The sequence below is a fragment of the Desmodus rotundus genome, chromosome 10 (genome assembly GCF_022682495.2).
Source record: "Desmodus rotundus isolate HL8 chromosome 10, HLdesRot8A.1, whole genome shotgun sequence".
Classification (NCBI taxonomy): Eukaryota; Metazoa; Chordata; class Mammalia; order Chiroptera; family Phyllostomidae; genus Desmodus; species Desmodus rotundus.
The window spans coordinates 58894422-58966510 of NC_071396.1; positions in this window are offsets into that span (position 1 = coordinate 58894422).

Here is a 72089-nt window from a genome sequence, read left to right on the forward strand (position 1 = left end):
CTCTCCGCCCCGGTGCCCATCTCCACCCGTCCTACCAGTCTGGATGAATGTTTATTTTTTATTTCCTTGGTGTCGGACTTCCTTGCCGTTTGATTTTCTGTCAGTTCTGGTTGTCCGAGGAGGCTTAGTGTGTCTACGTACGCCGCCATCTTCTTGTCGATTTTGTTTATCTTTTCAAAGAACCAGCTCCTGGATTCATTGATCCTTAGAATTGTGCTTTTAGTCTCTATGTCATTTAACTCTGCTCTGATCTTGGTTATTTCCTTCCTTCTACTTTCTCTTGCTCTTTGTTGTTGTTCCTCGAGTTCTTGTAGGCGTAGGGTTAGGTTGTTTGTTTGAAATGTTTCTATCTTTTTAAGGTAGGCCTGTATTGCTATGAACTTCCCTCTCAGAACTGCCTTTGCTGTTGCCCATAGGCTTCGGGTTGTTGTGAGTTCATTTTTGTGTGTTTCCAGAAAGTTTTTGATTTCATCCCTAATATTGTCCTTGATCCATTCATTGTTTAATAGCGTGCTACTCAGTCTCCATGATCTTGAGTTTTTTTTGTTTTTTCCTTTGTGTTTGGTTTCTAGTTTCAGTCCCTTGTGGTCAGAGAAAATGCTCGATATGATTTCAATTTTCTTGAATTTGTTGAGGCTTGCCTTGTGTCCTATCATGTGGTCTCTCTTTGAAAATATTCCATGAAACTTGAAAAGAATGTCATTTTGCTTCTTTGGGATGAAAAGCTCTGTATATATCAGTTAAGTCCATTTCCTCTAGGGTATTGTTAAGTGACACAATATCCTTCTTGATATTTTGTTTGGAAGACCTGTCCATTTTTGACAGTGGTGTGTTAAAGTCCCCTACTATAATTGTATTGCTGTCAATATCTTTCTTGAAGTCCTCCAAGATTTTCTTTGAGTATTTGGGTGCTCCTATGTTGGGTGCCTATATATTTACAATGTTTATGTCTTCTTGGTGGATTGTTCCCTTGAGAATTATGAAGTGATCTTCTGGGTCTTTCTCGCTCTCTCTTTTTAAAATATTTAATTTATTTTTATTCAGTTACAATTGTCTGCATTTTCTCCCCATCCCTCCACCCCACCCCAGCCAGTCCCACCTCCCTCCCCCAACCTCTACCCTCCCCCTTGATTTTGTCCTTGTGTCCTTTATAGTAGCTCCTGTAGATCCCTTCCCCTCACTCTCCCCTCCCCACTCCCCTGTGGCTATTGTTACGATGTTCTTAATTTCAGTGTCTCTGGTTATATTTTGTTTCCTTTTTCTTCTATTGATTATTTTCCAGTTAAAAGTTGAGATCATATGGTATTTGTCCCTCACCGCCTGGCTTATTTCACTTAGCATAATGCTCTCCAGTTCCATCCATGCTGTTGCAAAGGGTATAAGCTCCTTTTTTCTCTCTGCTGCGTAGAATTCCATTGTGTAAATGTACCATAATTTTTTGATCCTCTCTTTTACTGATGGGCACTTATGTTCCTTCCAGCACTTGGCTATTGTAAATTGTGCAGCATAACCATTTAAACTGTCACCAGAAATGTAAAAATAGTGAGAAATCATGTAGAATTAATGAGTGTGAGAAACCTCACAGAACATTCCCTTCCCTCAGTATAAAAACTCAAATAAAATATTAATCCATTCAAATTAAGTCAGTTTGGTAGCCAAAGTATATAAGGCAATTTACAGGGAAGGAAATACTACATTCAAGGTCTGTGGCAAGTTTGGAAGCACAATATTAATGGACACTGGCAAATCTGTATGGAAGAGGGTACAGATAAATGTTAGGTGAAATCCATCTGAAGACTCTCATGGTGCTTCTGATTTTTTCTGGCTCCTGATAGCTTATGATTTGTCTTTGTCTACCTCAGTACATTTTTTTGAGCTCTTATACCTACTTTGTATCCTTTTTTTATACTGGCAGTGACTTTATTAAGGCATGGTAGTTTGTAATTATAGTTTATAATTTAATTCATTAGTGAAAAACTCTCTCTTAATTCTGCTGCTGCTCAGGGGTGGTATTTCTGGTAAATGGTATTCATCTGCCATATGTTTTTCTGTGAGATTTCTCATTTTTCATGTATTGTAATGTCTTCATAAACATCTGGTGCCCAATTATTTTTGATTACTCATATCTGCATAAGGCAGTTTTTCATGGATGAGCTATTTAGTTCAGGTTCAATGGAGGAGGGTCACGTTTGTACCCAGGGCTGGATGTAGTTAATGTGTGTGCATCTTTTAGTGTTGACTTTTCCTTACCTATCAGTGCAGACCCTGTGGTCATACAGCAAAATCTCTCTTTTTCATGTAGGCATGTGGACTGGTGGTTTGTTGCAAATATGTTCTTCTGTCTGGGAGCTCAGCCCACTACTTTTCAGACCCAAACTATCTACAGAGAAGATAGTGCATTTTTTCTTTATCAAAAATGATTTTGGTCTTACAGTTAATGATTTTATTTCTCACTTGGATACATGCACCTTGTCAACTCTTCCTAGTATCTGCAACCAAGGGCACTTTCCATGTTTCCTCCTACATTCCCACTCAAATTTTATTAATTTTTTAAATACTTTACTTTTTTGATTTGGTATATCAGCTAAATCCAAGTTCTGATAATGTAAAGTTTGATTTTCTTGGTATTTCTGAGAGATTTCAGTGAGAAGAGGAGAACACCAACTTAATGGGGCTGTTTTTGAAAATCTTGTTTGTATTTTTAAATTTTGAAACAGTTTTGCTCAATGTCATCCAATCTATGTATCATATTTGGTATATGTGATAAGACAAATTCATACCTCAGTCTTTAGAAAATACAGACTTGAGGAAAAATTTCTAGATTTTCATAGAGGTTAAATGATACTGTTTTATATTGGAAGACAGTGTAGTTTTCATCACTGCATAACATGTTACTATTTTCATAGTCTAGCAATCTGGCTTCTTAGTTGGAAAGCTCAGGAGCAAACTTTGAGAAAAGGAAATAAAGCTTGTTAAAAGGAAAATGGGTATCTCAGAGAATTATAAAGATATCTACAGGATCATTTTCAGGGCTAAGTCTCTGGATACCACTCCTAGAATCCTGCTGCAGAACCAGGAACCATGCCCCCAGTAGCCATCTGTGCCTCTTGGTCTGGCAGAACTGGGTCACGTGTCCTTGCCAGCTCTGAATGAGGCTGGAAAGCAGGACCCTGGGTTCTTAGCTGCTTCTAAGGAGTCAGTAGGCTCTGCCTCCTGCCCAAACTCATAAGCTGGTAATTTGTCATTCATGGCAGGGTGTGTTCGTCAGCCTGGTCTGCTACAACAAAGAAAGCATAGACTGGGTGACTGAAACAACGAATATTTATTTATCTGAGTTCTAGAGTTTGGGAAGTCTGAGATCAAGGTGCTGGCCATGTTGGTTCCTGGTGAGGGCTTTCTTCCTAGTTTGTATATTGCTGCCTTCTTACTATGCCTTCACATGATAGAGAGAGAAAGATCATATCTGTTGTGTCTCTTCTTATAAGAGCACTAATCCCCTTCATGAATACTCCATCTTCAGGACTTAATCATATCCCAAAGACCTCCCCACCTCCTAATACCATAACATTGGGGGTTAGAGCTCTAACATATTTATTTGTGGGGTGGGAGAAACAAAAACATTCAGTTTATAGCAGAGGGTAACTGTGGGGGAGCTTTGTCCAGCAGAGCACCCCTGGCCATCACAGATGAGAATAAGTCTACCAAGACATGATCTGCTTGGGGAGGAAAGGTGGCTGATCTCTTAAAGGAGAAGGGCCTTGAGCCTGTTCCTCAATGGACTTTTATTGGGTTCAATTTGCACAGTAATACAGGTAAAGCTCATCAATCATTGTCAGGCAGTAATGATCAAACAATAGATAATATTCAAAGAACTATGAGGGCTTATTCTGAGTCAGGGTCAGATAGCTAAAGGGCCATAAAACTTTGGGAAACAAATTCATTTTATGCTTGGACCCTTATCAGAAAATTGAGGGCATTCTTAGCAAAGCAGGTTTCACAGGATTTTATGCATTCTTTCTTAGGCCTGATTACCCCAGGGAACCACTGGTTCCTGCCCAGGGCCGTGCTGGCCTCTGGCATTATTTCAGCCTTAAGTCAGGCAGGGGAAGTAAGGCAGCCAAGAGATTAGGAGACTTCTTACAGACAGAATGAGGACTCAGGCTATGTCAAAGCTGAGGGGTGAGGGTCCATCACCCCCTTTTTCTATAGTCCCCCAAGTCCTTCCCTGATGGCCCCATCACAATCATGCCTGTCTTAGGTCATCCCTCCCTTGAGGAATCTTGTCCATCATTGGCCCTGGGGCCAAGCAGGGTGAAGTAAAGGGGGCAGAGGCAGTGCCCCTGCTGGGAAGATAAGCTTTGTTTCCTTAGTGGCTTATGGTCCCAAGGTCTTTTACTCAGCCTTAGCCATTGGGGGTTATAGCTTCTGAAACCAGGCAGGGCAGTTCCCAACAGGCAACTCACATGCTAAGCAGCAAAATGAACAAATTTCCTTCCCTACACCATCTTTGATTTCCCATATAAGCACTCACTTTATTTTCTACACTTTCACATATTTAAATGTACATGTGTATTTGCTGACACAATACAAATCTCTTATTACCACAAGCATTCACCCTTTCAAATGAGGGTTTCCTCCAAGTTTCAAAATCTATGAGTCTATGTCCAAGCTCAGGCTCTCAGGAGATGCCTATTCCTTTTGTGGTGAAATTTCTTAACAGAGAAAAGGTTCAGATGCTGGGTATCAAAAATAATAAAAGAGTTCTAAAAGTGGGTCTAGTTACCAGTCTGAAAGCAGGGCTTTGGTGAGTCCCTCTGACTACTTTTTGGGAAGCTTTCTTTAAAAGGGTTTTATAAACTATAAACAAATTGGTGAAGGTGTAAGCAGTTCACTGGCTAACATGATTTTAATCCTCACTTGTAATTTATTTATCATCTGACCAAATCAGTGATTTCTCTTTGCTATAAGAATTGTTTTGTTCTATAAGAATGCCTTTTCCTACATTGTTGTTGGCGCTAAAACACTAAGATAAAAGAGCCTGTGTTATGGCAAAGAATGTGTTGATATGTAACCAAATGGGGATACAATTACTTCATGATTAACTTACTCAAGATGGTTGTGTCACTTGTTCTTGGGTCTTAACATGCTCTATATTCTCCTGAATACTCACTTTGAGGTCAAGAGCTTTTTCATGATGGTGGCCTGTTTCCTCCAGAGGTAATTCCTGGGATCTAGATGTTAGACCAAGTTCTTGAAAGTTGGCAGTCCCCTTGGCTCCTCCTTGTCCAGGTGGCACAAGTTCACTTCCTGATGATGCTGGCTTAGTCCTGCCTTGTTGATATCCGTAGACTTCACTGATCATGGGGTCATCTGCCATCAGGCCTCTTCCCTTTCCCTCATGCAATTTATTTGCTCTGCGTTCACTCACTCCCCACTAGGCCCCACCAGTGCCTGGCCTTCTGAGAGGACAAGGACAACACTACTTCTGACAGACAAATATCTGGCCAAATGTAATGTCTGTTAGGTGTAACTTAGTGAATTTTCTGATCTTTGAAAAGCATTAAGATCCTGCCAACAACCTGAGTTGGTAGTGCTTTCATAAGATAGAATATGTCTACAGAATTATAGGTGGAGTATGCTGAAAGTCTAATGATGAGATTTAGGTCAACAGAGAACCATGCTTACATAAAGGCCGACAGGAGAATTTTGGTGAAATCTTGAAGGTGGTCAGGGAGAATCTGCTATGTTCTCTCACTGGCAGTTGTGTCCTAATTACAGTTCCACAGGTTTCTCTGTAAGCAGGGAGCTGAGTCCCTGCACAGACCTGGTGCTGTACTTAGGCAGTGGTGACAAAGGGGAGCATCTGGACTTTGCACAGTGAGGCTACTTCCGAAACAGTGTCCTAGAGGAAGGGATACCCAACATGTGCACATGACACATTCTCCATTTGTACCCAATATCTAATGGTGGTCTTTCCCTCAAATGGGGAGGCAGGATGGTTCATGTATTTGGGAATACATCTCTGTGTTTTCTGGATGGATTGTAATTGGATGTTTAAAATAAAAAAGAAAGTAGAAAAGAAAGTTAAGATGAATCTATTTTGGTTAAAAAGGAAATGGGAGATCCGGGAAGATGGCGGCGAGATAGGTGGGAGCAGAGTCCACTTCCCCTTAACACCTGTGAAACACCTAGCTGATCTGAGGAGCAGAGTGAACAGCCAACGGTATTCCAGCATATATGAAGATTGGAGACCAAAGATAGAGGACATTGAAAGATCTGATGGTAAGAAGCGTGCTTAAGGACAATAAGGTCCCCAGGACCTGTGCGGGAACCAGGGCAGCTGAAATCCCTGCCCGGGCACAGGGTCTGCTGCAGGATTCTTGGGAGAGGGCCAGGCTGAGCTGTGAGAGCAGCCAGGTGCTTGTTTGGATCAGGGGGGTTTGAATAGGAAGAATTTCTCGAAAAGAAAAAGAAAATAGAGGAACTCAGCGGCTAGTTAGAGAACTCTCTGCAGCAGCCGTGGCCTCTGGCGCCCCTCCCCCCTCAGCTCCTGGACTGTGAACTCGGGATAAGCAGCCCTGGTGCTCACCTGAAGCCCGGTTGCGCGCACCCAGATCAGTGGACTGGGGGCCCACAACTGAAACCCCAGCTGGCCGCCCACACCTGAGACCCAGGCAGGGCGCCCACATCTGAAACCTCGGTGGGTGCACACCGGGAGCAGAGACTAGCTGCCCCACACACAGGCCCAAGGTGGCAGACTGACTGGCCATGCACGCGACTCAGGCCCAAAGTGGCGGAACAGACAGCTGTGCAACTCAGGCCCAGAGCTGACCAGCCGGCTGCACGTGACCCAGGCTCAAAGCAGCAGATCCGCTGATCAAAGGCCTGGGTGCCTGCGAGCAACCAAACCTAAAACCACTGGTTCTGAACGACTCCTACCTAGCCCCTGTACACAGAGCCCTGCAGGGCCTACTGGCTCTCTAGGACTAAGGCAGAACACCCAGCAGAGGGGAGCTGCATGGCTAGGAGAGACTGCAATCCCCGGAAAAACTCGACCCAGTAGGGGGCTGAACCACCCCATAGCAGCACCGAGAGCCCCTAGCATCTAAGACAGAAAAGAGCAAGAAGGGGGAGTGTGAGTTGCCCCAATTAGGGGCAACTCAAGGACAGCACAACTGGTGAACTAAAGGCCTAGTGGGGAGCAGAAGGACCCTGAGGAACTGGACTGGAGGCTGAACAACAGTGAAGAGTGTGGCTCAGGAAGGGAGAAAGGTGAAACCAATCCTTCCAACGACCCGCTCTGTTCCACAGACAGGAAGACCAGCAGAACTAACCTGACCGGTTTAAAGCCAGCAGAAGACTATTTTATTTTCTTCTTTCCTTCTTCCCCCTGAATGCCTTCTTCCTTTCTGTCCTTCTATCTTTTCTAAATTCCTTCTGCCTTCCATCCTTTACCCTTTTTATTCCTTCTTCATGCCTTCTTTTATATATTCTTTTGTTTTAATTTTTGTTAAAATTCCTTCTTATCTTGACTCCGATCTTTCTTTATTCCTCCTTGCTTCCTTCCTTTCCTTTTCTATTCCCTTTTACCTTCTTTCCTTCTTTTTTCTTCTTCTTTCGCCCCGACCCCCCTTTCTCCTTTTCCCACAAGTGAGACAATTAAACCTGGAGTGCTGAAAAGATCAGAGTTAGACCGTGTTACACCCATAAACATCAGCTCAAGACCAGTGAGCACAGGAGATTAAGGAGACAGCACCACTGAGTCCCACTGGAATTCTACCACAGAAGTTCAGACCATAAACCCAGGGAGTCAGAATAGATCAATTTAAGAAGCAGAGGCTAACAAGAAGAGTCTCGCAAGCACTGGGAAGACAAAGAAAGATTCCCCAAATGAAAGGAAAGGAGGAAGCTTCAGAAAGAATGCTAACTGAAAAAGAGGCGAGTCAACTGTCAGATACTGAGTTCAAAGCAATGGTCATCAGGAAGCTCACTGAGCTCAAAGAGAACTACCAGAAACTACAGGGAAACAACAACGAACTCACTGCAAACTATATTAACATGAGAAAGGAAATAGAAACTATCAACAAGAGCCAAGAGGAAATGAAGAATACAATTTCTGAATTGAAGAACAGAGTTGAAGGAATGAAAAGCAGACTTGATGAAGCAGAGGATCGGATCAGCGAGCTGGAGGACAAAGTAGAAAAAAACACTCAGATAGAGCAAGAAAAGAAAAAGAGGCTCAGAAAGAATAAAGAGGGTTTAAGGGCAATGCAGGACAAGATGAAAGTAACAATATCCGTATAATAGGGATACCAGAAGGAGAAGAAGAAGAGCAAGGGATAGAAAACCTGTTTGAAAAAGTAATGATGGAAAATTTCCCTAATCTGAGGAGAGAAAAAGTCACCCAAATCAAGGAAACACAGAGAGTCCCAAGCAAGAAGAACCAAAAGAGGACAACTGCAAGACACATCATAATTAAAATGGCAAAATTCCAAGACAAAGAGAGGATCTTAAAGGCAGCAAGGGAGAAAAAGGAAGTAGAATACAAGGGAGCCCCAATAAGGTTAGCAACTGACTTCTTCATGGAAACGCTCCAAGCCAGAAGAGAATGGCAAAATATATTCCAAATAATGAGGACCAAAGGCCTGCAACCAAGATGACTTTACCTAGCAAGGCTCTCAATCAAGATAGAAGGCCAAATAAAGAGTTTCCCAGACAAAAGAAGTCTAAAAGAATACAGCTCCACCAAACCTGCTCTGCAAGAGATGCTAAAGGGACTGCTTTAAGGAAAGGAAGGAAAACAGAAAGAGAGAGGAACACAGGCAGGAAAAAAAGGCAATGAATAACTACCTACCAATAATAACCTTAAATGTAAATGGATTAAATGCTCCAATCAAAAGACATAGACTAGCTGAATGGATAAAAAAAACATGACCCACACATATGCTGCCTACGAGAGTTGCATCTCAGGACAAAAGCCTTACACAGACTGAAAGTGAAGGGCTGGAAACAAACATCCAAGCAAACACACAGGAAAAAAAAGCAGGGGTAGCAACACTCATATCAGACAAAATAGACTTCCAAAGAACTGCCATAAAGAGAGACGCAGAAGATCACTTAATAATACTCAAAGGAAGAATCCACCAAGAGGACATAAACATTGTAAATATATACGCACCCAACATAGGAGCACCCAAATACTCAAAGAAAATCTTGGAGGACTTCAAGAAAGATATTGACAGCAACACAATTATAGTAGGGGATTTTAACACCCCACTGTCAAAAATGTACAGGTCTTCCAAACAAAATATCAAGAAGGATATTGTGTCACTTAACAATACCCTAGAGGAAATGGACTTAACTGATATCTGTAGAGCTTTTCATCCCAAAGAAGAAAAATACACATTCTTTTCAAGTGTACATGGAACATTTTCAAAGAGAGACCACATGATAGGACACAAGGCAAGCCTCAACAAATTCAAGAAAATTGAAATCATATCGAGCATTTTCTCTGACCACAAGGGACTGAAACTAGAAATCAAACACAAAGGGAAAAACCCGAAACACTCAAAATCATGGAGACTGAATAGCATGCTATTAAACAATGAATGGGTCAAGAAAAAGATTAGTGATGAAATCAAAAACCTTCTGGAAACACATGAAAATGAACTGAAAACAACCCAAAACCTATGGGACACAGCAAAGGCAGTCCTGAGAAGGAAGTTCATAGCAATACAGGCCTACCTGAAAAAGATAGAAACATTTTCAAGAAACAACCTAACCCTACGCCTACAAGAACTCAAGGAACAACAACAAAGACAGCCCAGATCAAGCAGAAAGAAGGAAATAACCAAGATCAGAGCAGAGTTAAATGACATAGAGCCTAAAAGCACAGTTTTAAGGATCAATGCATCCAGAAGCTGGTTCTTTGAAAAGATAAACAAAACCGACAAGCCTTTAAGTAGGCTCATCAAGAAAAAAAGAGACAGGTTCCAAATAAATACAATTAGAAATGAAAGGGGAGAGATTACAACTGATACCACAGAAATACAAAGGATTGTAAGAAATTACTACGAAGAACTGTATGCCACGAAATTTGAAAACCTAGGTGAAATGGACACATTTCTAGAAAAATATAATCTTCCAAAATTGAAAAAAGAAGAAGCAGAAAGCCTGAACTGACTAATAACAGCAGACGAAATTGAAGCAGTCATCAAAAAACTCCCAACACACAAAAGCCCTTGACCAGATGGTTTCACATGAGAATTCTACAAAGCCTTTAAGGAAGAGCTAACCCCTATCCTTCACACACTATTGGGAAAGATCCAAACTGATGGAAGACTCCCAAAGTCTTTTTATGAAGCCACCATCATCCTAATCCCAAAAGCAGATAAAGACACAACGAAGAAAGAAAACTTCAGGCCAATATCGCTGATGAACATAGATGCTAAAATGCTTAAAAAGATATGGGCAAACCGTATCCAGCAATACATTCAAAAGATCATACACCATGACCAAGTGGGATTCATCCCAGGGATGCAAGGATGGTACAATATTCGCAAATCAAAACATAATACATCACATCAACAACAGCAAAGACAAAAATCACATGATCATATCAAGAGATGCGGAAAAAGCATTTGATAAGATACAGCACGCATTTCTGATAAAAACACTCAGCAAAGTGGGACTAGAGGGAGCATTCCTCAACATAATAAAGGCCATAAGTGAGAGACCTACAGCCAACATCATACTCAATGGACAAAAACTTAGAGCTTTCCCACTAAGATCAAGAACAAGACAAGGATGCCATCTTTCACCACTGCTATTCAACATAGTGTTGGAAGTCCTAGCCACAGCAATGAGACAAGAAAAAGCAATAAAAGGCATCCAATTTGGAAAGGAGGAAATGAAACTGTCACTGTTTGCAGATGACATGATAGGTTACATGGGAAATCCTATAGACTCCACCAAAAAAATACTTGACCTAATAAATGAATTTGGCAAAACAGCTGGATACAAAGTCAATACTCAGAAAACAAAAGCATTCCTGTACACCACCAACAAAACTGCAGAAACAGAAATCAGGAAAAAATTCCCATTTGATATAGCAACAAGAAAAATCAAGTCCCTAGGAATAAACCTAACCAAGGAGGTAAAAGACCTGTACTCAGAAAACTACACAACACTGAAGAAAGAAATTAAGGAAGACACAAACAAATGGAAGCATGTACCATGCTCATGGCTTGGAGGAATTAACATCATCAAAATGGCCATACTACCCCAAGCAACTTATAGATTCAATGCAATCCCTATTAGAGTACCCATGACATATTTCACAGATATAGAACAAACATTTCAGAAATTCATATGGAACCATAAATGACCTCGAATAGCTGCAGCAATTTTGAGAAAGAAGAACAAAGCAGGAGGGATCACAATACCTGATATCAAACTGTACTACAAGGCCACTGTAAGCAAAACAGCCTGGTACTGGCATAGAAACAGGCACATAGACCAATGGAACAGAACAGAGAGCCCAGAAATAAACTCAAGCGTTTACCGTCAATTAATATTTGACAAAGGAGGCAGGAGCATAAAATGGAGCAAAAACAGCCTCTTCAACAGATGGTGTTGGGAGATCTGGACAGCTACATGCAAAAAAATGAAACTCGATCACCAACTTACGCCATACACGAAAATAAATCAAGATGGATAAAAGACTTTAATATAAGTTGTAACACTATAAAAGTCCTTGAGGAAAACATTGGCAGGATAATCTCAGACATTCCACGCAGCACCATCCTCACAGACACGTCCCCTAAAGCAAGGGACATAAAGGAAAGAATAAACAAATGGGACCTCATCAAAATAAAAAGCTTCTGCATGGCTAAAGAAAACAGCACCAAATTACAAAGAGAACCAACAGTATGGGAAAACATATTTGCTAATGATACCTCAGACAAGGGCCTGATCTCGAAAATATATAAAGAACTCACACGACTCCACTCCAGGAAGACAAACAACCCAATTAAAAAATGGGCAAAGGACTTGAACAGACACTTCTCCAAGGAAGACCTACAGAGGGCCCAGAGACATATGCAACGATGCTTAGCATCACTAGCCATCAGAGAGATGCAAATTAAAACCACAATGAGGTACCATCTCACACCAGTCAGAGTGGCCAACATAAACAAATCCACAAACAAATGTTGGAGAGGATGTGGAGAAAAGGGAACCCTAGTGCACTGTTGGTGGGAATGCAGACTGGTGAGACCACTGTGGAAAACAGTATGGAATTTCCTCAGAAAACTAAAAATGGACCTTCCCTTTGACCCAGCAATTCCGCTGCTGGGATTATACCCTAAGAACCCTGAAACAGCAATCTAAAAGAACCTGTGCTCCCCAATGTTCATAGCAGTACAATTTACAGTAGCCAGGTACTGGAAGCAACCTAAGTGCCCATCAGTAAATGAGTGGATCCAAAAACTATGGTATATTTACACAATGGAATTCTATGCAGCAGAGAGAAAGAAGGAGCTTATACCCTTTGCAACAGCATGGATGGAACTGGAGATCATTACGTTAAGTGAAATAAGCCAGGTGGTGAGGGACAAATACTATATGATCTCACCTTACCTGGAACATAAGCAATAGAAGAAAAAAGGAAACAAAATATAGCCAGACACATTGAAGTTAAGAACAATCTAACTGTGGGCAAGGGGGAGTGGGGAGGGGACAGTGAGGAGAGGGGATTACAGGAACTACTATAAAGGACACATGGACAAAATCAAGGGGGAGGGTGGAGGTGGGGGAGGGAGGGGTTTCAGGTAGGGTGGGGTGAAGGGATGGGGAGAAAAGGCACACAACTGTAATTGAATTACAATAAAAATTAAAATTAAAAATAAAAAGAGGAAATTGGAATCCAGTATGGTTCCATTGTGGTTAAAATGTATATATACATGCACGGAAAAAACTATTAGAAAACTATGTATTAAAATGCTAAAATGGGACATTTGTTGATGGTGGGTATAGATTATTTTGCTTCTTTTTGTTTTCTTCATTTTTTAAATGCTCTAGAACATTCCTGTAGAGCATGCACTACTCTTAGAGTAAGGGGAAAAAGTTTAAAAGTATCAATATCTGAAATTATAGACTTGTAAAACCAATAATTTAAGGGAGCACTTAGTCACTTGATGAAAGAACATTTTTGGTTTGAAAAGAGTTTACAGTTTTGTGAATCAAATAGGCTTGATGAATACTTGCTGAATCAATTAGTAAATGAATTCACTCTGGGGTCTCCTGAGTCCCAGGTACGCCAGTACATTTTAAAGGAAATCAATTTACACAAATGTGATTTGACTTCCTCCTTTCTCCCAACATATCCATTGTGAAAAAGTAAAAGATCAGATGTGGCCGAATGTTCTAGTTCCTGCTCTGCCATTGCTCAGGGCCCTCCCTCCATGCCTTGCCCCAGCCTAAATTTCCTTAAATAAAAAAGGAGAGTAACAGCCAGCTGCTAACGCAGTGCTTTAGTTTTTGAAGAACTTTTAGAAAATGTAAGCTGCTTCCAAAGAGTAAAAGTTTAAATATTAAGAGTATATGTGAATATAATTGGGACCAAAGAAACAGAGGTAGTTAAAATATTTTTTTCATTGTGAATTGTGAACACATACAGAAAATTACACCAAACAGAAATGTGCATCTCAATGTATTACCACAAGGCAAACACAGAGGGAGTCACCAACCCATGGAGAAAATTGAACTCTGTAAGTATTAGGGTGGCTGGTGATGTGGGCTGTGAAAGATTCACAAAGAGAAGAAAATGCAGAGACCAAGTTTTATTTTTATTTTCCCAAGAGAGGTAAAGGGCTAGGTGTGAATAAATGCACTAGCCTTGAAGGTAGGGACTGTGAATTTTTATTGTATCAAAAAAGGGGGAGGGAGCCCTGGCTGGTGTGGCTCAGTGGATTGAATGTAGGCCTTGAACCAAAGGGTCACCAGCTCAATTCCCAGTCAGAGCACATGCCTAGGCTGTGGGCCAGGTCCCCAGTAGGGAGCATGCCAGAGGCAACCACACACTGATGTTTCTTTCCCTCTCTTTCTCCTTCCCTTCCCCTCTCTCTAAAAATAAATAAATAAAATCTTTTTTGTAGGGGGAGGGGATCATAGCTGGGTACTTGTAGCAAGTAGTTGTAAATCAGGAGGTTTTAGGCTGAGAGTGGAGGCTTCAGTGTGTTTTGCTGTTATCTTTGGGTTCAGCGTCCCGTCTGGTATGTTCTGATTGTATGAAGTTTTAAAACACCTGTCTGGGGGATGCTTTTAGTAATCTTCCCAGTCCTGAGAACAGAGGCTCAGAAAAACAAGAATTATGCTTGAAAGACTTAAGGAAAGACAGATAGCTGGCACTGGTAAAGAGGGCCTGAACGGAGCTTTTTTTGTCCCTTCAGTAAGTACCCTCAGAAATCCCTAAGCATCTCCTAATTTTTGCCCATCCCCTCCTCTCCCAAAATGACTGTTATCCTGACTTTCATGGTAATTACTTTCCCTCTTTTCTATATAGTTTTATCACTTCCCAGATGGTCCCCAACTTATGATGTTTCAACTTAACGATTTTTCTTTTTTGTTTTGTTTTTATTGCATTTATTGGGGTGACATTGGTTAATAAAATTATATAGATTTCAGGGGTTCAATTCTATAATACATCATCTGCATATTGTAATGTGTGTTTACCACCTCAAGTCATGTCTCCGTCCACCATTTAACCTCACTATACCCTCTTCTACCTCTTCCGACCCCCTTCTCCTCTGGTAATCACCATAGCGTTGTCTGTCTGTAAGGTTTTTCCTTCTTTTTTTCTTTTTGGCTTAATCCCTTCACATTTTTCACCCAACCACCCTTCATAATTTTTTGACTTTACAATTGATGCAAAGGGAATATGCATTCAGTAGAAAACCAAACTTCGAATTTTGATATTTTCCTGGGTTAACGGTATGCAGTGTGATACTTTCTCATGATGCTGGATAGCAGCAGCAAGATAATTTTGCCCAACTGTAGACCAATATAGGTGTTCTGAACATGTTTAACGTAAGCAAGGCTTAGCTATCATGTTCTGTAGGTCAGGCATAGTAAATGCACTTATGATGTTTTCAACTTAAAATGGGTTTATTGGGATGTAATCCGATCATAAGTCAAGGAACAACTGTACCAAGTATGAATCCCTAAAATATGATTGTTTTGTTTTGCCTGTTTTTAAAAAATGCAATGGACCACTATCTACTTCCAGTCCAGATGGAGGCAAAGGTAGACATACTTTGCCTCCTTGTGCAATCATAGAAAGAATTACAATCAGATCTCAAAACTAGTAATACCCAGAACTGTCAGGAAATCAAACTCTGTGGAAGTCTGACAACCAAGATTTAAAGAAGACAGGTTCATCAAGACAAGTCGGAGGGGTGGAGTTGCAGAGACAGACGGAGAGGTGATCTGGCACGGAAAGTCAGTGGAGGCAGTGGTGGTGGTAAAGTGAATGGGAGGGATATCTTGGGAGTGAGCAATCCCAGCCCCAAGTCAGACCACACAGCCCAGAGTTCTAGCACCAGGAAGAGAGATCCACATTCCCTCTGGCTATAAAAATCAGTGGGGGTTGGGGCAGTGAAAGAAATTGCGATATTTTTGCCACTTAATGGGCCAGCATTGTATGCAATCCCACCCACTCAGGGATTCACCACTGGGGCAGCAGCTGGAAGGGTGACAGTCACACATGGGAAAGGGATGAAGTGACTGGAAATGGGACAAACTGCCAGACACCAGGGTGTGGCATGGTCCCCTCTCTGAGCCTTCCCCACACAGTGACAAAGTGGTGAGGTATGTTGCCTTGCCATGGAAATCACCTAAGACTCCACCCAACATAATTTACAGGGGACTTTTCTACATAGGCCATGCTATAAAACAGGGAGAAAAAGTAGCTCTACATAATACACAGAAATGAACAGAGGGGGGCTGCTAAATTGAGGAGACAAAAAGTATGGCCCAAGTGAAAGAACAGAACAAAACCCTAGTAAAAGAACTAAGTGAAACAGAGATAGCCAACCTATCAGATGTAGGGTTCAAAACACTGGTTTATCAGGATGATCAGAGAACTCTGAATATGGTAAATAAATAAAGGAAGAAATGAAGGTTACACTAAGTAAAACAAAGAATAATCCAGAGGAAACCAAGAATGAAGGGAAGGAAGCTGGGATTCAAACCAACAATTTGGAACTTAAGGAAGAGATAAACATTCAACCAGAACAAAAAGGAGAAACAAGAATTCTAAAAAAATGAGGACAGGCTTAGGAACCTCTGGGACATCTCCAAGTGTGCCAACATCGGAATCATAGGTATGTCAGAAGGAGAAGAGGAAAAGCAAGAAATTGAAAACTTATTTGAAAATACATTGGAAAAATACTTCCCTAATTTGGTGAAGGGAATAGACATACAAGTCCAGGAAGCACAGAGAGTCCCAAACAAATTGGATCCAAAGAGGACCACACCAAGATACATCATAATTAAAATGCCAAAGGTTAAAAGTAAAGAAAGAATCTTAAAAGTAGCAAGAGAAAAGCAGGCAGTTACCTGCAAAGGAGTTCCCATGAGACTACCAGTGGATTTCTCAAAAGAAACTTTGCAGGCTAGAAGGGATTGGCAAGAAGTATTCAAAGTGAGGGAAAGCAAGGAGCTACAACCTAGATTACTTTATCCAGCAAAGCTATAATTTAGAATGGAAGGGCAGATAAAGGGCCCGCCCAGACAAGGTATAGCTAAAGGAGTTCATCTCTGCCAAGCCATTATTAGAGGAAATGTTTAAGGGATTTATTTAAGAAAAAGATAAAAAACACGAAATTTAAAAAGGCAACAAGTTCACAACTATCAACAACTGAATCTAAGAAAAAACCTAACTAAGCAAACAACTAGAACAGGAACAGAACCATACATATGGAGATAATTTGGAGGGTTATCAGCTGGGAAGGGGAAGGGGGAGAATGTGGTAATGGTGCAAGGATTAAGAAGCATAAATGGTAGGAAGAAAATACACAGGAGGAAGTAAAGAGTAACATAGAAAATGTAGAAGCCAAAGAACTTACCCACATAACCCATGGACACAAACTAAGTGGGGTGGGGGGATTGCTAGAGGGAATAGGGGTACGGGAAGAGACGGGGCAAAAATTGGGACAACTGTAATAGCCTAATCAATAAAATATACTTAAAAATGTAATAGAATCTTGTCCTTTTTTTTTTGGTGTCTTTTGTTTAGCATTGTCTGTGACATTCATCAGTGCTGTAGACAGGGGGAGGTTAAGGATAGTATAGGAAATGTAGAAGCCAAAGAACTTATATGACTTATATGTACAGTCCATGGACATGAACTAAGGGAGGGGAGGGCATGTGTGAGGGGATGTGCAGGGTGGAGGGGAATAAAGGGAGGAGATGGGACAACTGTAATAGCATAATCAATAAAATATATTTAAAAAAGAAAATAGAATAATTAACAAATAATGCTATAAGAATAAGTTCTGTTCTTCACATACTCACAACTGTAAATGTGCTTTTCCCCATGCTATATATATATTTTTTTCAATGTTTTTTGTTGTGGTGAAATAATAGAAAAAATTTACCACCTCAACCATTTTATGTGTACAGTTCAGTGGTATTAAAAACATTATACTGTTGTGCAGCCATTGTCAACATAACCCTTTCCATCTTGTAAAACTGAAACTGAGTACTCATTAAAGACTAACTCTATTTACTCTTTCTCTTAGCTCCTAGACACCATTTTACTCTAAGTACTTCATATAATTGGAATCATACAATGTGCTGTTGTGACTGGTTTATTTCATTTAGTCCAATGTGTTCAAGGTTCATTTATATTGTGGCACCACATATATATTTTTTACATATTTAAAATGTATTCCATGTGTATTTAGTGCATTCTAATAGGTTAGTATTTTTCTTTAAAGTTAGGTTTTCTTGTACAGTTGACCACTGAACTATGTGGGGGTTGGGGATGCCCACTGTAGGCCCAACTACATCAGAGTACATGTCAGCAACAATAAAACATTTTTTCTGCAATATTTTGACCTGTGGTTGAATAGATGGATCTGTGAATGGAGAACTTGTGGATATGAAAGGCTTACTGTAGTTTTTAAAACAGTTTAATAGAACCATTAATATTTTATGTCTTCTTCTGCCCTCTCCCAATTTATTGAGGTATGATTGACAAGAAAAAATATATATTTAAGTTGCATAATGTGATTTTTAGAAGGTGTACAATGTGATGATTTATTTAATATATATCCATTATAAAATTATTATTACAATCAAGTTAATTAACATATCCATCATCTCACATAATTACTATTTTTATGTGCATGTTGAGCAAACTTAAGAACTACTCTTTTAGCAGATTTGAAGTATTTAGTACAGTATTATTCCTTACAGTCACCATGCCATTCATTATGTCCCCAGTACTTATTAATTGGATATTTGTACTCTTTGATCAACATTTCCCCATTTCCCCCAGAATCCAGCTCCTGGCAAACACTGTTCTACTCTCTGGTTTTATGGGTTTAACTTTTTTTAGATCCTACATATAAATGAGATCATATAGCGTTTTTCTTTGTGTTTCTGGCTTATTTCAGTTATCATAATGCTCTTCAGGTTCATCCATGTAGTCACAAATGGCAATATTTCTTTCTTTTTCATGGCTAATAGTCTTCTACTTATATAATTATACATGTTCTTTTATTTACCTGTTAATGTCTTTTTAAAAATATTTATTTATTTTTAGAGAGAGAGGAAGAGAAGGAGAAAGAGAGGGAGAGAAATATTAATGTGAGAGAGGAACATTGATTTGTTGCCTTTTATATGCTCCCCAACTGGGGGCCGAACCTGAAACCCAGACATGTGCCCTGACTGGGAATCAAACCAGTGATCTTTTGTTTTTCAGGACTATACCCAACCAACTGAGCCACACCAGTCAGGACTTATCCATTAATCTGTTGATGGACACTTAGGTTGTTTCCATATTTTGGCTATTGTGTATAGTGCTACAATGAACACAGAGGTGTAGCTATCTCTTTGAGATACTGATTGCATTTCTTTCAGATAAATACCTTCAAGTGGAATTGCTGGGTCATATTGAAATGGGGTGTACACTGGGGGGCCCTCAAAGTCCCCATTGTCCTTGGTTGGGGAATGGGGGAAGCAGACAATATGGCTTACGATACTTTGCATAACAAAAGATGGTTTAATACCCATGCTACCACCTCAGGACAAGGTGGGGGAGAAACTTTCAGTATATCCTGACTCATGATGTAGCCAGGGGGGTGGTCTCCCTGGATCACTGAGTCACTATTGCCCTGACGGGATGGCAGCCAAGAGAATGTAAATTATACAGAAAACTGGCAAATGTAGCTCATTGTGGGAGGAGTAGAGATGAAGTCACACAGGAGGCTCTAAGTTAGGATTTAAAACTAAGGGTTGACAGCCATGAGGAGGAGAGCCATGATGGAAGGGTGTAGAAGACCCATACTGCTGGTAGTGAGATAGGATCCATGTGGGCTGTAGGAGCTGGTCTTCCACGGGCTAGTAAGAAAGAAAGTGGGCATGATGCTCTGATTATGTCTGCTCTAGCTGACTCTGAAGCCATCAAGGATCCTACCTTGCAAGACATCGAACTGCTGCCATGCAAACCCAGACTTTATATGGAGTTTTGGAACTTGTGCCTTTCCTGGACCATGATCCAGCACAACATGACACATGTATTCCTACACTGTAACATGGAGACTTACAAAGTCCCCCAGATCCTGAAGGAGAGAGCTGCTGCAGGAGGATGGCGACTTTGGTTCCTTCCACAGGGATTGGAGAACTGTTTGTGCAGCTGCTCAAATTTAGATAAGGAAATGAGGAACTTCTGGTTTTGAGGCTTTTGGCTCATAACCTTTTGAGGAGCAAGGGAAGTGCTAGGTCTTGTGGGAGAACAGGGCTCCAAGATGAAGTGCTCTCAGTCCCCTGAGGTTGGAATATTATAAATAAAAACCTGTTCCTTCCAATACTAATTGTTGGGTCATGCACCAAGGTACCACATGGATGGGCCCCTGTATGCTTGATTACAGTTTTGGAGACCCAGATTGGACTAAGAAACCCTATATCAGGTTCCAGCCATTTGGGGCAGATCAACTTCTGGATCATGGCTGTGAGGACTTCCCAGTCTCAGGGAATTGCCCTGCACTCCATCTCATGGCCCCAGTTGCCAGGAATGCCAGAATAGTGTAAGGGAGCAGGTTTATGGGGTGGGGGAGGGAACCCCTAGGCTCTGTGAGCCGAACTTGCATGCATATTGGAGTTTGAACACTGAACTGCATGCATGTACTGCCATTTTGGGTAAGTCACATGGTGCTCCACCATGGAGGATGAGTCACATGGGTGCTCTGCTATTCTGCAGATGGTACACGACTACTCTACTATCTTGAATGTGGCACATGACTGTGCCACCATATTGGATGATATGGCATGTAAACATGCCACCATCAAGGGAGTGGCACATTGCTACTCCATCATTTTGGAAGTGGGCAAGATGGTGGGCTAAGCATGCTCTCCAAGTTATGTACTCTGGGCACTGCATCAGTCAGGTTCTCTGTGCAACTGGCTCTTATAGGGATGTCTCTGGACTTGAAGGCCATGCACAGGTGTCTAGGGGAATGGTCCAGGTTCTGAGCACCATGAACAGGGGTCCAAGAGTGACAATGTTTATGTTACTTTATGCATGTACTTGTGAAGTTAGGGACCTTTAGCTGTCAGGTACTGACTTTGAGTATGATCCTTCCCAGTGTGGAAAAGAACAAGGATGAAAGCATATTATGACTAAATCTGAATGGGTAAAGTCCTGAGAAGGTTGTGAAAGTTTAAACCTGGATGGAAAAGAAGCCTCAGCTCTTGGGTGTGGTTATTCTTTATTTGCTTGTTTTCTGAACTTATGGGGATGTGGTTTGAACTTTGCTGTTTTGGGTATATTAGGAATCTTCTGCCTCTGCTTTTGGCCAGTAAGACCTACGAGAGGTCACCTGTAACCAGTTGGAGAGAATGCTTTTGCCATTTGGGACCCAGGAAGGGTCATGTGCTACCAGTGGAAATTGGCCTGGGGTAAGACCATATCTCTGCCAAGAGACTGGGTGGTGAGAGGTCATGCTACTGAGTGGATGCACTGGTGGGTGAAAGGGTGTTTCTGTCATTGAAGTGAAATGCTGTGGAATGCTGACTGGTGAGAAATGAGACAAAATTTAAAAAAAATATTGTTATTCAATTACAGTTGTATGACTTTTCTCCCCATACCTCCACCACACCCCAGCCGAACCCACCTACCTCCCCCGCCTCCACCCTCCCCCTTGTTTTTATCCATGTGTCTTTTATAGTGGTTCCTGTAATCCCCTCGCCCCACTGTCCCCTCCCTACTACGCCCAGGCTATTGTTAGATTGTTCTTAATTTCAGTGTCTCTGGTTATATTTTGTTTGCTTTTTTCTTTCATTGATTATGTTCAGTTAAAGGGGAGATCATATGGTATTGGTCCCTCACCGCCTGGCTTATTTCATTTAGCATAATGCTCTCCAGTTCCATCCATGCTGTTGCAAAGGGTACCCAGGAGCTCCTTCTTTCTCTCTGCTGCATAGAATTCCATTGTGTAAATATACCATAGTTTCTTGATCCACTCATTTGCTGATGGGCACTTAGGTTGCTTCCAGTACTTGGCTATAGTAAATTGTGCTGGTATGAACATTGGGGTGCACAGGTTCTTTTGGATTGGTGTTTCAGGGTTCTTAGGGTATAATCCCAGCAGCGGAATTGCTGGGTCAAAGGGCAGGTCCATTTTTAGTTTTCTGAGGAAATTCCGTACTGTTTTCCACAGGGGCCTGACCAGTCTGCATTCCCACCAACAGTGCACTAGGGTTCCCTTTTCTCTGCATCCTCTCCAACATTTGTTTGTGGATTTGTTTATGTTGGCCACTCTGACTGGTGTGAGATAGTACCTCATTGTGGTTTTAATTTGCATCTCTCTGATGGCTAGTGATGCTGAGCATCTTTGCATATGTCTGTGGGCCCTCTGTATGTCTTCCTTGGAGAAGTGTCTGTTCAAGTCGTTTGCCCATTTTTTCATTGGGTTGTTTGTCTTCCTGGAGTGCAGTCGTCTGAGTTCTTTATATATTTTGGAGAGCAGGCCCTTGTCTGAGGTATCATTAGCAAATATGTTTTCCCATACTGTTGGTTCTCTTTGTAATTTGGTGCTGTTTTCTTTAGCCATGCAGAAGCTTTTTATTTTGATGAGGTCCCATTTGTTTATTCTTTCCTTTATGTCCCTTGCTTTAGGGGACGTGTCTGTGAGGATGGTGCTGCGTGGAATGTCTGAGATTTTCCTGCCAATGTTTTCCTCAAGGACTTTTATGGTCTTACAACTTATATTAAAGTCTTTTATCCTTCTTGAATTTATTTTCGTGTATGGCGTAAGTTGGTGATCGAGTTTCATTTTATTGCACGTAGCTGTCCAGATCTCCCAACACCATCTGTTGAAGAGGCTGTTTTTGCTCCATTTTATGCTCCTGCCTCCTTTGTCAAATATTAATTGACCGTAAAGGCTTGAGTTTATTTCTGAGCTCTCTGTTCTGTTCCATTGGTCTATGTGCCTGTTTCTATGCCAGTACCAGGCTGTTTTGCTTACAGTGGCCTTGTAGTACAGTTTGATATCAGGTATTGTGATCCCTCCTGCTTTGTTCTTCTTTCTCAAAATTGCTGCAGCTATTCGAGGTCCTTTATGGTTCCATATGAATTTCTGAAATGTTTGTTCTATATCTGTGAAATATGTCATGGGTACTCTAATAGGGATTGCATTGAATCTATAAATTGCTTTGGGTAGTATGGCCATTTTGATGATGTTAATTCTTCCAAGCCATGAGCGTGGTACATGCTTCCATTTGTTTGTGTCTGGGTGTTGTGTAGTTTTCTGAGTACAGGTCTTTTACCTCCTTGGTGAGGTTTATTCCTAGGTACTTGATTTTTCTTGTTGCTATATCAAATGGGATTTTTTTCCTGATTTCTGTTTCTGCAGTTTTGTTGGTGGTGTACAGGAATGCTTTTGTTTTCTGAGTATTGACTTTGTATCCAGCTGTTTTGCCAAACTCATTTATTAGGTCAAGTATTTTTTTGGTGGAGTCTATAGGATTTCCCATGTAACCTATCATGTCATCTGCAAACAGTGACAGTTTCATTTCCTCCTTTCCAATTTGGATGCCTTTTATTGCTTTTTCTTGTCTGATTGCCGTGGCTAAGTCTTTCAATACTATGTTAAATAGGAGTGGTGAGAAAGGGCATCCTTGTCTTGTTCTTGATCTTAGTGGGAAAGCTCTAAGTTTTTGTCCATTGAGTATGATGTTGACTTTAGGTGTCTCATATATGGCCCTTGTTATGTTGAGGAATGCTCCCTTTATTCCCACTTTGCTGAGTGTTTTCATCAGAAATGGGTGCTGTATCTTATCAAATGCTTTTTCCGCATCTATTGATATGATCATGTGATTTTTGACTTTGCTGTTGTTGATGTGATGTATTATGTTTATTGATTTGAGAATATTATACCATCCTTGCATCCCTGGGAACTCTCCCATTTGGTCATGGTGTATGATCTTTTCAATGTATTGCTGGATGCAGTTTGCAAATATTTTGTTGAGAATTTTAGCGTCTATGTTCATCAGCGATATTGGCCTGAAGTTTTCTTTCTTCGTTGTGTCTTTATCTGCTCTTGGGATTAGGATGATGCTGGCTTCATAAAAAGAGTTTTGGAGTCTTCCATCAGTTTGGATTTTTTCGAATAGTCTGTGAAGGATAGGGGTTAGCTCTTCCTTAAAGGCTTTGTAGAATTCTCCTGTGAAACCATCTGGTCGAGGGCTTTTGTATGTTGGGAGTTTTTTGATGACTGCTTCAATTTCGTCTGCTATTGCTCTGTTCAGGTTTTCTGCTTCTTCTTCATTCAGTTTTGGAAGATTATATTTTTCTAGAAATGTGTCCATTTCACCTAGGTTTTCAAATTTCATGGCATACAGTTCTTTGTAGTAATTTCTATAATCCTTTGTATTTCTGTGGTATCAGTTGTAATCTCTCCTCTTTCATTTCTATTTGTGTTTATTTGGATCCTCTCTTTTTTTCTTGATGAACCTACTTAAAGGCTTGTTGATTTTGTTTATCTTTTCAAAGAACCAGCTCCTGGATTCATTGATCCTTAGAATTGTGCTTTTAGTCTCTATGTCATTTAATTCTGCTCTGATCTTGGTTATTTCCTTCCTTCTACTTGCTCTGGGCTGTCTTTGTAGTTGTTTCTCGAGTTCTTGTAGGTGTAGGGTTAGGTTGTTTGTTTGAAATGTTTCTATGTTTTTCAGGTAGGCCTGTATTGCTATGAACTTCCCTCTCAGGACTGCCTTTGCTGTGTCCCATAGGTTTTGCGTTGTTTTGAGTTCATTTTCATTTGTTTCCAGAAAGTTTTGATGTCTTCCCTAATCTCGTTCTTGACCCATTCAGTGTTTAATAGCATGCTATCCAGTCTCCATGTTTTTGAGTGTTTTAGGTTTTTTCCTTTGGGGTTGGTTTCTAGTTTCAGTCCCTTGTGGTCAGAGAAAATGCTTGATATGATTTCAATTTTCTTGAATTTGTTGAGGCTTGCTTTGTGTCCTATCATGTGGTCTATCTTTGAAAAAGTTCCACGTGCACTTGAAAAGAATGTGTATTTTGCTTCTTTTGGGTGAAAAGCTCTATATATATCAGTTAATTCCATTTCCTCTAGGGTATTGTTAAGTGACATAATATCCTTCTTGATATTTTGTTTGAAAGATCTGTCCATTTTTTACAGTGAGGTGTTAAAGTCCCTTACCATAATTGTGTTGCTGTCAACATCTTTCTTGAAGTCCTCCAAGATTTTCTTTATGTATTTGGGTGGTGCTAAGTTGGGTGCATATATATTTACAATGTTTATGTCTTCTTGGTGGATTCTTCATTTAAGAATTATGAAGTGACCTTCTGGGTTTCTCTTTATGGCCCTTCTTTGGAAGTCTATTTTGTCTTACATGAGTTTTGCTACCCCTGTTTTTTTTTCCTGTCTGTTTGCTTAGAAAATTTGTTTCTAGACCTTCACTTTCAGTCTGTGTAGGTCTTTCATCTTGAGGTGGGTCTCTTGTAGGCACCACATGTTTGGGTCTTGTTTTTTTATCCATTCAGCTATTCTATGTCTTTTGATTGGAACATTTAGTCCATTTATATTTAAGGTTATTATCAATAGGTAGTTATTCATTGCCATTTTTTCCTACCTGTGTTCTTCTCTCTTTCTCTTTTCCTTCCTTTCCTTAAAGCAGTCCCTTTAGCATCTCTTGCAGAGCTGGTTTGGTGGATGTGTATTCTTTTAGACTTCTTTTGTCTGGGAAACTCTTTATTTGGCCTTCTATCTTGATTGAGAGCCTTGCTGGGTAAAGTAGCCTTTGCTGTAGGCCTCTGGTTCTGATTAATTGGAATATTTTTTTCCATATTTTTCTTGTTTGGAGCATTTCCATTGAGAAGTCAGTTGCTAACCTATTGGGCCTCCCTTTTATGTAACTTCCTGTTTTTCCCTTGCTGCCTTTAAGATCCTATCTGTGTCATGGAATTTTGACGTTTTAAATATGATGTGTCTTTCAATGGGCCACTTTGGGTTCCTCTTGCCTGAACTCTCTGTGTTTCCTGGATTTGTGTGACCTTTTCTCTCATCATTTTAGGGAAATTTTCCATTATTACTTTTTCAAACATTTTTTCTATCCTTTACTCTTCTTCTTCTCCTTCCGGTATCCCTATTATACGGATATTATTACGTTTCATGTTGTCCTGCATTTCCCCTAATCCCTCTTCATTCTTTCTGAGCCTCTCTCCCTTTTCTTGCTTTTTCTGGGTGTTTTTTTTTACTTTGTCCTCCAGCTTGCTGCTCCGATCCTCTGCTTCATCAAGTCTGCTTTTGATTCCTTCTACTGTGTTCTTCAGTTCAGAAATTGTGTTCTTCATTTCCTCTTGGCCCTTATCGATAGTTTCTATCTTCTTTTTCATGTCAATATAGTTTGCAGTGAGTTCATTTTAGTTTCCCTGTAGTTTCTGGTAGTTCTCTGTGAGCTCAATGAACTTCCTGATAACCATTGCTTTGAACTCAGTACCTTATAGTTGACTTGCCTCTGTTCATTTAGCATTCTTTCTGAGGCTTCCTCCTTTCCTTTCATTTGCTGATTGTTTCTTTGTCTTTCCATATTTTGTGAGACTCTTCTCTTTAGCCTCTTATTCTTAAATTGATGTGTTCTGACTCCCTGGGTTTATGGTCTGAACTTCTATGGTAGAATTCCAGTGGGATTCAGTGGTGCTGTCTCCTTAATCTCCTGTGCTCACTGGTCTTGAGCTGACCTTCATCGGTCTAACAGGGTCTAACTCTGGTCTTTTCAGAACTGCCGGTTTTATTGTGTCAACTGTGGGAAAGGGAGAAAGAAGAAAAAAAAACGAAAGGAAGGAAGGAAAAAGGGAATAGACAAGGAATGTAAGGAAGGTAGGATAGAAGGAAGAAGGAAAAAAAAGATCAGAGAAAAGATAAGAGAGAGGAATTTTAACAAAAATTACAATAAAAATAAATTCAAAAAGGCAGGAAGAAGGAATAAAAGAGTGAAGGATGTTAGGAAGAAGGGATAAAAAAAGAAGGAAGGACAGAAAGGAAGAAGGAATTTATGGGGAAAGGTTAAAAAATAAAAGAGAAAGGAAAAAAAAAGTCTTCTGCTGGCTTTAAACCGTTCAGGTTAATTCTGCTGGTCTTCCTGTCTGTGAAAGGGGAGGGGGTGGTTGGAGGGATTAGTTTCACTTTTCTCCCTTCCTGAGCCACACTCTTCACTGTTGTTCAGCCTCCAGTCCAGTTCCTCAGTGTCCTTCTGCTCCCGCCTAGGCCTTTAGTTCACCAGTTGTGTTGTCCCTTAGGTGCACCAATCAGGGGTAAGTCACACTCCACCTTTCTGCTCTTTGCTTTCTTAGATGCTAGGGGCTCTCGGGTGCTCCTTCAGTGTAGTTCAGCCCCCTACTGATTCAAGTCTTTCTGGGGACTGCAGTCTCCCCTAGCCCTGCGATTCCCTCTGCGGCATTCTGCCTTCATCCTGGAGAGCCAGTAGGCCCTGCAGGGCTCTATGCGCAGGGGCTAGGTGGGAGTTGTTCAGAACCAGTACTTTTAGGTGTGGTCCCTGGCAGGCAGTCAGGCCTTTGATAGGGTTGCGCACAGATTCCTGGCTTTTGGCCTATGGGCCGAGGCAGCCAGCCTCTGATCTGGGTGCGCCCCCACCGGAGGTTTCAGGTGTGGGCGCCCACCCGGGGTTTCAGTTGTGGGCGTCCAAGGCACTGATCGAGGTGCACGCCCACCTAGGCGCTTTGGGTCTGTGCACCCAGACAGCCTAACTGCTGATCTAGATGCACACTGATCCTGGGTTTCTGCCTGTGTGACAGGGGCACCTGTGGTGCTGCTCAGGTTGTGTGCCCACTCAGCGTTCCAGGTGTGGGTGCCAGGCCAGTCATTGGGGTACGTGCCCACTGGGGTGCTTTGGGTCTGTGCACTCAGGCAGCCAGGCCGCTTATCAGGGTGCGCACCCACGTGGGGTTTCAGGGGTGGGCGCCCAGTCTGCTGATCTGGGTGCTTGCCTATTGGGTTTCAGGTGTGTGCTGGGGCTGCTTATCCCACCTCACAGTCCAGGGACTGAGGGGGGAGGGGCGCAAGAGGCTTCCGCTCCTGCGGAGAGTTGTCTGACTAGCCGCTGAGTGCCTCTATTTTTCTTTTTCTTTTCGAGAAATTTTTCCTATCCAAGACCCCCTGGTCCAAACAAGCACCTGGCTTCTCACACAGCCCAGCCTGGCTCCCTCCCAAGAATCCTGCAGCAGACCCTGCGCTGGGGCTGGGGCTTCAGCTGCCCTGGTCCTGGCGCTGGTCCCAGGGACCTTATTGTCCTTAAGCACTCTTCTTACTGTCTGATCTTTCAATGTCCTCTATCTTTGGTCTCTGATCTTCATATATGCTGGAATACTGTTGGCTGTTCCCTCTGTTCCTCAGTACAGCTAGGCTTTTCACTGGTCCCTATGGGAAGTGGACTCTGCTCCCACCTATCTTGCCGCCATTTTCCCAATCTCGACCAGATTTTAAAGCTACTTCTAGTCCCCCTTCATCTTTTGGAACTCTGTCTTTGCTTTAAATTTTGCTCTGTTTCTGCTCTGAAAAGAAATTGAGGGTTTCCATGGAAAGTTAAAACTTCACCTATATGGGAAAAGTGAACAAGCAAAGTGTATAAGACATTGAAATGTGATTTTAGTGCATACTAGAAAGACAAGGATTTTCCTTCATGCTTTATATTCCCCCCCACACACTTGGTCCCTCCATATTTTGGCATTCTGAAGGAGTGAGTGATGACATAAGATTTCTTTGCATAAAGCTAGTAAGAACAGTTGCCAATGGTCATTTTATCAACCAAGATCATGAATGGAATGTCATGCCTGAAGGAGGCATGACTACACTCTGGTTGTTACTAGAAAGCCTTGAGGAACTGGGATTGACTGTTGAAAGTAGTGAACATCCACTGGAAAAAAGGCCTGGTACCTTGGTTGATTGTGTGGTTCATGGCAGTCTTTCCAGGAAAGGCAAGACAATTGTTTTCCTGAAAGATGGCAAGGAAGAAACTTAAGGCACAATGGAAACTTCAAAGACCTGAGGGAAGCAGCTGCTAGAGGTGAAGCCAGATGGCAGGTGTGTGGCTTAGCTTCTGTGCCCTGAAGGGCAGACTAAAGGGTCAATCTAAATGTTCCTGTGTGAGTTCCAGCAAAGCAGACTCAACACTCATATGTGATCAGTTGTTTTGCTCTTGTGTTTATGCAAACAAACAGGCAAAATTAAAACTTAATGCAGTCCTTTCAATGACAATGAGGGTGATCTTAGAGAGAAAAATCATGATTCAAGGAAAATCACAATGCTAGTGGTGGACATTAGACTAGTGAAGCTCACTGTCTTCAAAGTTTGTTTTCATTTGGGAGTTGAAACTAGGTTTGTGACATCATCAAAGATGCTCAATTTACAGGCAAAAAGGATCTGTCAAATTGTCACTGTTAAATGTGATTCTAGCAAAGGTCTTGCCACTCGATGTCTTCCCAAAAGACAGTCTTGCAGACTCAAAGATTGGTTTGTGGGTTGTTGTGTGAATTAACATGTGTGTTATTCCTTCTGTTTTCATAGAGCGTAACCCTATGATTTCATTACCTGAGTGATTGGTTACATGATGTGGACCTCACTTAAGAAACCCATCTGCAGTGCCATCTCCCGAGATTCAACAGTTTGACTGAACCAGGTGGTTGGGTTGGTGAAATACTGAGGCAGTCTGTATGCTTCACTCTAAAACTGGTTTCTTTTTATGCCATAATGGCTTGGACAGAAAGGGCCCAGAAGTCTGAAAGGGGAGAATCTTAAGACATTCCCCTCAAACCCAAGAAAGTATAGTGAGCAAAAGAGCTTTGGGCCCATGTGACACTCCTTGCACACCTTCTTCCAGAGAAGCCACACTTTTCCTAATGTGGAACATCGTAGATTTGGTCTCTGCCTTTGTCATTTAGTGGTTAGCGTTTTAATTGTGCTTTCTAACCCTCTTGCCAAATCTGTTGCCCCCAAAATACAACAAGGATGCCAACTTGTCCAGCAGTGCCAGCCCTTGGGCCTTGAGCATACCATTCCCTGGGACAGCCAACTGACCTGGACTCTGCAAGGTCCTTCCCTATGCATGAAGGCCACCCTCTGCTCTATTCCATACCCCCACTTTGTTAGGGATTATTGAACCCAGAGGTAGTTAAGATGATGGCCATGCCCAGCAGGAAATAGCTCCAGAGGACTGAGACCTTTGCCCATTGTCCTTTATAAGATTGTAAAGGGTCCAAAGTAAAAAAGAGTGGAATTGTAATGGGTTAGAGGGCAAGGGGTGCCTGGGAAAATAGGGGAAAATCCCCACAAACATTGGTGGGGGGAAGGGAGAATCAGATGATATGGATTAAGGTACTTTACAATACAATGACAACTTGGTAGCTAGTTTAATAACTGCTACTACCTGGGGGCAAGGTGGACATGACTTTAAGGGTATATTCTGACTTGTGACATAGCAGGGCAAGGTGGAGGCCCCTGGATCACTGAGTCATGTTTGCCCTGACTGGGGATGGCAGCTGAGAGAATGTAAACTTAACAGAAAACTGGCAAATGTAGCTCGCTGTGGGAGGAGTTAGAGATAAGGTCACGTAGGAGGCTCTGGGTCAGGATTTAACTAAGGGCAGGCAGCCGTAAGGGAATTTGGCCATGTGGTTCAAAAGGGTAAAAGGGCCCTCTCTGAACCACCAAGGTAAGGAGATGCTACATGGTTTTGGATTAAGAGCTGGAGAAAGAAAAAAAAAGCTGGAGAAAAAGAGGAGAACCACTGAGAAACCTTCCTGGGGAACATGGCGATATAGATGATGGTGCTGAGAATTGTGGGACCTGCCCAACCAAGCATGGATTAATGGAAGATGCTGGGGATGCTGAACTGTGATTAGAAGTACTGAGCTGCGAACAACTGTTTTTCTAAAAGACATATGTCTGACTGGCATATTCTGAAACTGGCCTGACTTGGCAAAGGGAGGCAGGACTGTGTGTTTGTGGGCATTTTAAGTGGAGTGGGTCTTAACAGCAGAATTCTGCCATTATTCTAAATCTATATAACTTTTAAATAAACATTTCCTTTCCTCTTCACCAAACTCTAGCATTGAGAGTCATGCTTCTTGGTGGAGGCCAATTGGATCCCACAGCTGTTCCAGAACAACATAGGTTGGGTGTTCTATAATAATATGACAACTGTATTTTAAATTTTTTGATAAACCTCCATACTATTTTCCATGATGCCTGTACAAATTTATATCTCCACTGACAGTGCACAGGTGGTTCTTTTTCTCCACATCTTTTCTAACACTTGTTGTTTCTTATCTTTTTGATAATAGTCATTCTAACAGGTGTGAGGTGTATCTTGTGGTTTGATTTGGGCTTCTCTGATGATTAGTGATGTTGAGCACCTTTTCATATACCTGTTGGCCATTTATGTGTCTTCTTTAGAAAAATATCTAGTCAGTCCTCCTGCAATTTGGAACCTGACACACTAATTTCTGTATGACCCTGACAGTATGTGCCTAGCCACCTCCTTTACTTCTCTAGTCCTAGCTCTGGTTCTTGCCTTTTCCTGAGGACCAGGGGGCAGAATGAGAGCAATGCCAGGGCCATTTTGGTGTTCTAGAACACTACTGATGTGGTTGGAAGGAAGGGGTTGTAGTCTTCTGGAAGGGGCCCAAGGTTTCCCCATGATGTCTTGGCACAAGGCAATGCAGACATGTATGGTCAGCTTGGTGGGGAGTGTAATGACCTGGGCTCCAGTCTTGACTATGCACTTACAGCTATAGGACCACAGGCAAGTTTCTCCATCTGTAAATGGGGATCAAGTAGTTGCTTCTTGGTGGTGGTTTGATGGTGTCTTGGACAGCTTGGGCTGCCATTACCTCCTTATAAGCCCCACGTACAAATATAGTCACATTGGTGATTACTGCTTCCACATATGAATTTGGAAGGCACACAGTTCAGTACACAGAGAAGGTTAATCAGTTAGTACCTGTGGAAAATAAATACCCAAGGATTGTGCTATTATAGGTGTCATCCTCAGGTTCTTGAATGAGTTCTTTTCTCTGTTCTCTAGAGCACACTGCTTTGCCCCCTCCAGGAATCCCTCCCTGACCAGCCCCTCATTTACCCTGGAGCTAGGTGAGGTTCCTCCTCCCCTGGGATACCATCAGCCCCTGGGACTTCTTACTGAGCCCTTCCTTATTATAGCAACAAGCCTATGTCTTATCTGTTGTTTGTCTGATACCCTCACTCATCTGAGTTCCTGTGGGGCTTAATCATTTCCTTCTTTGTTTTGTAGCACAGGCTCGGGAATGCTCCAGGGCCTCAGAAGTTGTTGGCTGGGGGAGTGATGTTTGCTACCCACAGTTTACCCCAATGTCCACACCTCTCTCTCACTTCAATCACATGTGAACCCAAAGGTACCTACATCAGAAAAGCCTTCTCTGACCACCTGAGAAGACCTCCCAGTCATTCCCAAGCTCTGGTTCTGGATTATTTTCATTCTAGGACTTACTGTGGCCTGAATTGTCCTAGTTATTTATTTGTGATTCCTTAGTTATCTCCTTCTGTGTCAGCATCTGAGGCACATATTTGCTTATTGAACAGCTAGGTGGGCAGTTGTTGGGACTTTGAGGCTAGAGCAGGGTGGTGACATGCCTCAGATCACTCAGCATAATTCCCTTCTGGCCCCTGTGACTGAGAGCTCAGGTTACACTGTCAGTACCTCGTGCCCTCACCTGAATGGGTATGTGGCATTTATAAAGCACTTTTCTTTTTTTAAAATTTTTATTGTTATTCAATTACAGTTGTGTGCCTTTTCTCCCCATCCCTCCACCCCACCCCAGCTGAACCCACCTCCCTCCCCCACCACCACCCTCCCCCTTGATTTTGTCCATGTGTCCTTTATAGTAGTTCCTGTAATCCCCTCTTCCCACTGTCCCCTTTCCAGCCCCCCCCCCCCCCCGTCCGGGCTATTGTTAGATTGTTCTTAACTTCAATGCCCCTGGTTATATTTTGTTTGTATAAAGCACTTTTCTTATCCTTTATCTCATTTTATTTCTGTAATGTATCATTTCACAGAGGGCAAAATTGAAGCTTTGGTGAGATCCCAGGCCTCTAGCTCTCCCCATGGCCTGGAAATTCAAGACCTGAACCCTCCTCTTCTTCCCTAGAGCTGCTGAAGATTGGATTCTCAGGAAGCAGATGTTAAGACAGTTTCAGGGTATGTTAAGAACTTAGCACTCAAACTGCAGTGCATGCACCAAAAGCCTTGACCACCCTGCTGGGTGATCTGGACTATATACTACCCATTAGAGCTGTCCTGCATTCAGCTCACCTGGCCAGGTTTTTGGATGTGGGCTGCCCTGGGAAAAGCATGATCTCAAGGTACTCTACAGCTGATGCTGACCCTAAAGGAGTGACAGCTGGAGAGCATCTGCCAGCTGTGTCTCCTGCAGCTGGGCAGCAAGTTCTTCCTGGAGAGCAGAGCTGGGCAAGAAATGTCCCAGTCCACTACAGTCTGTTTTGCCAATGTCTCCAGTGCTTCACCTGCCCCCAACTTGGGACCTGGCCGACAATCTGGGCATGAGCCCTGAGTAGGATTGGATCAGCAACCCTTCAGTTCACAGGCTGATGCTCAATCCACTGAGGCACACTAGCCAGGGACCTTCTCAGGTTTTGAGACATTCCTCTAAGACCTCCCACCTCACTCTTCAGATGAAGATCCAAGCGGCACATGGTTTCATCTTGAGCACCCACTTTAACCAGTAGGAAGAGGCTACCTGGAGTGTTGTGTTGAGAAGGATTCTGAGGCTAAGCTGGCTGAACAGGAAAAGATGTTTTTTTTTTTAACTGATTAGCAATGTCTGTTGTAGGCTTGGCAGGGACATGAAGGTAGGTGTACAAGGATTTTTCTCGGCCTTTGCTATACCATTTCCTTACCTAACACTGCTTCTCCACTGGGATCCTCAGTTCTGAAAACTTTCCTCTGACCTCAGCCCACTGTCCTTCCTCCTTTTCTTTCCCTTGTTCCACTGGATGACTGCCTGGTAAAAAGAAAGGCCCAGGGACTTGGAGTTGGAAGACAGTAAGAAGCTGAGGGACCTTGGCCAAAGGCACTGTTCTTTGTACCTCAGTTTCCTTATCTGCAAATAACAATTGACGTTTCTCATAATATAATGGGGTGCAGAGTGGGGTTCCCTGAAAATAGGAAATAACTCCCCACAAACCTGGCTTGGGGGAAGAGGGAAGTGGGCAATAGTTTGCATAACAATGGCAAGTTAAGAGCTGGGCTGCAGCCCTGGGCAAAGGTATATATGACTTTGGGAGCATTCAGGGACTTGTGCTGGGGGAGCTTATGCAGTACTTGTGTAAGAGGCAGGAGCCAGATACCTCTGTGTCACTGAGAACTCTTGCCATGACTAGAGATGGCAGCTAAAAGAAGAAAAAAGATACAAAGGGAACTGGCAAAAGTAGCACATCACAGGAGGGGCTCAATATGAAGTCACATAGGAAGTTCTGGGCCCAGCATTTAAAATAAGGGTGGGCTGAAATAGAAGAGGAAGCAGGCACATGGTTTGAAATGGTATAGAGAAGGGGACCTGGTCTGCCATGAGGTCTGATGTGTAAGGAGATGCCACGGGGGTTGGAGTAGGAGATGCCATAAGTTTGGAGTAAGAGCTGGAGTAAGAGGAGACCCACTGGGAGTCCTGCTTGGAGAATATGGCAGCAGAGCTGATGGAGCTATGCAGGGACCTGCCTAATAACCAAGCATGGCTTGTGGGAGATGCCTGGAGCTGAACTGAACTGTGAGCGGGAATGCTGAGCTGCAGACCTTTTGCTTTTCTGGAAGACAATACCTTTAACTGGCATATTCTGAAATTGACCTGGTTTGGTATGGGGGGAGAACAGGATTATGTGTTCTTAGGTGTTTTATTTATTTTTAAAAAATATCTTATTTATTTTTAGAAAGGGGAAGGGAGGGAGAAAGAGAGGGAGAGAAACACCAATGTGTAGCTGCCTCTCACACAGCCCCCATTGGGGACTTGGCCTGCAAACTAGGCATGTGCCCTAACTGGGAATTGAACTGCCAACACTTTGATTCGCAGACCAGCACTCAATCCACTGATCCATAGCCTCCATGGCTGTATTGGTATGTTTTAAAGGTAGTGGGACTTAATGGCAGAAACCCACTATTATTCTAAATCTGTATAACCTTTAAATAAATAACCTATTTCATCAAACTCTTGCACTGGGAGTCAAGCTTGTTGGCAGCAGGCAATCGAACCCCACAGTTGTTTCAGAACAGCATTGGCAGGGTTCTATAACACTAGGACTTGGTGGTTTGAGGCTCTAGGTGGATTAGTGCTGATGGCAGAGTAGTGTCCATCTCTGACCCTGGGTCCTAGAAAGCTGAGACCACCCTGATTTGGGGAGCAGGTTGGAGTCCTACCAAAGAAGGGAGGTGGGCTGGCTAGGAGTCACCCTGCCTGGTGGAGGGTGGGGAACACTGAAGGCAAGAAGGCTGTCTCTAAGCATTGCTGCATTGCCAGGACAGGTATTGATCCAGTGTGCTCCCTGACACACTCTTCTTGTAGTTTAGATGTCTGGTTGCCTTGGAGACCAGGCACAGACTTCCTGGGAATGAGAATGGAGGTGACCACTTGGGAGGAGGATGATAGAGCTACATCTCAGTGCTGTTTCCATGTGGGTACATGACCAGCCCTCTGCCCTCCATTGCACAGATATGGAAACTGAGGCCCTGAGAGTGGCAATGACCTACTCAAGGCCAGGACCAGAGTGTAGGCCACCTACCTCTCAGACTTCTCAGGAAGAATAGCCTTCAAGCTTTTCCCTTCATAGGAATGATCTGCCAAATGCAGGTGTCCTCAAGTGTTAGAGGTGGGCCACCGAGGCCCAGTATGGGTGTTGACTGTGATGTTGAACCAAGGGGCCCACCTAAGCTATTATGGCCTCTTTTTATATTGATTTTTCCCCTTCCAGAATAATAAATGCTACCCTTGTGTGGCATTTATTATGTTTAGGTGCTGTTCCAAGTGCTTTACATATCTTGCTCATTAATATTCAAAGTGATTCTTTGAGATAGGTACTTTATGATCCTTATTTTACAGGTGAGGAAACTGAGGCACTGAGAGGCTAAGAAACTTTGCCAAAATCACACAACTAGTAAATGGTGGAGTGAGATGTGAACCTAGTAAGATATTCTCCATTTGCTCCTCCAGGTCCACTGTCCACCCTTCTCTGATGTTGTCTCCTTGGAGTTGGGTGAGGCCAATGGGATGCAAAGGTGAGAGGTGGGTTGAAAAGGGAGAGAGGTAGGGGTGTTTGTACCCAGCTCACTCCTGCTGTGCTTCAGTTTGCCAGTGGCTGTACTGTGGTCCTTCCCACAGCTGTAGCTCCAAGCTCCAATGACATTAACTTTTGGCTACATGCCTTGGTCTTCCAATTTTCTCCTTCCCTGCCCTTCCTTGAAAAACCTGCAAGATGGAGGTAAATTCTTGCTCTGTGGTGACCAGGGAAAGGAGAGAGTGGACTTGGGGTAGGGATTGACAATTGAAAATGTATCTGAGTGCTGAAAAAAAAGCCAGCCATGCATAGATGAAGGGCTAGTGGCAAGAGAGCAATCAGGCAAACGGTGCAAAGATACCAAGGCAGGTGTGTTCTTGGCATGTTTGAGGGAAAAAAAACCATACAAGCCATTCTGGTGGAGTGGAGTGAGAGGGGGAAAGTGGTGGTGGATGAGGTTATGGAGTATTCAGATCATGTAGGGCCCTGTCAGCCATTGAAAATCCTTTGGGGTTTATACATGAGATGGGGATACATTGGGGAGGGTTGAGCAGAGGCATTATCTGATTAATACATTAAAGACTCTGGCTGTTTGTAAGGGGCAAGAATGGAACAGGGAAAGCAGAGAGAAGGCTGCTGCAATTGTTCAGGCAAGAGTTGACAGTGACTCACACCAGAGTGGCAGCAGTGCAGGGGTGAAAATTCAGCTGGTTCGGCACAGATTTTAAAAGTTAAGCCAACAAGATCCCCTTCTAGACTAGATATTCATGTGGGGGAGAGAAAAAGAGATATCTTTGTGATTTTTGGCCCCAGGCACTATAAGAATGAAGTTGCTATTTACTGGAATTGGGAAGACAATTGATTTGGGGGGAAAGCGAGAAGTTGAGTATCTACCACATTGCCTGAGATTCCTCCTGGATATGTGAAGAGAGATGCTGAGAAGGCAGTTAATTAAGTCTGGAGCTCCTAGGAGAGTCCAGCTGGAGATGTGAGACCCATCAGTAAAGAGACAATATTTAATAAAAAATAATATTAGTTGTGTGAAGGCAGCAGGCAGTAAGTGTCCCTCATCCGGGTCAGACAAAGCTGGCCAGCTGTGGTCAACCACTCACTGTATGGGAGACTCCAAAGCAGGTCAGGGAAAGGGAGAGAGAACCAGTTAGTTATACCTGGCCTTTTATTTTCCCATGTGTGTTCTGTTGACTGGAACTGCTGACATGTAGCCTGTGCCTTATGTCCTGAGTCTGTGCAGTTACCCCTGGCACCAACCAGCCCTGAGGATGGCTTGCCTCTGTCCCTCTCTCTGACATGACAGGTCTGCCATTTTCCAGCTTCAACAATGGGATGATGACTATTCAACTCTGCACCAAGAACCCCCACACCTGGAACTGCTCATGTGACCACATGGATAGATCGCAGAAGACCCCAGGAGGTTTGCTGAAACCAATGGGAAGAATAATTTTTTCCCACTAGGGTCTCTAAGTTGAGGCATGTACTTAGAGCTGTGGGGTCACATTTGCCATCCCCTCAAGGGGAAAGCTTCCTAAGGTGGAGCCAGTTTATAGGGAAACAGAAGGCAGAGACAGAGAGAGACTAAGCCTTGAGGATATCCTAAATCCTGGATCCAGCCCAGCCAAGTGGACTTTTCACCTTTGGAGACAACCCATTGTCTTTAAGTCTCAGACCAGTTTGAATGGGAATCTGTTGTTTACAATGGAAAGAATTCAGACTACTGCATAAAGATAGCCAAGCATGCTCTGGGTAGGCGAGGCCCTCTTTGTCACTGATTTTCCCCCTTCAGCCTCAGCTGCTGCTGTGGTCTGGCTTTGCATGCCAGCTTTGATCTCTTGCCTGGCTTCCACAGACTTCACTTGACCCAGCCTTTTCCGGGCCCTTCTTTATCCCAACAGCTGCTGCCCTTTCCTGACCAAGATTGGTTTTCTGGATATCATATCTATGGCTACTATCCAGGCCTTGACTCATCTTTTACGTTCTTTCCCATCTCTGGGAGACACTTCAATAGCTCACCAGTAGCCAGTCCACTCTCCTGGCTCCCATGCAGGTAGATTGGCCATGGGTCCCACCTCTGGTCAGTGGGAGGAAAGGGCATATCTCTTGGGGGCTTCTTGGAAAAGGTTTACTTGCCAGAGAAAATGCTGAAATCTCTCAAGGGGAAAGCATCTTGCTCTGCCTCCTGCTTTCTCAGTTTGAACACAGTGTGGGTATGTGATGCCAGGAGATGCACTGACCATGAAGCAAGTGCAAGAATGAAGAGTCATCATGCTGAGAATTGCTGAATGGGAAGGTGGGAGGGCCTGACATTGTTGGGCCAAGGAAGGAACTCCAGAATAGCCTACTTATGGATGGCTTGCTAAGTAAGCAGTCAATGTCTGTGTGGTTTAAGTAACTGTTCATCCAGCACCCTGCTACATATAGCCCAAAGTCTTCCTGACTGATGCACCAGCCAAACCCATGGACTTGCTCAAACATTCATCAAGCATCTAATCAAACATTTACTGAGTATTCCCTGCATGCTGACACTTTATCACATTTAATTTAACCCACTCAACTTTTGAAGGTACCAACAATTATCCCCACTTGAAGGATGAGGAATATAGGTATATTAGGGTAGTCCTATGTGCTTTGGCAGATAAAAACATATCTCAGTGGCTTAGCACAACAGAAGACTGTACGTCACTCACATAAAGTTCAATGGGTGGTTGTGATGGGGTAAATTGTGTCTACTTCATGCAGTCATTCAGGGACCCAGGCCTATGGAGCCTCTGCCGCTTAAACACATGGCTCCTAACTCACCCTGGGTGTAAATATCTGATAAGCAGACAGTGGAAGAAAATGTGTGATGAGGGTTGCATTTATGGAGGCTTTATGATCCAGATCTGGGCAGGGTGAACACCACCTCTGCCCATGCACATTTCCTGGCCAGGCCCAAGGGCTACATCTGGGCCACAATGCCCTCCTGAAAAGTTAACCAATTTCCACTTAATAGGGCTCTGAGGAACTGCATAAATCACCCAATGAGACTCTCAGATAATTCAGGAGGAGACCATGCCCTGTTTTGTCAGAAATCCAGGATTGCGCTAGGAAGTTGTGATGCTGGCAAAATCAGGTGCTGCCCAAGCCAGGTGCTGCCCCAGGGCCAGTCCTCAGTGAATGTAGACATCCCTCCTGAATTCTGCTCCATTCAGGCAACTATGCTCCTGCCTTCACCTGCCTTCTGCAGAATATTTTACAATCTGTTTTAAGTGTATCTGTTCTAGGTGCTTGACTGACATAGGAGTGGCTGTTTGAAGTAGAGGTGGAGAAGATGTGAGAGTAAAAATGGGGTCTTGGACTAGCTCTGCTGCATCCTAACAGTGAAGCCTTGGCACATTATTAAATCCCCAGTGCTTCAGTTTCTTCATTTGTGGAGGATGCTAATACTACATTATAGAGCTGCTGGGAGGGTAAAATGAGTAAGTGCACAGAAGACAAGTGTTAACTGAGTGCTAGCCTGCTTGTGATTTCATGAGTCCTTGATCTGTGTATGCCCATTTTACAGATGAGGACATGGAGGCTTCTAGGTCCAGGCCTCTGTTCCTCCTACCTACCAGTCCACTCTTCTTGTGGGTATGGTTTGGGGACCTTAGGGACCACACTGTACAGGCCCTGGCTGTGGGGAAAGCCCTACTCACTGCCTCCTCCTTCCTCCATAGCTGCCTCATTGGAAGACCTTTCCCTGCCTCCAGCTTTCTAATCCTCCCACTTAGGTCTGGGCCTGGGGCAGGGTGGGGTCTGCTCCCTCCTTCAGTGGTGTGCTCAGTACCAGTGCAATCACACCTCCAGCATGAGCAGATCTATGATTCTGCCACTCTGTACTTAACCCACATGCAAAGTCTGCAGAGCTGCCTTTGTTCTCTTGTGGAACGAAAATCCCCAAGCAGATGAGTAGGTCAAGAGATGCCTCAGGATGTTTGTGCATGGAGAGATAAGGCCACATAGGAATGTAAAGTGTTAGCTGGTCAAGATGGAGATGTAGGTAAACATACCTTGCCTCCTCACACAACTACAGAAAAAATTACAACTAGGCTACAAAACAAATATCACCAGAAACATCAGAAGATTGAGCTGTATGGAAGTCTGACAACCAAGGATTTAAATAAACCACATTCATCCAGATGGGTAGGAGGGGCAGAAATGTGGAGAGTTGCGAAGATGTGTGGAGATGTGTGGAGATGCATGGAGACATATGGATATGTGGAATAGGTGGTCCCACATCCACCTGTATGGTAGATACAAATTGGGAGGGATACTTTGGGAGTGAGGTATTCTAGCCCTAGACCAGACCACCTAGCCCAGGGTTCCAGTGCCAGGAAGTTAAGCCCCAACAACTTCTGGCTATAAAAAAAAGTGGGGGTTGGGGTGGTGGAAGAAACTGTAGCACTCACAGGAGATTCCTCTTAAAGGGTCTGCATTGTATTTAAGATTTACACAAGCCCACTCCCTCTGGGATTCAGCACCAGGGCAACAGCTGGAAGGGCACCAGTGACATATGGGGAGAAAGTGAAGTGACCATGCCTTCACCCTGTAACCTCCCAGACTTCATGGCATCAGAGTGAATGCCAGAAGACAGCTTCCTCCTGGGCAAAATTTCAGAGGCCAGGCAATGGCATTGTTCCCTCTCTGAGCCCTTCCCCACACAGAGCCACAGAGCAGTGACAAGGGTTGACCCACTCTGGAAGTCAAAACAGCTCTACCTAATACACAGAAACAGAAAGAGGGAGGCTGCCAAAATGAGGCAACAAAAAATATGGTCCAAATGAAAGAACTGAAAAAACTCTAGAAAAAGAACTAGATGAAATAGAGATATGCAACCTATCAGGTTCAGAGTTCAAAACACTGGTTATCAGGATGCTCCAGGAACTCATCGAGTACTTCAACAGCATAAAAAAGACCCAGACCAAAATGAAAGTTACATTAAGTGAAATAAAGAAAAATTTACAGGGAATCAATAGTGGAGGGGATGAAGCTGAGAATCAAATCAACAACTTGGAACATAAGGAAGAAAACAGCATTCAATCAGAACAGCAAAAAGAAAAAAGAATTAAAGAAATGAGGATAGACTAAGGAGCTTCTGGGACATCTTCAAATGTATCTGAATCTAGGGGTGCCAGAAGGAGAAGAGGAAGAGCAAGAAACTGAAAACTTATTTGAAAACACATTGAAAGAAAGCTTCCCTAATTTGGTAAAAGAAATAGACATACAAGTCCAGGAAGCACAGAGAGTCCTAAACAAGTTGGACCCAAACAGGACCATACCAAGACACATCATAATTGAAATGCCAAAGGTTAAAGATAAAGAACCTTAAAAGCAGCAGGAGAAAAGCAGAGAGTTACCTACAAAGGAGTTCCCATGTAACTATCAGCAGATTTCTCAAAAGAAACTATGCAGGCTAGCAGGGACTGGCAAGAAGTATTCAAAGTGATGAAAAGCAAGGACCTACAACCTAGATTACTCTATCCAGCAAACCTATCATTTAGAATTGAAAGGCAGATAAAGTGCTTCCCAGACAATATAAACCTTAAGGAGTTCATCATCACCAATGCAATATTATATGAAATATTAAAGGGAATTATATAAGAAAAAGAAGATGGTCAACCCTATGAACATTAAAATGTGAATATATTTACAACTATCAACAATTGAATCTAAAAACACACCAAGCAAACAACTAGAACAGAAACAGAATCACAGATATGGATATCACTTGTAGGGTTATCATTTGGGAGGGGGAAGGGGGGAGAATGCAGGAAAAGGTTCAGGGATTAAAAAGTACAAATTGGAGGGAGAACCAAGATGGCGGCGTAGGTAGACACACTGCGCCTCCTCGCACAACCAGAACTGACAGAAAATCGAATGGCAGGGAAGTCCGACACCAAAAAAATAAAAAATAAACATTCATCCAGACTGGTAGGAGGGGCGGAGACGGGCACCGGGGTGGAGAGGACTCGCGTGGCTGTGGCGGGACTGAGACTGGCGGAGTGTGGGACAGATGGCGCAGGCAGTCCGAGCACTAGCAGACCCTGCAGCCCCACATCTGCGCAGATAAACCGAGAGGGCTGGACTCAGAGTGGCGGAGAGTGGGGCAGGCAGAGCAGCGGGTAGCACCCTGCGGCACCAAATTCGCCCACAGATAAACCTGACGAACGGCAGGCAACGAAGCAGACCGTGCAACCCAGGGCTCCAGCTCCGGGAAATAAAGCCTCAAACCTCTGATTGAAAGCGCCCCTGGGGGTTGGGGCAGCAGCAGGAGAGACTCCAAGCATCACAGAAGAGGTTGTTGGAGAGACCCACAGGGGCCTAGAGTGTGCACAGGCCCACTTACTCGGGAACCAGCACCAGAGTGGCCCAGTTTGATTGTGGGTAGCGGAGTGAAGGATTGAAATCCGGAGGAGAGTGAGGCGGGCGCCATTGCTCCCACTCGGCCCCTCCCCCACATACAGCGTCACAGCTCAGCGACCAGCTTTACCCCGCCCTGGTGAACACCTAAGGCTCCGCCCCTTAAAGTAACAGATGCGCCAAGACAAAAAAAAACAAAATGGCCCAAATGACAGAACACTTCAAAGCTCCAGAAAAAATACAACTAAGCGAGGAAGAGATAGCCAACCTATCGGATGCACAGTTCAAAGCACTGGTTATCAATATGCTCACAGACTTGGTTGAATCTATTCGAAAAACAGATGAAAAAATGAAGCCTATGCTAAGAGAAACAAAGGTAAATGTACAGGGAACCAATAGTGATGCGAAGGAAACTGGGACTCAAATCAATGGTGTGGACCAGAAGGAAGAAACAAACATCCAAACAGAAAAGAATGAAGAAACAAGAACTTGGAAAAATGAGGAGAGGCTTAGGAACCTCCCGGATGCCTTGAAACGTTCCCACATCCGAATTATAGGGGTGCCAGAAGGAGAAGAGGAAGAACAAAAAATTGAAAACTTATTTGAACAAATAATGAAGGAGAACTTCCCTAATCTGGCAAAGGAAATAGACTTCCGGGAAGTCCAGGAAGCTCAGAGAGTCCCAAAGAAGCTGGACCCAAGGAGGAACACACCAAGGCACATCATAATTACATTACCCAAGATTAAACGCAAGGACCTACATCCAAGATTACTGTATCCAGCAAACCTATCACTTAGAATGGAAGGGAAGATAAAGTGCTTCTCAGATAAGGTCAAGTTAAAGAAGCTCATCATCACCAAGCCCTTATTATATGAAATGTTAAAGGGAGTTACCTAAGAAAAAGAAGATCAAAAATTGGAACAGTAAAAATGACAGCAAACTCACAGTTATTAACGGCCATACATAAAACAAAAACGAGAGCAAACTAGGCAAACAACTAGAACATGAGGGTTGTCATTAAGGGAGTGGGAGGGGGAGAGAGGGGGAAAGGTACAGAGAATAAGTAGCATAGATGATAGGTGGAAAATAGACAGGGGGAGGGTAAAAATAGTGTAGGAAATGTAGAAGCCAAAGAACTTATAAGTATGACCTATGGACATGAACTATAGGGGGGGAATGTGGGAGGGAGGGGGGTGGGCAGGATGGAGTGGAGTGGGGGGGGAAATGGGACAACTGTAATAGCATAATCAATAAATATATTAAAACAAAACAAAAAAAAAGACACAACGAAGAAAGAAACCAGGCCAATATCGCTGATGAACATAGATGCTAAAATGCTCAACAAGATATTGGTAAACTGCATCTAGCAATACAAAAAAGGGTCATACACCAATGTCAAGTGGGATTCATCCCACGAATGCAAGGATGGTACAATATTCACAAATCAATATTCATCATATGTCACATGAACAAGAGCAAACACAAAAATCACATGATCATATAAATAGATGCGGAAAAAGCATTAGATAAGATACAGCACCCATTTCTGATAAAAACACTCAGCAAAGTGGGAATAGAGGGAGCATTCCTCAACATAGTAAAGGCCATATATGAGAGACCTACAGCCAACATCATACTCAATGGACAAAAACTTAGAGCTTTCCCACTAAGATCAGGAACAAGACAAGAATGCTCTCTCTCACCACTTCTATTCAACATAGTATTGGAAGTCCTAGCCACAGCAATTAGACAAGAAAAAAAAAAAAGGCATCCAAATTGGAAAGGAGGAAATGAACTTTCACTGTTTGCAGATCACATGATAGTGTACATGGAAAATCCTAGACTCCACCAAAAAACTACTCAACATAATAAATGAATTTGGCAAAACAGCTGGATACAAAGTCAATATTCAGAAACAAAGGCATTCCTGTATACAAACAACAAAACAGCAAAAACAGGAATCAGGAAAAAAATCCCATTTGATATAGCAACAAGAAAAATAAAGTACCTAGGAATAAACCAAACCGAGGAGGTAAAAGACCTCTACTCAGATAACCACACAACACTGAAAAATGAAATTATGGAAGACACAAAGAAATGGAAACATGTACCATGCTCATGGATTGGAAGAATAAACATCATCAAAATGGCCATACTACCGAAAGCAATTTGTGGATTCAATGCAGTCCCTATTAGAGTACCCATGACATATTTCACAGATATAGAACAAACATTTCAGAAATTTATATGGAACCATAAATGACCTCTAATACCTGCAGCAATTTTGAGAAAGAAGAACAAAGCAGGAGGAATCACAATACCTGATATCAAACTGTATTACAAGGCCACTGTAATCAAAACAGCCTGGTACTGGCATAAAAACAAGCACATAGACCAATGGAAAAGAACAGAGAGCTCAGAAATAAACTAAAGTCTATACGGACAATTAATATTTGACAAAGGAGGCAGAAGCATAAAATGGAGCAAAAACAGCCTCTTCAACAGATGGTGTTGGGAGATCTGGACAGCTACGTGCAAAAAAATGAAAGTCGATCACCAACCTACACAATACACAAAATAAATTCTAGGTGGGTAAAAGACTTAAATATAAGTTGTAACACCATAAAAGTCCTAGAGGAAAACATTTGCAGGAAAATCGCAGACATTCCATGCAGCAACATCCTCACAGACATGTCCCCTAAGGCAAGGGACATAAAGGAAAGAATAAACAAATGGGACCTCATCAAAATAAAGAGCTTCTGCATGGCTAAAGAAAACAGCATTAAAATACAAAGAGAACCAACAGTATGGGAAAAGATATTTGCCAATGATACCTCAGACAAGGGCCTGATCTCCAAAATATATAAAGAACTCACACAACTCTACTCCAGGAAGACAAACAACCCAGTTAAAAAATGGGCAAAGGTCTTGAACAGACACTTCTTCAAGGAAGACAGGCAGAGGGCCCAGAGACATATGAAAAGATGTTCAGCATCACTCGCCATCAAAGAGATACAAATTAAAACCTTTAACTGGAACATAATAAATAAAAGAAAAAGAGGAAACAAAATATAACCAGAGACATTGAAGATAAGAACAATCTTCAATTATGAAGATAAGCAATGGGCAGGGGGGAGTGGGGAGGGGCAGTGAGGAGAGGGGATTACAGGAACTACTTTATAGGACACATGGACCAAATCAAGGGGGAGGGTGGAGGTGGGGGAGGGAGGTGGTTCGGCTGGGGAAGGGTGGACGGATGGGGAGAAAAGGCACACAACTGTAATTGAATAACAATAAAAAATTAAAAAAAAACCCTCACAATTTGGTACCATCTCACATCGGTTAGAGTGGCCAACATAAACAAATCAAGAAATAAATGTTGCAAGATGGCGGCGAGAAAGGTGGGAGCAGAGTCCACTTCCCCTCAACACCAGTGAAATACCTAGCTCATCTGAGGAGCAGAGCGAACAGCCAACAGTATTCCAGCATATATGAAGATCAGAGACCAAAGATAGAAGACATCGAAAGATCAGATGGTGAGACAAGAAAACCTGGAGTGCTGAAAAGACCAGAGTAAGACTGTGTTACACCCATAAACGTAAGCTCAAGACCAGTGAGCACAGGAGATTAAGGAGACAGCACCACTGAATCCCATAGGCATTCTACCATAGAAGTTCATACCATAAACCCAGGGAGTCAGAATAGATCAATTTAAGAAGCAGAGGCTAACTAGAAGAGTCTACCAAACAATGGGAAGACAAAGAAACAATTTCCAAATGAAAGAAAAGGAGGAAGCCTCAGAAAGAATGCTAACCCAAAAAGAGGCAAGTCAACTATAAGATACTGAGTTCAAAGCAATGGTCATCAGGAAGCTCACTGCTCTATCTGAGCTCAAAGAGAACTACCGGAAACTACAGGGAAACTACAATGAACTCACTGAAAACTATATCAACATGAAAAAGGAAATAGAAACTATAAACAAGGGCCAAGAGAAATTGAAGAATACAATTTCTGAATTGAAGAACACAGTAGAAGGAATGAAAAGCAGACTTGATGAAGCAGAGGATCGGATGAGCGAGCTGGAGGACAAAGTAGAAAAAAACACGCAGAAAGAGCAAGAAAAGGAAAAGAGGCTCTGAAAGAAAGAAGAGGCAATAAGGGAAATGTAGGACAACATGAAACGTAACAATATCAATATAATAGGAATACCAGAAGGAGAGGAAGAAGAGCAAGGGATAGAAAACCTGTTTGAAAAAGTAATGATGGAAAATTCCCCTAATCTGAGGAGAGAAAAAGTCACAAAAATCCAAAAATCACAGAGTCCCAAGCAAGGGGAACCCAAAGAGACCCACTGCAAGACACATCATAATTAAAATGGCAAAATTCCAAGAGAAAGACAGGATCTTAAAGGCAGCAAGGGAGAAACAGGAAGTAACATACAAGGGAGCCCCAATAAGATTAGCAACTGACTACTCAATGGAAACGCTCCAAGCCAGAAGAGAATGACAAAAAATATTATAAGTAATGAGAACCAGAGGCCTGCAACCAAGACTACTTTACCCAGAAAGGCTCTCCATCAAGATAGAAGGCCAAAGAAAGAGTTTCCCAGACAAAAGAAGTCTGAAAGAATACAGCTCCACCAAACCTGCTCTGCAAGAGATGCTAAAGGGACTGCTTTAAGGAAAGGAAGGAAAAGAGAAAGACAGAGGAACACAGGTAGGAAATAATGGCAATGAATAACTACCTATCGATAATAACCTTAAATGTAAATGGATTAAATGCTCCAATCAAAAGACATAGAACAGCTGAATGGATAAGAAAACATGACCCACACATATGCTGCCTACAAGAAACCCATCTCAGGACAAAAGACTCACACAGACTGAAAGTGAAGGGCTGGAAACAAATTTTCCAAGCAAACGGACAGGAAAAAAAAGCAGGGGTAGCAATACTCATATCAGACAAAATAGACTTCCAAAGAAGGGCCATAAAGAGAGACCCAGAAGGTCACTTCATAATACTCAAAGGAAGAATCCACCAAGAAGACATAAACATTATAAATATATATGCACCCAACATAGGAGCACCCAAATACATAAAGAAAATCTTGGAGGATTTCAAGAAAGATATTGACAGCAACACAATTATAGTAGGGGATTTTAACACCCCACTATCAAAAATGGACAGGTCTTCCAAACAAAAGATTAACAAAGATATTGTGTCACTTAACAATACCCTAGAGGAAATGGACTTAACTGATATATACAGAGCTTTTCATCCCAAAGAAGCAAAATACACATTCTTTTCAAGTGTCCATGGATCTTTTTCAAAGATAGACCACATGATAGGACACAAAGCAACCCTCAACAAATTCAAGAAAATTGAAATCATATCAAGCATCTTCTCTGACCACAAGGGTCTGAAACTAGAAACCAACCCCAAGGGTAAAAACCCAAAACACTCAAAATCATGGAGACTGAATAGCATGCTATTAAACAATGAATGGGTCAAGAACGAGATTAGGGAAGAAATCAAAAACTTCCTGGAAACAAATGAAAACGAACTCACAACAACCCAAAACCTATGGGACACAGCTAAGGCAGTCCTGAGAGGGAAGTTCATAGCAATACAGGCCTACCTTAAGAAGTTAGAAACAGTTCACACAAACAACCTAACCCTACGCCTACAAGAACTGGAGGAACAACAACAAAGACAGCCCAGAGCAAGCAGAAGGAAGGAAATAACCAAGATCAGAGCAGAACTAAATGACATAGAGACTAAAAGCACAATTGTAAGGATCAATGAATCCAGAAGCTGGTTCTTTGAAAAGATAAACAAAATCGACAAGCCTTTAAGTAGGCTTATCAAGAAGAAAAGAGAGAGGATCCAAATAAACAGAATTAGAAATGAAAGTGGAGAGATTACAACTGATACCACAGAAATACAAAGGATCGTAAGAAATTACTATGAAGACCTATATGCTAAGAAATTTGAAAACCTAGATGAAATGGACACATTTCTAGAAAAATATAATCTTCCAAAACTGACTGAAGAAGAAGCAGAAAACCTGAACAGACCAATATCAGCAAAGGAAATTGAAGCAGTCATCAAGAAACTCCCATCACACAAAAGCCCTGGACCAGATGGTTTCACAGGAGATTTCTACAAAGCATTTAAGGAAGAACTAACCCCTATCCTTCACAGACTATTCGAAAAAATCCAAACTGATGGAAGACTCCCAAACTCTTTTTATGAAGCCAACATCATCCTAATCCCAAAACCAGATAAAGACACAACGAAGAAAGAAAACTTCAGGCCAATATCGCTGATGAACATAGACGCTAAAATTCTCAACAAAATATTAGCAAACCGCATCCAGCAATATATTAAAAAGATCATCCACCATGACCAAGTGGGATTCATCCCAGGGATGCAAGGATGGTACAATATTCGCAAATCAATAAACATAATACATCACATCAACAACAGCAAAGACAAAAATCACATGATCATATCAATAGATGCGGAAAAAGCATTCGATAAGATACAGCACCCATTTCTGATAAAAACACTCAGCCAAGTGGGAATAAAGGGAGCAGTCCTCAACATAATTAAGGCCATATATGAGAGACCTACAGCCAGCATCACATTCAATGGACAAAAACTTAGAGCTTTCCCACTAAGATCAGGAACAAGACAAGGATGCCCTCTCTCACCACTCCTATTCAACATAGTATTGGAAGTCCTAGCCACAGCAATCAGACAAGAAAAAGCAATAAAAGGCATCCAAATTGGAAAGGAGGAAATGAAACTGTCACTGTTTGCAGACGACATGATAGTGTACATGGAAAACCCTATAGACTCCACTCAAAAACTACTCGACCTAATAAATGAATTTGGCAAAATAGCTGGATACAGAGTCAATACCCAGAAATCAAAGGCATTCCTGTACACCAACAACGAAACTGCAGAAACACAAATCAGGAAAAAAATCCCATTCGATATAGCAACAAGAAAAATAAAGTACCTAGGAATAAACCTAACCAAGGAGGTAAAAGACCTGTACTCAGAAAACTACACAACACTGAAGAAAGAAATTAAGGAAGATACAAACAAATGGAAGCATGTACCATGTTCATGGATTGGAAGAATTAACATCATCAAAATGGCCATACTACCCAAAGCAATTTATAGATTCAATGCAATCCCTATTAGAGTACCCATGACATATTTCACAGATATAGAACAAACATTACAGAAATTCATATGGAACCATAAACGACCTCGAATAGCAGCAGCAATTTTGAGAAAGAAGGACAAAGCAGGAGGTATCACAATACCTGATATCAAACTGTATTACAAGGCAACGGTAATCAAAACAGCCTGGTACTGGCATAAAAACAGGCTCATAGACCAATGGAACAGAATAGAGAGCCCAGAAATAAACTCAAATCTATACGATCAATTAATATTTGACAAAGGAGGCAGGAGCATAAAATGGAGCAAAAACAGTCTCTTCAACAGATGGTGTTGGGAGATCTGGACAGCTACGTGCAAAAAAATGAAACTCGATCACCAACTTACGCCATACACGAAAATAAACTCAAGATGGATAAAAGACTTAAATATAAGCCGTAACACCATAAAAGTCCTTGAAGAAAACATTGGCAGGAAAATCTCAGACATTCCACGCAGCAACATCCTCACAGACACATCCCCTAAAGCAAGGGACATAAAGGAAAGAATAAACAAATGGGACCTCATCAAAATAAAAAGCTTCTGCATGGCTAAAGAAAACAGCACCAAATTACAAAGAGAACCAACAATATGGGAAAGCATATTTGCCAATGATACCTCAGACAAGGGCCTGATCTCCAAAATATATAAAGAACTCACACGACTCCACTCCAGGAAGACAAACAACCCAATTAAAAAATGGGCAAAGGACTTGAACAGACACTTCTCCAAGGAAGACATACAGAAGGCCCAGAGACATATGAAAAGATGCTCAGCATCACTAGCCATCAGAGAGATGCAAATTAAAACCACAATGAGGTATCATCTCACACCAGTCAGAATGGCCAACATAAACAAATCCACAAACAAATGTTGGAGAGGATGCGGAGAAAAGGGAACCCTAGTGCACTGTTGGTGGGAATGCAGACTGGTGAGGCCACTGTGGAAAACAATATGGAATTTCCTCAGAAAACTAAAAATGGAACTGCCCTTTGACCCAGCAATTCCGCTGCTGGGATTATACCCTAAGAACACTGAAACACCAATCCAAAAGAATCTGTGCACCCCAATGTTCATAGCAGCACAATTTACAATAGCCAAATACTGGAAGCAACCGAAGTGCCCATCAGCAAACGAGTGGATCCAAAAACTATGGTATATTTACACAATGGAATTCTACGCAGCAGAGAGAAAGAAGGAGCTTATACCCTTTGCAACAGCATGGATGAAACTGGAGAGCATTATGCTAAGTGAAATAAGCCAGGAAGTGAGGGACAAATACCATATGATCTCACCTTTAACTGGAACATAAGCAATAGAAGGAAAAAGCAAACAAAATATAACCAGAGACATTGAAGTTAAGAACAATGTAACAATAGCAAGGGCGGGGGGTGGGGGGGTGGGGGCGGGGACAGTAGGTAGAGGGGATTACAGGAACTACTATAAAGGACACATGAACAAATCCAAGGGGGAGGGTGGAGAGGGGGGAGGGAAGTGGGTTCACCTGGGGTGGGGTGAAGGGATGGGGGAAAAGGCATACAACTGTAATTAAATAACAATAAATAAATTAAAAAAAAAAAAAAAAAAAAAAAAAAGACATAGAATAGCTGAATGGATAAAAAAACATGACCCACACATATGCTGCCTACAAGAGACCCATCTCAGGACAAAAGATTACACAGACTGAAAGTGATGGGCTGGAAACAAATTTTCCAAGCAAACGGACAGGAAAAAAAAGCAGGGGTGGCAATACTCATATCAGACAAAATAGACTTCCAAAGAAGGGCCATAAAGAGAGACCCAGAAGGTCACTTCATAATACTAAAGGAAGAATCCACCAAGAAGACTTAAACATTGTAAATATATATGCACCCAACTTAGCACCACCCAAATACATAACGAAAATCTTGGAGAATTTCAAGAAAGATATTGACAGCAACACAATTATAGTAGGGGACTTTAACACCCCACTGTCAAAAATGGACAGGTCTTCCAAACAAAATATCAAGAAGGATATTGTGTCACTTAACAATACCCTAGAGGAAATGGACTTAACTGATATATATAGAGCTTTTCATCCCAAAGGAGCAAAATACACATTCTTTTCAAGTGTACATGGAACTTTTTCAAAGATAGACCACATGATAGGACACAAAGCAAGCCTCAACAAATTCAAGAAAATTGAAATCATATCAAGCATTTTCTCTGACCACAAGGGACTGAAACTAGAAACCAACCCCAAAGGAAAAAACCCCAAACACTCAAAATCATGGAGACTCAACACCATGCTATTAAACAATGAATGGTCAAGAACGAGATTAGGGAAGAAATCAAAAACTTCCTAGAAACAAATGAAAATGAACTCACAACAACCCAAAACCTATGGGACACAGGAAAGGTAGTCCTGAGAGGGAAGTTCATAGCAATACAGGCCTACCTGAAAAACATAGAAACATTTCAAACAAACAACTTAACCCTATGCCTACAAGAACACGAGGAACAACAACAAAGACAGCCCAGAGCAAGCAGAAGGAAGGAAATAACCAAGATCAGAGCTGAGTTAAATAACATGGAAACTAAAAGCACAATTCTAAGGATCAATGAATCCAGGATATGGTTCTTTGAAAAGATAAACAAAATTGACGAGCCTTTAAGTAGGCTCATCAGAAAGAAAAGAGAGAGGATCCAAATAAACACAATTAAAAATGAAAGAGGAGAGATTTCAACTGATACCACAGAAATACAAAGGATTGTAAGAAATTACTATGAAGAACTGTATGCTAAGCAATTTGAAAACCTAGGTGAAATGGACACATTTCTAGAAAAATATAATCTTCGAAAACTGAATGAAGAAGAAGCAGCAAACCTGAACAGACCAATAACAGCAGAGGAAATTGAAGCAGTCATCAAAAAACTCCCATCACACAAAAGCCCTGGACCAGATGGTTTCACAGGAGAATTCTACAAAGCCTTTAAGGAGGAGCTAATCCCTATCCTGCACAGACTATTCGAAAAAATCCAAACTGATGGAAGACTCCCAAACTCTTTTTATGAAGCCACATCATCCTAATGCCAAAACCAGATAAAGACACAACGAAGAAAGTAAACTTCAGGCCAATATCGCTGATGAACACAGACGTTAAAATTCTCAACAAAATATTACCAAACTGCATCCAGCAATACATTAAAAAGATCATCCACCATGACCAAGTGGGATTCATCCCAGGGATGCAAGGATGGTACAATATTCCCAAAACAATAAACATAATACATCACATCAATATCTGCAAAGAGAAAAATCACATGATCATATCAATAGATGCGGAAAAAGCATTCGATAAGATACAGCACCCATTTCTGATAAAAACCCTCAGCAAAGTGGGAATGCACGGAGCATTCCTCAGCATAATAAAGGCCATATATGAGAGACCTACAGCCAACATCAAACTCAATGAACAAAAACTTAGAGCATTCCCACTAAGATCAGGAACAAGACAAGGATGCCCTCTCTCACCATTCCTATTCAACATAGTACTGGAAGTCCTAGTCACAGCAATGAGAGAAGAAAAAGCAATAAAAGGCACCCAAATTGGAGAGGAGGAAATGAAACTGTCAGTGTTTGGAGACGATATGATAGTGTACATGGAAAACCCTATAGACTCCACCAACAAACTACTGGACCTAATAAATGAATTTGGCAAAACAGCTGGATACAAAGTCAATACTCAGAAATCAAAGACATTCCTCTACACCAACAACAAAATTGCAGAAAGAGAAATAAGGGAAAAAAATCCCATTTGATATAGCAAAAAGAAAAATAAAGTACCTAGGAATAAACCTAACCAAGGAGGTAAAAGACCTGTACTCAGAAAACTAAACAACACTGAAGAAAGAAACTAAGGAAGACACAAACAAATGGAATCATGTACCATGCTCATGGATTGGAAGAATTAACATCATCAAAAGGGCCATACTACCCAAAGCAATTTATAGATTCAATGCAATCCCTATTAGAGTACCCATGACATATTTCACAGATATAGAACAAACATTTCAGAAATTTATATGGAACCATAAAGGACCTTGAATAGCTGCAGAAATTTTGAGAAAGAAGAACAAAGCAGGAGGGATCACAATACCTGATATCAAACTGTATTACAAGGCCACTGTAATCAAAACAGCCTGGTACTGGCATAAAAACAGGCACATAGACCAATGGAACAGAACAGGGAGCCCAGAAATAAACTGAAGTCTATACAGTCAATTAATATTTGACAAAGGAGGCAGGCGCATAAAATGGAGCAAAAACAGCCTCTTCAACAAATGGTGTTGGCAGATCTGGACAGCTACGTGAAAAAAAATGAAACTCGATCACCAACTTACGCCATACACGAAAATAAACTGAAGATGGATAAAAGACTTAAATATAAGTCGTAACACCATAAAAGTACTTGAGGAAACCATTGGCAGGAAAATCTCAGACATTCCACGCAGCAACATCCTCACAGATACATCCCCTAAAGCAAGGGATATAAAGGAAAGAATAAAGAAATGTTACCTCATCAAAATAAAAAGCTTCTACATGGCTAAAGAAAACATCACCAAATTACAAAGAGAAACAACGGTATGGGAAAACATATTTGGTAATGATACCTCAGACGAGGGCCTGATCACAAAATATATAAAAAAAACTCACACGACTGCACTCCAGGAAGACAAACAACCCAATTAAAAAATGGGTAAATGACTTGAACAGACACTTCTCCAAGAAAGACATACAGAGGGCTCAAAGACATATGAAAAGATGCTCAGCATCACTAGCCATCAGAGAGATGCAAATTAAAACCACAATTTGGTACCATCTCATACCAATCAGAGTGGCCAACATGAACAAATCCACAAACAAATGTTGGAGAGGATGCGGAGAAAAGGGAACTCTAGTGCACTGTTGGTGGGAATGCAGACTGGTGAGGCCACTGTGGAAAACAGTATGGAATTTCCTTAGAAAACTAAAAATGGAACTGCCCTTTGACCCAGCAATTCAGCTGCTGGGATTATACCCTAAGAACTCTGAAACACCATTCCAAAAGAACCTGTGCACCCCAATGTTCACAGCAGCACAATTTACAATAGCCAAGTACCGGAAGCAACCTAAGTGCCCATCAGCAAACGAGTGGACCCAAAAACTATGGTATATTTACACAATGGAATTCTACGCAGCAGAGAGAAAGAAGGAGCTTATACCCTTTGCAACAGCATGGATGGAACTGGAGAGCATTATGCTAAGTGAAATAAGCCAGGCGGTGAGGGACAAATACCATATGATCTCACCTTTAACTTGAACATAAGCAATAGAAGAGAAAAGGAAACAAAATATAACCAGAGACATTGAAGTTAAGAACAGTCTAACAATAGCCAAGGCGGGGGTTGGGGGATGGTGGGAAGAGGGGATTACAGGAACTACTATAAAGGACAAATGGACAAAACCAAGGGGGAGGGTGGAGGTGGGGTAGGGAGGTGGGTTCTGCTGGGGTGGGGTGGAGGGATGGGGAGAAAAGGCATACAACTGTAATTGAATAACAATAAAAATTAAAAGAAAAAGAACCAAACAAAAGAAAAAAAGAAACAAATGTTGGAGAGGATGCGAAGAAAAGGGAACCCTAGTAAATTGTTGGTGGGAATGCAGACTTGTGAGGCCACTGTGGAAAACAGTATGTAATTTCCTCAGAAAACTAAAAACAGAACTGCCCTTTGACCCAGCAATTCCGCTGCTGGGATTATACCCTAAGAAGTCTGAAACACCTATCCAAAAGAACCTATGCACCCCAATGTTCATAGCACACAGTTTATAATAGCCAAGTACTGGAAGCAACCTAAGTGCCCATCAGCAAATGAGTGGATCGAAAAACTATGGTACATTTATACAATGGAATTCTATGCAGCAGAGAGAAAGAAGGAGCTTATATCCTTTACAACAGCTTGGATGGCACTGGAAAGCATTATGCTAAGTGAAATAAGGCCGGTGGCGAGGGACAAATACCATATGGTCTCCACTTTAACTGGAACATAATCAACAGAAGAAACAAGCAAACAAAATATAACCAGAGACATTCAAATTAAGAACAATGTAACAATAGTCAGAGGGGAGTGGGGAGGGCATAGTGGGAAGAGGGGTGTACAAAAGCTACTATAAAGGACACATGGACAAAATGAAGAGGGTAGTGGAGAGGTCAGGGAGGGAGGTGGGATTGGCTGCGGTGGGGTGGAGGGATGGGGAGAAAATGCAGACAATTGTAACTGAGTAAATAAAAAAAATTAATATAAAAATAAAATAAAATAAAATAAATTATAAGGGTTCAAGCTTGAAATGAGTTTGTTTCCCCAAAGTTTTATAGCCCTTTAGCTAACTGACCCTGACTCAGAATAAGCCCTCATAGTTCTTTGTATGGTATCTAGTGTTTTATCGTTACTGCCTGACAATGAATAATGAGCTTTACCTGTATTCGTGTGCAAATTGAACCCAATAAAAGCCCACTGAGGAAAAGGCTCTTCGTCCTTCTCCTTTGGAAGATCAGCCACCTTTCCTCCCCCAGCAGATCATTCTTGGTAAACTTATTCTCATCCACGGTGGATGGAGGGCTCTGTGGGCAAAGCTGCCCCATAATCTAGATGTGGTTATCTAGACAGTGTAAGGCCAAGGACCCCACAGAATTTGACTGACCTATGGCTCCCTCCCTGCCTCCTCACCTTTCTCCCCTCATTCACCCTGCTCCATCCACTTAACCCCTGTGCTCATCCCTGCACTCCCATCCTAGGGCCTTTGTCCCTGCCATACTTCCATGGCCTCCATCTAGAGGTCTCTGCTCACCAGGTTCTTCTCTGACACCAGTTCCCCATCCACAGTTCCTATTACCCTTTCCTGCTGTGGTTTCTTCCAGAGCACATACCACTTTCTGACATACTATCAAACTTCTATTTCATGTATTGAAAATATCTCCCACTGGGACATACACTCTCAGTCCTGGGTCCCCAGCTCTGATAACAGACCTGAGGTATCTTGGTGCATAGGTAGAAAATGAGGAGTCTGGTCCATAAGGAGCCATGGACAGCCCTGGAGAGGACCCTACCTTGCCAGCATTTGCCTGTTTTTACTTCCCTAGGTCACACCCACCTCCTTCAAGGCTTGTTGAAAGCCTCCAGTACATAGGGCTATGAAGAAGAGCATAGAGCAGGGCCTTTGAAATGTACCTTGAAGGAGACAGCTGGGTCTGGGGACAGGTTCCCCAGTGAAGGAATCTCAGAGGGGATGGCCCATGCCTGACTGAGGAGAACACAAAAGCTTAGCTTCTTTGCCTCAAGACAGGACAATTTCTGAGTGTTATTTTCCAGAACTCTTCCTCACTCCAACGCTGGGGAGCCAGGCTTAAGGCCACATTCTCAGAGGTAGGGTTTAAGGCCACATTCTCAGAAGTAGGGTCACTCTGGCTTAAGTTAAGAACTCAAGTGGCCAGTGAGATCTTTCTGAGAAATGATTAGTGATTCTGACCCCAAGGCTTTGCCTCGCTGGGGCTCTGAGCCCCCGATATTTGAAAGGGTCTTAGATGTCCCCCAGCATCTATTCTTGGAATTATATGAGACAGAAATTACTATGCAAAGCTGCCACCTTCCCTGAACAAGGAATAATAAGAGGTAAGATATGAAAGTCCAAAGATCAATTTCCTTACTATAGAAAGAGTTCCTACAAATCACCCAGAAAAATAATGGAAACTTCCATAGGAAAAATGGACAGATATTAGAAGCAAACAGTTCACTAGAAAGGAATCATATTAGAAGGTGGTCATTATCACTTATGATAACACATATACAAGTGCAATAAGCTGCTATTTTTACATGTTAGATTAATGAATACCAAAAGTTTAATGAAGCATTGTTTGGTAAGGATGCATGCAAATGGACACAACACACTCTGTGCAGAGTAGCTTGGCAATATCTGTCCACCTCACAATTGCACACGCCCTTTGACACAACACCCACTCCAGGGAACCTCACTTATGCGGAGTATGAGCACTTGAACACTGAGAAGTATATACAAGGGTGGCAGGGCAGCAGAGGACAGAGAAGTAATCTCAGTGCCCATCCAAAAGGACTAACCACATAAGTTAGAGTATATGCATGCAGTAGGGACCCTCGGCAGCTATCTTAAAAAAAAAAGAAAAGAAGTCTGGCTGGTGTGGCTCAATGGATTATATACTGAACTGAGAAGCAAAGGGTGGCCAGTTCGATTGCCAGTCAAGGCACATGTGTGGGTTGTGGGCCAGGTCCCCAGTGGGAAGTGTGTGAGAGGCAACCACTCACTGAGGTTTCTCTCCCTCTCTTCCCCTCTCCCTTCCCCTCTCTCTAAAAATAAAAATAAATAGAATCATTAAAAGAAAAGACAGCAGATCTGCATATGTTGACATGGAATAACATAGCATGAAGACTATTAAGATAAAAAAGATAAGAGGCAGAACACTGTATGATATGCTATTATATGTAGGAGAAAACTGTGTGTGTGTGTGTGTGTGTGTGTAAATCCTCTAGAAAGGCTCATAAAACTGGCAGGCATAACTGTCTCAGAGAAAGGGAACTGGGTGTCAGGGAAGCGAAAGATACTTAGTTTTCACTGCATATTGATCTTCAGTTAAGTGACATTTTCTTTTCATTTTTTTACTTTTTTATTTTTATTTGTTTTTAAGTATATTTTATTGCTTATGCTATAACAGTTGTCCCAATTTTTTTCTCCCCTATCCCCTCTCTTCCCCGCATACTCCCACCCTCCAGCATCCCCCTTCACCTTAGTTCATTCCCATAGGTTGTACATATAAGTTCTTTGTTTTCTCTATTTCATTTACTGTTCTTAACCTCCTCCTATTTTATTTCTACCAATTAATGCTTCTTATTCCCTGTACCTTTTCCTTGACATTCTCCCCCTTCTCCTCCCCACTGATAACCCTCCATGTGATCTCCATTTCTGTGATTCTGTTCCTGTTCTAGTTGTTTACTCAGGTTTTCCTTTTGTTTTCTAAGTTCGTTGGGTTGACAGTTGTGAGTTTGTTTATATTTTACTGTTCATAGCTTTTGATCTTCTTCTATTCTTAGATAAGTTTCTTTAAGATTTCATATAATAAAGACTTGGTGATGACGAACTCCTTTAACTTGACCTTATCTGGGAAGCACTTTATCTGCCCTTTCATTCTAAATGATAACTTTGCTGGAGTAATCTTGGATGTAGATCCTCGCCTTTCTTGACTTCAAATACTTCTTTCCAGCCCCTTCTTGCCTGTAAGGTTTCTTTTGAGAAATAAGATGATAGTCTTATGGGCACTCCGTTATAGCTAACTTTATTCTTTCCTCTTGCTACTTTTAAGATTGTCTCCTTGCCCTGGCTGACGTGGCTCAGTGGATGGAGCACTGGCCTCTGAACCAAAGGGTCGTGAGTTCAATTCCCAGTGAGGGCACATGTCTGGGTTGTGGATCAGGTCACCAGGAGGGGGCACATGAAAGGCAACCACAGACTGATGTTTCTCTCCCTTTCTCCTTCCTTTCGCGTCTTTCTAAAAATAAACAAATAAAATCTTCAAAAAAATTCTCTCCTTATCTTTATTTTTTAATATATATTTTATTGTATTTATTTTATTTTAATATTTATTGTTATTCAATTACAGTTGTCTGCATTTTCTCCCATCCCTCCACCCCACCCCAGCCAATCCAACCTCCCTCCCCCACCTCTACCCTCCTTCTTGATTTTGTCCTTGTGTCCTTTATAGTTCCTGTAATCCCCTCTCCTCAGTGTCCCCTCCCCACTCCCTTCTGGCTATTGTTAGATTGTTCCTAACATCGATGTCTCCGGTTATATTTTGTTTGCTTTTTTCTTTTGTTGATTATGTTCCAGTTAAAGGTGAGATCATATGGTATTTGTCCCTTACCACCTGCCTTATTTCACTTAGCATAATGCTTTCCAGTTCCATCCATGCTTTTGTAAAGGGTATAAGCTCCTTGTTGCTCTCTCCTGTGTAGAATTCCATTGTGTAAATGTGCCATAGTTTTTTGATACACTCATTTACTGATGGGCACTTAGGTTGCTTCCAGTACTTGGCTGTTGTAAATTGTGCTGCTATGAACATTGGGGTGCATAGGTTCTTTTGGATTGGTGTTTCAGGGTTCTTAGGGTATAATTCCAGCAGGGGAATTGCTGGGGCAAAAGGGCAGTTCCATTTTTAGTTTTCTGAGGAAATTCCATACTGTTTTCCACAGTGGCTGAACCTGTCTCCAATCCCACCAACAGTGCACTAGGGTTCCCTTTTTTCCACATCCTCTCTAACACTTATTTGTCACTTTGTTTATGATAACCATTCTGACCGGTGTGAAGTGGTATCTCATTGTGGTTTTAATTTGTATCTCTCTGATAGCTAGTGATGCATGCAGATTTTCATATGTCTCTGGACCCTTTGTATGTCCTCCTTGGAGAAGTGTTTGGTCTTTCCCATTTTTTAACTGGGTTTTTGGTGTTCCTAGAGTGAGGTTATGTGAGTCCTTTATATATTTTGAAGGTCAAACCCTTTCCTGAGATATCATGGCAAATAAATTTTCCCATACAGTTGGTTCCCTTTTCATTTTGCTAATATTTTCTTTAGCCATGCAGAACCTTTTTATTTTGATGAGGTCCCATTTTTTAATTCTTTCCTTTATATCCCCTGCTCTGGGTATATATCTGTGAAAATATTGCTTCCTGGAATACCTGAGATTTCATGCTTGTTTTCTCCTGAAGGACTTTTATAGTGTCCAACTTATATTTAAGTCTTTTATACACCTTCAATTTATTTTTGTGTATGGTATAAGTTCGTGGTTGAATTTCATTTTTTTGCAGGTAGCTGTCCAGCTCTCCCAACACGATTTTTGAAGAGGCTATTTTTACTCCATTTTATGCTGCTGAGTCAAATATTAATTGACCATTGAGACTTGTGTTTATTTCTGGGCTCTGTGTTCTGTTCCATTGGTCTATGTGCCTGTTTTTATGCCAGTACCAGGCTGTTTTGGTTACAGTGGCCTTGTAATACAGTTTGATATCAGGTATTGTGATCCCCCTACTTTGTTCTTCTTTCTCAAAATTGCTGAGGCTATTCGGGGACATTTATGGTTGGATGTAAATTTCTGAAATGTTTGTTCTAAATCTGTGAAGTATGTCATAAGTACTTTAATACCGTTGTGCTGGATCTATAAATTGCTTTGGGTACTATGGAAATTTTGATGCTAATTCTTCCAATCTATGAACACAGTATATGCTTCCATCTGTCTGTGTCTTCCTTAAATTCTCTCTTTAGTGTTGTGTAGTTTTCTGAGTACAGGAATTTTACCTCATTGGTTAGGTTTATTCCGAGGTATTTTATTTTTCTTGTTGCTATAGGAAATGGGACATTTTCCCCGATTCTGCTTCTGATATTTCATTGTTGGTATACAGAAATGTCTTTGATTTCTAAATATTGACTTTTTATCCCCCTGTTTTGTCAAACTCATTTATTAGACCAAGCAGTTTTTTGGTGGAGTCTGTAGGATTTTCTAGGTACACTATCATGTCATCTGCAAACAATGAATGTTTTGTTTCCTCCTTTCCAATTTGGATGGCTTTTATTTCTTTTTCTTGTCTGATTGGTGTGGGTAGGACTTCCAATACTATGTTGACTAGGAGTGGTGAGAGAGGGCATCCTTGTCTTGTTCCTGATCTTAGTGGGAAAGCTCTAAGTTTTTGTCCATTGAGTTTGATGTTGGCTGTAGGTCTCTCATATATGGCCTTTACTATGTTGAGGAATGCTCCCTCTATTCCCACTTTGCTGAGTGTTTTTATCACAAATGGGTGCTGTACCTTACAAATGCTTTTTCCACATCTATTGATATGATCATGTGGTTTTCGTCTTTGCTTTTGTTTATGTGGTGTATTATGTTTATTGATTTCCAAATATGGTACCATACTTGCATTCTTGGATGAATCCCCCTTGTTTATGTTGTATGATTTTTTTAAATTTTAATTTTTATTTTTATGCAATTACAGCTGTGTGCCTTCTCTCCCCATCCCTCCACCCCACCCCAGCCGAACCCACCTACCTCCCCCACTTCCACCCTCCCCCTTGATTTTGTCCATGTGTCTTTTATAGTAGTTCCTGTAATCCCCTCTCCTCACTGTCCCCTCCCCAATCCCCCTGCCCATTGTCAGATTGTTCTTAACTTCAATGTCTGTGGTTATATTTTGTTTCCTTTTTTTCTTCTATTTATTATATTCCAGTTAAAGGTGAGATCATATGGTATTTGTCCCTCACTGCCTGGCTAATTTCACTTAGCATAATGCTCTCCAGTTCCATCCATGCCATTGCAAAGGGTATAAGCTCCTTCTTTCTCTCTGCTGCATAGAATTCCATTGTGTAAATGTACCATAGTTTTTTAATATACTCATTTGCTGATGGGCACTTTGGTTGCTTCTAGCACTTGGCTATTGTAAATTGTGCTGCTGTGAACATTGGGGTGCACAGGTTCTTTTGGATTGGTGTTTCAGGGTTCTTAGGGTATAATCCCAGCAGCAGAATTGCTGGGTCAAAGGGCAGTTCCATTTTTAGTTTTCTGAGGAAATTCCATACTGTTTTCACAATGGCCTCACCAGTCTGCATTCCCACCAACAGTGCACTAGGGTTCCCTTTTCTCCGCATCCTCTCCAACATTTGTTTGTGGATTTTTCATGTTGGCCACTCTGACTGGTATGAGATGGTACCTCATTGTGGTTTTAATTTGCATCTCTCTGATGGGTAGTGATGCTGAGCATCTTTACATATGTTTCTGGGCCCTCTGTATGTCTTCCTTGGAGAAGTGTCTGTTCAAGTCATTTACCCATTTTTTAATTGGGTTGTTTGTCTTCCTGGAGTGGAGTCGTGTGAGTTCTTTATATATTTTGGAGATCAGGCCCTTGTCTGAGGTATCATTGGCAAATATGTTTTCCCATACTGTTGGTTCTCTTTGTAATTTGGTGATGTTTTCTTTAGCCATGCAGAAGCTTTTTGTTTTCATGAGGTCCCATTTGTTTATTCTTTCCTTTATGTCCCTTGCTTTAGGGGATGTGTCTGTGAGGATGTTGCTGCGAGGAATGTCTGAGATTTTCCTGCCAATGTTTTCCTCAAGGACTTTTATGGTCTTACAACTTATATTTAAGTCTTTTATCTATCTTGAGTTTATTTTCGTGTATGGAGTAAGTTGGTGATCGAGTTTCATTTTTTTGCACGTAGCTGTCCAGATCTGCCAACACCATTTGTTGAAGAGGCTGTTTTTGCTCCATTTTATGCTTCTGCCTCCTTTGTCAAATATTAATTGACGGTAAAGGCTTGAGTTTATTTCTGGGCTCCCTGTTCTGTTCCATTGGTCTATGTGCCTGTTTTTATGCCAGTACCAGGCTGTTTTGATGACAGTGGCCTTGTAATACAGTTTGATATCAGGTATTGTGATCCCTCCTGCTTTGTTCTTCTTTCTCTAAATTGCTGCAGCTATTCGGGGTCGTTTATGGTTGCATATGAATTTCTGAAATGTTTGTTCTTTATCTGTAAAATATGTCATGGGTACTCTAATAGGGATTGCATTGAATCTATAAATTGCTTTGGGTAGTATGGCCATTTTGATGATGTTAATTCTTCCAATCCATGAGCATGTTATATGCTTCCATTTGTTTGTGTCTTCCTTAATTTCTTTCTTCAGTGTTGTGTAGTTCTCTGAGTACAGGTCTTTTACCTCCTTGGTGAGGTTTATTCCTCGGTACTTTATTTTTCTTTTTGCTATATCAAATGGAATTTTTTTCCTGATTTCCTTTTCTGGAGTTTCGTTGTTGGTGTACAGGAATGCCTTTGATTTCTGAGTATTGACTTTATATCCAGCTGTTTTGCCAAATTCATTTATTAGGTCGAGTAGTTTTTTGGTGGAGTCTATAGGACTTTCCATGTACACTATCATGTTATCTGCAAACAGTGACAGTTTCATTTCCTCCTATCCAATTTGGATGCCTTTTTTTTCTTTTTCTTGTCTGATTGCTGTGGTTAAGACTTCCAATACTATGTTGAATAGGAGTGGTGAGAGAGGGCATCCTTGTCTTGTTCCTGATCTTAGTGGGAAAGCTCTAAGTTTTTGTCCATTGAGTGTGATATAGGCTGTAGGTCTCTCATATATGGCCTCTATTATGTTGAGGAATGCTCCGTCCATTCCCACTTTGCTGAGGGTTTTCATCAGAAATTGGTGCTGTATCTTATCGAATGCTTTTTCTGCATCTATTGATATGATCATGTGATTTTTGTCTTTGCTGTGGTTTGTGCGATGTATTATGTTTATTGATTTGTGAATATTGTACCATCCTTGCATCCCTGTGATTAATCCCACTTGGTCATGATGTATGATCTTTTTAATGTATTGCTCGATGCGGTTTGCCAATATTTTGTTGAGGATTTTACCATCCATGTTCATCAGCGATGGTGGCCTGAAGTTTTCTTTCTTCGTGTCTTTAGCTGGTTTTGGGATTAGGATGATGTTGGCTTCATAAAACGAGTTTGGGAGTCTTCCATCTTCTTGAAGTTTTTGAAGTATTCTGAGGATGATACCGATTAGCTCCTCCTTAAATGTTTTGTAGAATTCTACTGTGACACCATCTGGTCTAGGATTTTTGTGTGTTCAGAGTTGTTCGATTACTGCTTCAATTTTGTCACCTGTTATTGGTCTGTTCAGGCTTTCTGCTTCTTCTTCATTCAGTTTTGGAAGATTATATTTTTCTAGATATTTGTCCATTTCACCTAGGTTTTCAAATTTCTTGGCATATAGTTCTTCATAGTAATTTCTTACAATTCTTTTTAGTTCTGTAGGATAAGTTGTAAGCTCTTCTCTTTCATTTCTTATTGTGTTTATTTGGATCCTCTCCCCACCTTTTTTTTAATGAATCTGTTTAAAGGTTTGTCGATTTTGTTTATCTTTTCAAAGAACTAGCTCCTGGATTTATTGATTTTTAGAATTGTGGTTTTAGTCTCTATATCATTTAATTCTGCTCTGGTCTTGGTTATCTCCTTCCTTGTACTTGATGGGCTGTCTTTGTTGTTGTTACTGGAGTTCTTGTAGGTGTATGGTTAGGTTGTTTATTTGAGACGTTTTTCTTCTTCTTAGGTAGGGCTGTAATGCTATGAACTTCCCTTTCAGGACTGCCTTTGCTGTATTCCACACGTTTGGATTTGTTGTGAGTTCATATTCTCGTGCTTCCAGAAACTTTGACTTCTTCCTTGATCTTATTCTTGACCCATTCATTGTTTAATAGCATGCTATTCAATCTCCATGAGTTGAGTGTTTTGAATTTTTTTCTTGAGTTTGTTTTCTAATTTCAGTCCCTTCTGGTTCGAGAAAATGCTTTACATGATTTCATTATTCTTGAATTTGTTGAGGCTTGTTTTGTTTCCTATTATGTAGTCTATCTCTGAGAATGTCACATATAAGGACATTGAAAGGAATGTGTATTTTGCCTCTTTGGGATGAAAGGCTCTCTATATATCAGTTAAGTGCATGTGATCTAGGACATTATTCAGTGCCACAATATCTTTGGTGATATTTTGTTTGGAAGACCTATCCATTTTTGACAGTGGGTGTTGAAATCCCGTACTATAATTGTGTTGGTGTTTTATCTTTCTTGAAGTCCTCCAAGATTTTCCTTATGTATATGGGTGCTCCTTTTGGATGCATATGTGCTTATAATGTTTATGTCTTCTTGATGGATTCTTCCCTTGAGTATTATGAGGTGTTCTTCTGGGTCTCTTTTTATGGACCTTGTTTTTAATCTATTTTGTGTGATATGAGTATTGCTATCCCAGCTTTTATTTCCTGTCTGTATGCTTGGAATATTTTTTCCCAATTGTTCACTTTTAGTTTGTGAAGGGCTTTTGTTCTGAGGTGGGCATATCTTGTAGGCAGCATATGTGTGGGTCATATTTTCTTACCCATTCAGCTACCCTATGTCTTTTGAGTGGAGCATTTATTCCATTAACATTTAAGGCTATTGTTGATAGGTATTTCTTCATTTTCCTCCCTTTGTACCTGTGTTCCTCTCTTTCACTCCTTTCCATTCTCTTCTTATAGTAGTCCCTTTAGTACTTGTAGGTCTGGTTTGGTGGAGATGTATTCTTTCAATCTTGTTTTATCTGAGAAAATATTTATTTTGCCTTCTGTTTTAATTGTTAGCCTCACCGGGTAGAGTAATCTTGGTTGCAGACCTTTGTTTTTCATTACTTAGTATATCTCTTGTCATTCTCTCCTGGATTGGAGTGTTCCTGTTGAGAAATCAGGTGCTAGCCTTATTGGAACCCCTTTGTAAGTTACTTCTTATTTCTCCCTTGCTGCTTTTTATGATTCTCTCTTTGCTGTTAATACTTGGCATTTTAATTATGATATGTATTGGGGTTGGCCTCTTTGGGTTCATCTTGATTGGGACTCTCTGTGCTTCCTGAACTTGCATAGTTTTTTCCCTGTCCAGGTTTGGAAAGTTTTCTGTCATTTTTTCAAAGAGGGTTTCTATCCCTTGTTCCTTTTCTTCTCCTTCTGGTATTCCGATGATTCGAATGTCATTGCATTTCATGTTATCTTGGAGCTCCCTTAAGCTATCTTCATATTTTTCGAGTCTTTTTTTATGCAGCTGCTCTGCCTGGGTGTTTCTTTCCTGCTCGTCTTCCAGCTCACTAATTCAGTCCTCTTTTTCAACTAGCCTGCTTGTAATTCCTTCTAGTGTGTTTTTCATTTCAGAGATTTTATTGTTCATTTCTTCCTGGTTTTTGTTTATAGATTCTACTTCCTTTTTCATACTGTTGTAGTTCTCACTCGGTTCCTAGTAGTTGTCTCCGAGTTCCTTGAGCATCTTTATGAGCACCATCATTTTGTGGGTTTTTTGTTTTTTATTTTTTAAGATTTCATTTATTTATTTATTTTAGAGAGGGGAAAGGAAGGAGAAAGAGAGAGAGAAACATCAGTGTGTGGTTGCCTCTCGCGCACTCCATGCTGGTGACCTGGTCTGCAACCCAAGCATGTGCCCTGACTGGGAAGCAAACTGGAGACCCTTTGGTTTACAGTCCAATGCTCAACCCACTTAGCCACACAAGGCAGGGCTATAACCATTATTTTGAATTCTATATCTGATAGTTTGCTTACCTCCATTTCATTTAGTTCTTTTAGTAGGGAGTCTTCCATTCGTTTTGATTGCAGGTTCTTTTTTTGTCTCTCCATTTTAGGTGACTCTTTTTGTTTGTTTCTGCACTTCCTGATGTTTTGCTTTGCTAACTGTCTTTGTAGGGTAAACTTCTATGGTAGGAATCTATGGGGTTCAGTGGTGTGTTCTCTTGATCTCTTTGTCTGGATGCTCTTGGTTTGCCCATTCTTCTGTTTGTGTGGGCTCTCTTGTTGTTCTTGGGTTGTTACCTTTTGTTGCTTCATTTGTTGGTGGCTTCTCTCCTCCCTCAGGTATACTGATGTTTGTAGATCCCACCTATTCTTGTATGTGATCAGTGGCAGGGGGCAGGCAAAATGGATTAAGATAGTGGGAGAGTATTCTATGGGATTTAAAGTACCAACAAGTAGAGAAGAGATAGGAGATTCTTTGGATAAGTATAGCATTAACTGTGATATTTCACCCAACTAGCCACTTTTTATAAAAGGTGAAAAAGAGATAAGACTCTTTTTTTAAATATATTTATTGATTATGCTATAACAGTTGACCCATTCCCCCCCCCACTCCACTCCATCCTGCCCACCCCCTCCCTCCCACATTCCCCCCTGTTAGTTCATGTCCATGGGTCATACTTATAAGTTCTTTGGCTTCTACATTTCCTACACTATTCTTACCCTCCCCCTGTCTATTTTCTACCTATCATTTATGCTATTTATTCTCTGTACCTTACCCCCCTCTCTCCCCCTCCCAATCCCCTATTGGTAAACTTCCATGTGATCTCCATTTCTGTGGTTGTGTTTTTGTTCTAGTTGTTTACTTAGTTTGCTTTTGTTTTTGTTTTAGGTGTGGTTGTTAATAACTGTGAGTTTGCTGTCATTTTTACTGTTCAAATTTTTCATCTTGTTTTTCTTAGATAAACCCCTTTAACATTTCCTATAATAATGGCTTGGTGATGATGAACTCCATTAACTCGACCTTATCTGAGAAGCACTTTATCTGCCCTTCCATTGTAAATGATAGCTTTGCTGGATACAGTAATCTTGGATGTAGGCCCTTGCCTTTCATGACTTGGAATGCTTCTTGCCAGTCCCTTCTTGCCTATAAGGTCTCTTTTGAGAAATCAGCTGACAGTCTTATGGGAAGTCCTTTGTAGGTAACTGTGTCCTTTTCACTTGTTGCTTCTAAGATTTTTCTCCTTCTGTTTCATCTTGAGGAATGTAATTATGATGTACCTTGGTGTGTTCCTCCTTGGGTCCAGCTTCTTTGGGACTCTCTGAGCTTCCTGGACTTCCTGGAAGTTTATTTCCTTTGCCAGATTAGGGAAGTTCTCCTTCATTATTTGTTCAAATAAGTTTTCAATTTTTTGTTCTTCCTCTTCTCCTTCTGGTACCCCTATAATTCGGATGTTGGAACATTTCAAAATGTCCTGGAGGTTCCTAAGCCTCTCCTCATTTTTTTGAATTCTTGTTTCTTCATTCTTTTCTGGTTGGATGTTTCTTTCTTCCTTCTGGTCCGCACCATTGATTTGAGTCCCAGTTTCCTTCCCATCACTATTGATTCCCTGTACATTTTCCTTTGTTTCTTTTAGCATAGCCTTCATTTTTTTCATCTAATTTGTGACCATATTCAACCAATTCTGTGAGCTTCCTGATTACCAGTGATTTGAACTGTGCATCTGATAGGTTGGCTATCTCTTTGTTGCTTAGTTGTATTTTTTTCTGGAGCTTTGATCTGTTCTTTCATTTGGGCCATATTTTTTGTCTTGGTGCACCTGTTTTGTGAAGGGGCGGAGCCTTAGGTGTTCACCTAGGCAGGGTAACTCTGGTTCCTGGGCTGTGACACTGTATGTGGGGGAGGGGCCGGGAGGGAGCAATGGCGTTTGCTTCACTCTCTGCCAGATTTCAGTCACTCCCTCTGCTACCCACAATCAAATTGGGCCCCTCTGGTGCTGCTTCCTGAGTGGGTGGGCTTGTGCATGCTCTAGGCCCCTGTGGGTCTCTGCAGCGAACTCTCCTGTGAGGCTGGGAGTTTCTCCTGTTGCTGCCTCAAGCCCCAAGGGTGTTTTCAATCAGAGGTTTGAGGCTTTACTTAACTGTGCTGGAGCCCTGGGTTGCGTGGTCTGCTTTGCTCCCCTGACATTCCTGCTGGTTTATCTATGAGGGAATGTGGGGCCGCAGGGTCTGCCAGCCACCACCTTGTGGGGTCTGCTAGCTGCAGCCTGACCTGGCCCATTCCACAATCCACCACCTCGCTGGGTCCGCCCCCCACTGCCTTGTCGTGAGTCCTCTCTGCCCCAGTTGCCTTCTCTGCCCCTCCTACCGGTCTGGATGAATGTTTCTTCTTTATCTCCTTGGTTGTCAGACTTCCATACAGTTCGATTTTCTGTCAGTTCTGGTTATTTTTTGTTTTTAAATTGTTATTGTCCTTCTTTTGGTTGTGCAAGGAGGCACAGTGTGTCTACCTATGCCTCCATCTTGGCCGGAAGCCTAATTTTCCTTTCTGATCATTCATTATTTGCATATAAAATGCAACTGATTTCTGGATATTAGTTTTTTATCCTGATCCTTCACTGAATTCAGTTATCAGTTCTAGTAATTTCTTGGTGGAATCTTTGGAGTTCTCTATGTACAGTATCATGTCATCTGAAAATAAAGACAGTGGTACTTCTTCCTTTCCAATTTGGATGCTGTTTATTTCTTCTTCTCTCTGATTGCTATGGCTAGAACTTCCTGCATTATGTTAAATAAGAGAGGTGAAAGTGGACATCCCTGTCTTGTTACCAATCTTAAGGGGCTTGCTTGTAGTTTTTGCCTGTTGAGTATGACGCTGGCAGTGTGTTTTTCACATATGGCCTTTATTATGTTTAGTATGTTCTCTCTATTCCCACCTTCCTGAGAGTTTTTATCATAGATGGGTGCTGGATTTTATCAAATGCTTTTTGCAAATTTCTCTCTCTCTCATTATTATTTTACTACAAATACACCCTCTCTCTGGTTCCTCATTGTGAGAGAGTAAGAATAGCCACAAAGTTGTCAGGCAGAATTCAAGAAGCCACTCCATTTGAGGTCTCAATCTCCTCATCTGTGTAATGGAATGTACAAAACCTGCCCGAAGGGGTGCTGGGTGGGCATTTGCTGTACCACAGAAGCCAGCCTGGCACACAGAAGCATTCAGGGAGGGCAAATGCAGTTTCTTACCTCCCCGAATTGCAGGGAATTCTATGGAGAGTCTTGGGGACATAATCATCACTTTCCTTCAACTTAACTTTGTTTTCTTTTGTATGCTCCTGTCATCAAGCTTTCCCTATTCTCTCCATGCTTTCTCCAGTTGCACCTCTGTTTGACACTCTTAAATAGGTGAGTGTTCTGTGTGAATTAGATATGGGAAGATGCAGGTGACTGAACAGTCAGAGATGGTTGAAGTCCTAGTCGTGCACCTGAGGAGATTCTCTTAGCCTAGAGGTCTGGCCCAAAGGGCACAGAATGGGGGTCCAACAAGCTGGGGCTTGTTTCTAATTGTGCTTAAGGGGGGATATGCAGGGAAGTGGTAGGATGATGACCACATGATATGAGCAGGGTATAGGGAACCATTCCATGCTTGGGAAATGTGGCCCAGCCCCCACTCGGAAAAGCCAGTGGGGAGCAAGACTCAGCGGGCAGGTCCTATGCCATGGATAGGTTCTCCCATGGGGAATCAGGCCTGCATTGTACCTAGGCTGCTATGAGACTTACTTTTGCTAAAACTCGCTCAACCTGGATTGAGGCAGCAAATGTTTACTGAGTTTAAATTCCTGAAGTCTGTGCTAAACCTCCCAAGTATGGAGTGCAACCAGTTCTACCACTTTCCCCCTTGAGCTGTAACATCCTTCTCTTTGAAGTAATTATCAGTATTCTATCCTTTGTTGTCCGTAAAAGGTAATCACCTACAGTGAACCTGTGCATAGTAAATGAGGACCATCCTTGGTGTAATGTGCCCAGAAAAGCAATAAAAGCCTGTCCAGGCAGGGGTCAGCTCTCTCTCTTGGGCTCTCTCTAGCCCTCTTGCCCTCTCTCACTCAGAGAGTGGCCATGCCACCCCTTTTTCTCCACAGGATTTCTGTAGTCCATGTGTATTTGTGTATTGCAGCTGGAACATAGGATCCTGCTGGCCAGGATCCGCATCAGCAGGGTGGTGGGAAAAGTGAACTGTGGGACCTGGCCAGAAATATCAACTCTGGCAGAACTCTTTGGTCTGATGTGCCTTGACTCTGATTGATCCTGCTAGGGTCGCCTACTCACCCCTGAGCCAACCACTGTGGCCAGGGGAATGTGGAGCACCCATTGGTTAGTGTCAGTGTCAGTGCTGCTTCAGTGGGCAGTGGGAGGCTGGGGTTGGAAGATGTGGTGGGTACTGCATACATCCCTCCCACGCTGGGCTCATCCCTTCGCCGCACCACCCATATGGTTCATTCCAGACACCATAGCTCTGACCTATATTGCCCTCTCAACTAGGCTCCTGTGTATTCCTTTCTGACCCTTTGGATCCCTGCTCCCCAGCTCTTGTCACAAGTCCTTTCTGTATTAAGCACTAAACTAATTTGGTCATGTCTGGATTGAGTGTCTAGCTCTCCCATTGGCAAGAGACAGAAGCCCAACTCAAACTGGTTTAAGATAAAAAATCCTGTGGATGGATTAGGCATTGCAGCATCTAAGGACTAAAAGCCTTTAAGTCCCCATACAGCTTCATTTTTTTTTACCTCTTCTTTCCTCTGGGTTTGTATTCATTTATCCCTGGCAGTAACAAAGATGGCCACTATGGTGAACTCAGGACACACTACACAGTTCCCACTTCATCTACTGGAAGGGCTGTCAGCAGACATTTCTCAGCACCCCCAGCTCCCTTACCCAAGGTTACACCTTTCTCTTGGTGACTCAGACCCAATGGCTGATAGATGTGGGGATGAAAAAGCTTGGCCATCTCAGCCCTCAGGACATTTCTGATGGGGCCAGAGGTCACCACGGGGCAGCTGAAGCTGTCTCTTCTCTCTCTGCCCATCCTGTTACCTTTCTACCTTCCACAGGATGGATCCCCAGGGCCCATTTAATGAAAGTCCTGCCCTCTGAAATCTGTTTCAGTTTACTTCCTGGGG